Source organism: Colossoma macropomum, unplaced genomic scaffold (genome assembly GCF_904425465.1).
Source record: "Colossoma macropomum unplaced genomic scaffold, Colossoma_macropomum, whole genome shotgun sequence".
Classification (NCBI taxonomy): Eukaryota; Metazoa; Chordata; class Actinopteri; order Characiformes; family Serrasalmidae; genus Colossoma; species Colossoma macropomum.
The window spans coordinates 117,740-189,828 of NW_023495697.1; the positions used below are offsets into that span (position 1 = coordinate 117,740).

At 39.7% G+C, this 72,089-nt stretch overlaps 1 protein-coding gene across 5 annotated transcripts; it reads right to left on the bottom strand.

Moving 5' to 3' along the window:
- Positions 1-8,448: 8,448 nt before the first annotated feature.
- Positions 8,449-35,784, bottom strand: LOC118802830 (NLR family CARD domain-containing protein 3-like). Of its 5 annotated transcripts, none has more exons than XM_036563250.1 (11): positions 35,677-35,784; positions 30,946-31,011; positions 30,525-30,618; positions 26,856-27,141; positions 24,083-24,298; positions 22,496-22,558; positions 19,806-21,600; positions 16,599-16,772; positions 13,688-13,861; positions 13,039-13,085; positions 8,449-10,030 (listed from the first exon to the last, which is right to left on the bottom strand). In XM_036563250.1, exons 4-11 carry the CDS (start codon positions 27,130-27,132, stop codon positions 9,495-9,497), a joined length of 3,282 nt encoding a protein of 1,093 aa, XP_036419143.1. In that variant the 5' UTR covers positions 27,133-27,141; positions 30,525-30,618; positions 30,946-31,011; positions 35,677-35,784; the 3' UTR covers positions 8,449-9,494. The 5 variants fall into 5 exon arrangements, with proteins under 5 accessions (XP_036419143.1, XP_036419144.1, XP_036419145.1 ...); XM_036563251.1 differs by lacking the exon at positions 35,677-35,784 and adding an exon at positions 31,205-31,245; XM_036563252.1 differs by lacking the exon at positions 35,677-35,784 and having other exon boundaries at positions 30,946-31,019.
- Positions 35,785-72,089: the final 36,305 nt, after the last annotated feature.

The following is a 72,089-nucleotide window of genomic DNA, read 5'->3' on the forward strand; positions in this document are numbered from 1 at the left end:
CCTCTGGAGCTGTTGTTGATTCTTCAGAATCTGTGATGATGATTCTAAAACCCTCCGTATCTCTGTCAGATGATGAAGTATCAGAGTCAGAGTCAGAGCAAAGATCTATCACCTCCAGTTCACACCCAGCAGGGCTGTTGTAGTTGTTAGCAGAGGGGTCCATTGTGTCTGCTGTTTACTACAATCCTGGTCCTCTCCAACAGTTTTTATACCCTGTTTACGTGAAATGAAACTCCAACCCCTGTTCACTTATTAGTCACGCTTGGAGGTGAGAGGCCCACCACACATGTCCCTGTCAATCAACCGTTCACCCACACACCCCTCCACTTTACCATTACATCATGAGCATTACATCATGCAAAATTTTTGTGTGCACAATTCCTACTAGACAAAAAAAGCCATATTTGGGTGGAAAAGCCAAAATTTCATAACTCATAGCATAGTGTACTATGTAGGGAGCAGCGAGCCATTTGAGATTCAGCCTTAGGATTTTCCGAGATAATGGACTGTTTTAGTTGTAATTTTCAGCACTTTACAGACTTGTTTCATGTAGGAAGAAGACCACACATATGCTTTCGCCAGAGCTGGAGTCTTTCCTTTTTTGTCTACAACTGCACCTTTCATAAAGTCATTCCAAAATGTGACTCAGTGGAAACTCTTCTTCTTACAAGTCTCTTGAGTTTTTGCATGATGTTCTCATATTTGAAAGCACTGAAATTGTCAAGTGTTTTGTAAGTCCTTAAATCCTCTTTAGACCAGATTGTGCACATTGTAAGTTATGTACAGCTCTACAAAACGGCAGACAAATAAAATAAATAATTTCTTTGAATATTCTAGATAGTCACCAAGGAGACTTCAGTTTGACAATGAAAACAGTAAGATGTTGTGATAAACTGCTGTGTTCACAATGTTTTTTTAAGACAATTAGTCCTGTGTACAGCAAAAAAATCTCTCATCTCTATTGCCTTCCATCGGTCAAGCTCCCTAAAACTTCTGGGCTTTCAAGAAAACTCAACACGTATAAAGTTGCTGACTTTTAGTAAGCCTTTAGGGAAGCCTGATAACATAAAAGGTGGACAGCCTCCAAGGAAGTGGACCTCTTAGTCAAAGCATCAAGAGATGTCACATTACACCAAGGCAAACTAGATGCATATCAGCAAAAGGAAAACGTGACGTGAGATTTTTTTTTTGTAGCAACAAAGATGTTCTCCATCTCTCTATAGCAGAGGCATTTTTAATGTGTATGATTTTCATCAAAATATTGTATTTAATATTAATGTAGAGTAATTAGTATTGTAAATAAATTACATTATCTTTTATGAATGAAATTCTTGGGGTCAAATTATCTATGATCGCTATAACGGTCACTGGTGTTATGTGTATGGCGAGACGGCAGGTAGAAAGGCGAGCTCTGCTCCTAAAAAGCAATTTAAAATATGAAAATAGTTATAAAAAATGTAAGTTTGTGAAATAGTTTATCAGTATATGTGGATTACATTTTGCAATCAACAGCTCTTATGATTTGTTCAGTTTGATTTTTTTGCCCTTGAATACAGAGTAATTTGCCTGTAGTCTGTGCCATTTCATGACCCCAGGCATGTCTATTTCATTATTTTTACTTTATTAATGTCTTTCTATGTATTTCTGTTGTTTTAGTAAGCATTGTTTCTGAATGTAATGCTCTATTATTGTTGTCATAGTGACATAACAGAAAACGGGTTCTTGACAGTCATAGTAAATCATATCAAATCAAAACAAAGTGATACAATGTCATATTCTTATGGTTTCCAATCTATACGATCACTTTTTTATGGTTACTGTGTTATGTGTATGGCAAGACCCCAACGTTTGTTCTGGTGTTGTGTACGACCCCAACGTTCTGTTCTGGTGTTGTCAGCTAATAAACTCGGCACTACACCTGAACTCAAAGAAGTGAAGAATCATTACTCGCATAAAGTGGTCACAGACCGATATAGAGGGGATACATCTTATTTGATTAAAGCTCTCATCTATCCTTAGTCTGTGGGAACACAACCCTGTTGTCTTTATATGCCCGTTCCTGTGTACATAATATCCTTTAATATTTTTATGTATGGTAATGTATAAATATGCTGAAAATACTAATAACTAGAGTTTAATTAAACATGAACTTTGAAAAGATTAATTTCACTTATTCTAATACAAATACATAATATGTGACAAAGAGAGAGAGAAAGAGGCAGAGGAACAGTGTGTCACCTCCTCTGCTTGTTCCCTCTCTGCTGCAGACTCACTTCTAAAAACTGTGTTGAGGACTCCATTTCCCATGAGTCAGTGGAGATTCACTTGACTCCTCTGTCATCACTATCATCCAATAGACTTTCACTGCAATGCTCCTCCTCACCAGAGTCACACACCTGTTGCCTATCACTTGTAATCAGTTAGACATTATTTAAGTCTGGGCTTGAGTTTAGCACTTTATGAAGTATTGAAACGTCTCTGTTGTGTACTGAGTGGTTCCTGTCTGTAAGCCTACTTGTGTATGACCTGTTTGGTTGAGTTATTCTGACTTAACTGGATTTCTCTTGATGCTGCCATTGTTTTGGTTACCATGCTGTCTGGTTTTGACCTTAACCTATTCTGACTATGCTCTGTGTTAACCCTGACTCCTCAAATAAAGTGCAACCCTGTTTTTTTGTCTATTATATATTCTAATTTCCAAGTACATTATTGTATTATTGTTATAGTATCATTTGTTAACACTGTAACAATACCTATATATCAATATTACCAGGTTAGCTACCACCACAAATAGAATCTTGTTCTGTGGAAAACACTGTATTTGGGTATTCAAACATTTGCTTTCTACTACCTAAACAGAGATACTTCATGCCAGATTCAGAAGTCAGCAGTCTCACGACTGCCAAGTAATGTTCTTCCTGTCCTAAGTTCTGGGTGATGTTCTCCAAAAATCTTAAGAACTTTGTCAACTTGTGTTTGACCTGAGATGCAAGCGTGTCTCTTAAGCAGGCTGGACTGTCTACTTCTGGACAATACGAATTGTACACATTGTCAGAAATGAAAGCTTTAGTGCAGGTTCTGCCAAGGAGGTTCCAATGCTACGTCACTCCTTACTCTGACCAATCACAAGCTCCCGTCTTTAAAATGACTCGACTTACACATCTGCTTTACTGCTTTCAGATGCTGAAATTTCATCGCTCTGATTCACATAGCTGACATGTCTCACCACGAGGTTCTGACTCTGATGGTGAGCTTGATGCCTCGTCTCTGCTGACATCTATGTGCAGGAGTGCTCATTCTCACGCCCTGGTCTCTTTGGTTGTCCGAGAGGATTTTGGAGCTTCTGGGTGATCACGGCATTCCAGTTAGCAGTGGTTTGACAAGGGATGATCTCCTCCACCTGGCTGCTAATACTTTGGGCTGCTGTTCCTATTAATGGCATGGCTCCTGCCGTTTCCAGGGTGCCTGCACAGCCTGCGAAAGCTGGAAGGATGCATTCAGCAAAGCCTTCTTCTCCTTGCCAGGCAAAGAGGTCCTGCGGGTCTCCTGCTTTTCTGCTCCCACTCTTCCATGCTCCCCGCCTCCAGTCTCTCAGGCTCCAACTGCCCCAGATTTCCAACTGATTCAGGTCATTCAGGATCTCGCGGACTCTGTTCGTAGGCCTTGGGTCACAGCTGGTTGGCATTGAGCAGCATATCAGCCCCACCCCTGGGTGTGGTCTGCCTTCGTCGTTGGATCTCCCTGGCCCCTCAGCCTCCTCTGCTGCAACCGCCTTGGCTTCTGCTCCCTCTGCGGCTCCGGCTGTGCCACTTCCTCATGCCTGTGTTGACGACCCTGCCTTCCTTCAGGCTCTCCACCACTGTGCCTGCGCAGACCTTGGGTCTTGTACATTTCCCTCTTAACCTCCAGATTGGACTGGTCTCTAACACACTGAATTGCTGGTTCTCATAGTCAGTCATCTGTCCTAGGCCCTACACTGCTGTGGCCGCACCTGCTGTCTGTGGTAATTAATTAATGAATTTAATTAAAACTGTAAGCACTCCCCACTATAAACTTGACTGCTCCCTTGTCAGTTTTAATGGAAACGTTTTGTGCAATATGTTTAATTAATTTGTCTGCTCTTGTTCTCATAAGTTTTTGTTTTTTTTGTTTTTTTGCTTTTCAAGGAGGCCCATCTGAAGTCCATTTGTCCTCATCGCCCTTCATCCAGCTGGGTGGGGGAAAGGCACCTCCATCAAAGAAATTTTGAGTGGCTATCTGTCCACTCCCGTTAAAGTGCCTGTGCTGTCCTCCTATCTTTCTTCTCTCCCTGACCTCTGTTTTGTGAATTATTTGCTCACTGGGATCTTCGGGTTTTGGGTTGGTGTCCTTTTCCCTCTGTCCTTTTTCTATGTATGTGGCTCTCGTATTTTTAATTTTTAATTGTTTTAATTCTTTCTGTGGCTTTGTGTTGGATCCTATTGAACGTCTGTGAATTGCCTTTTGTTCTACATCTCTTGGATGACTTTTGTTCACGGACTTCCCATCTTCTCATTGTTACACACTGGATGTAAAGTGTTTTTTGTGATTTAGGCATTCCTCTCTCTGCCGACTGTTGGTCCTGCCACTACTCTTGAATTTCTCGGCATTATTTTGGATACTGTTAGAATGCGTGTGCGTCTCCCTGACCAAAAGCTTGACAGGAATAGATCTATTTTATGGGCTTTTCTCTCAACTTCGTCTAAGTGTGACATTCTCTCTCTTCTCAGCCATCTCAATTTTGCCATGCATGTTCTTTTATTTCTCATTTGCTTCTTTTTGCTCACTTGGTAGTTAATTTGCTGATGTCTTGTCCCTTGACGATGGCTGCCATTCCGATCTACAGTTCTGGTCTCGGAAGGACGTCATCTAGCACTATCATGTCTTTACTTAGATGTTTAACATGTCAATCAATTATTCATAACTTTATTATTACAGCCGGACATATTCCTGGCCACTATAATGCGGTTGCTGATGCACTCTCGATTTTGTTTGAGAGTTCAGACGTCTCTGCCCATCGGCATCCAACACCTTGCCCTCTTTTTCCCCTGTTAATTTTGGACTTTGGACTAGCTATTATAAAGCCTTACTAGATTCAGAAAAATATTTTATGATGAAAGGTTTAGCTCCTTCCGCTTTTCAAGCATATAACTCTATGTGGTGTTGGCTTCTACTGTTCTGTCTTTCTATACGTATTCCAGTTTTTCCCATGTCACCCTAACAAATGCAATGCATGTATGGCCTCATTGCCCAGCCAACATAGTGCATGCATGGGATCTTTTAAGGTTTTTTATTTATTTATTTACTTTCTCCCCAGACTACTTGATCCAGGTGAAGCCTTCTCCAGTGGGTAACTATTATCTCTCTTAATTTTTTGGGGTAGGCTTCACCCCTGCCATCCTTATGGGTAGACGTTCCAAGACCTGGGCCAACGATGGGACTTTAACTGACAAATACTTATCTATCAAGTTGTTAAATATTATTGAGATTAAAAACATTTTTCTTCATTCACATTCATCTCTGGAGTCTTTCTGGTAGAAATGAAAGCTTTAGCACAAGTTCTGCCAGGGAGCCTCCAATGCTACATCACTCATTACTCTGACTAATCACTCATTACTCTGACTAATCACCTGTCTCGACTTACACATCTGCTTTGCTGCTTTAAGATGCTGACGTTTTGTCGTGCCCCTCCTTCCTCCTCCGCCGCCGCCGCCAGTTGGTCCCCTCCCAGGTGCCCAGGGGGTAGGCTCCGCCCCTGCTGTCCCTATATGGCAGGGTCTGCGAGGGTCTAGATGTTCCAAGACCTGGGCCAACTATGGGACCTGCACCAAGGACTTTAACTTACAAAAAATTTGTTATTTATCAAATTGTTAAATAATATTGATATTAAAAATGTTTCTTCTTCCACGTTTGTCTCTGGAGTGTTTCTGGTAGAACTGACAGAATTTGCACAAGCCCATTTTATTTTAATATTACAACCATCTTCCACTATCAATCATCTTACAATAATCAAAAAAGTACTTAAACATTATTTCAGCATGGTTTAATTTAACACCTCAAATCACCTTCTATGGGATTTAACAGACTTGTCCTTGCAAAACATAAAAGAAAGAAGGAAATGAGATACTAAACATGGCCAAGTATTTAGTGCAATTCATTATGCCACTGATGGGTAGATAGCTAGTTATACAGAGTGAGAGACATACAGTAAAATAATACATGATCAGGCAGGCAGATAGCAATACGGATAGATAAATATACAGATGAGTAGAAAGTAGACAGACAGAAAAAGTCATTAAGAAATAAACATACATGTTTAAACGTGTTTTAATAATGTCGACATTCAATCTATTTGTGTATGTTGGTTTCCAATGAACACTGTATCAGTGATCTCATTAGAAATTTGGACTCAACATTCCATACAGTCACATGATCAGATACTAACATCTATTTTAGAACTGATTCTCAATCATTTTTGGAATGTTAACAGCAAAGTTAGTTTTGAGTCACATATCATGCAATGTAAATACATTCACACTAGTCCTTGCTGTAACTAGTGGCAGTTTTGTTCATGTAATTCTTCTGTAACTATGTTTAATGAAAAACTTGCTTTTCATTAAAATGAAGTTACAAAACTATACTAAATTTCTGTATTCTGTATCATTTTAAAAAAATAAGCCTCTAAAGGACAGTCAAAAGCCTGCCCTAAAGCAACTCCTGCATTAATTTTTTTGGCTGTGTGTTTTGGGTCATTGTCATGTTGGAAGGTGAGCCTTTGTCCCGGTTTAAGCTCTTGAGTGCTTTTTCACAGCCTCAAGCAAGTTTCTTTAATTTAATACTTGTGTCTTTCTCTCAGTCCAGACAAGCCTCTCAGCCCCCGCTGATGTAAAACAACCCCTTAGTATGATGCTGCCACCACATGCTTCGCTCTAAGGATAAAATTGATCATGACATTCTTTTAGCAATACTTTTACTTTTTCTGTGTTTGATATTTGCTTGTACCTAGTTTTTTGGTTATGAATTTGTCTGCATTGTTGTTACGTGACTGTGATGACCATGATTATTGGATTAGCCTATATAAAGCCACTGTGCACATGTATCCTGCCTCAAGGGCCCACTCATTACAGCCTGTTCCTAGGAGAACTTGATAATGATAATGATCTCCTTCATGTAAAACAGGACACACACTTATTAGATAAACTTTTTTTTTATTTATAATTTTACCACCATTTTAGCAGAGGCTTGACTTCTATTCAGTGACAGGTCCAACAGATAAACACAAACATTTTTCCCCAAAATTTTATTTATAGAACATTTAAACATAGGGACATAGAGCAGTCACCTTCTACAATTGTGAAATAAAATCCTCTGTTAACTAAGTGTACAATCCCACTAAACATACAAACCAACTGCTGTTTACACAATGCTATTTATCAAATGCAAAACTTTCAAAAACAAACATAACGTGTACATGAGAAAAGAAGAAATACAGGAAAAAAAATCATAATATAGGGAAACTATGCTGTACGCAAATGGTGTACAGCTAAAAGTTCATGTTTCTGGGTCAGGAAGAAGCCTTTTCATGACCGAAGTGCCTGCTAGATCTTATATAACTGATCAACTAAATAAAAACTAATCATCATCTAATAACACTGAGATTCAGGGGGCATCTAGAGATTTCCAATGCAGTAAGATTCTTCTACAGGCCACTTGTCACGCATCTGTCGAGCTCCAAGACAAACCTGGACTCCATCTCCCAGAATCCTTTGGGAGATCACATCCTGAACTTTCCTTACGCTCCAAACAGCGCTCTAGATCTCCTGAATACTGATTCTCTTCACCTGTGCCTCATGTCATATGACCTCCTTAGTTTAGTTTATAAGCCCGGGCTTTAGCCATAGCTAATTGCGAGATATTTTATCATTTGTGATCTACTGAGCGTTGTACTGTTTGCCTGTATACTGTTTATGACCATTGCTTTCTGTTTTTCGACTCAGCCTTTTGCCTTACCTCTTTGGACTGTTTGCTTTTCTTGTTTGACTCCTGTTTTTGATATTTTTGCCTGTTTTCCTCGACCCTGCCATTTTGCTTAACCCTCTTGAATTGTTTGCCCTTGGTTAGGATCGTCTTATTGTATTTGCTGCTCCTTTTGAAATTGGCCCCTGCCTGTTTTGTGACTATGAACTTGGATTCTGATTCTAACAGTAAAGCCTCATTTGTGTTTTCTAACCGTGAGTGTCTGACTCTTGTTGGCACATTACACTACTAATGAGATGAATGCCAGGATGCCTATTTTTTTAAATAATCAAATACAAAAAAAAACAACATTGTTAAGGACATTAAACATAGATATGTCTACAGATGAGTGTAATAGAACAGTGCAGTAAGATTCTTCTAAAATCTACTAGTGAGATCATTAGGGATAATCAATGTTAATGGTCACATACCAGGCTTACTCTATACCACTGGTCTCAAAAATGTACTGGTTTGTTTGTCGGTTTTATGGACCATAAACTTACTCAACATTCTCATTTTTTTAACCTCCCTCCTCATCTAATCCCAGCTCCCTTGTTCAGTGTCAGACTTTTCAGGATTTCTTTCAGGATAAAATTAGCAGCATGTACTAGCACTTCCCTACTGTAAGATAATGTCTGCTATCCCATGTTGCTCATCCTCATTATGTTGCTTGTTGCTTAAAAGTGTATTGTTTCAAAAACATACAATATCAAAGTACATGTAATCATATCTATGTTTTTACTGCTGAGGTTGATGAACAGTTTTATAATATACATGTTCATAAAAACTGCCATGTGAGCACAGAAGGAACTGTTCTATGATTCTGGTTATGAATAGATTAAATGGAGTCTAAGATCAATTGGTCTGGTTTGGGGGTGGGCATTAGTGCATACTGAAAGTCATGTTCTAGAATGGATTCCGTAAGTTGTTCCATTTGGACTTTATGTTGTTTGTCAGCAGTGGCTGAGTAAGCAATTATATGACCTTTAAGAACCAGTAGTGTAGTACTTGCAGAATTTGAATACAAGCGTTATTCTATGGAATACAATGACCTAAAATTACAGGCATGTATTTTTAGCTTCCAGGAATCATTCAGTAGAGAGGGCCCTGAGGGTTGCCCTCTGAGTTTAACATGGTAAACACACAGAAATAACAGTTAGCGGTTCCAAGTTTCATGAATAAAACAATATATAGTATGTACAACTTTAAGATTAGTTCCCAAACATTCTAGTTCTTCCTTGAAAAAACACCCTGAACCCTTTGAGAAAATAATAAACATCAAAATTGTCCCCCTAAACTTAAGCTCGCCTCCCCAGTTGAGGCGAACGGGTACGCTGTATAGCTGCTCTACATATAATGTCCATTTCCCATCATAGTAAAGATCAAGTACACAATAATAATAAGCAAAATAAAAACTTACATCACCAGTCTTAAGCACAAGGCCCAACCCTGCAAACAGACTATTCTACCTTACGTATGCAAAGTGACGAGTCAGAACAAACCCCAAACCCGGCATAGAGGGGCTCAGTAAATGTGGAGTAGAATGTGTGTAGGTGGGTCCGTTTGTCTGTGTTAGGTGAGATTCTGTAAAAGGACAGGGTACCGGCTTCACAGTCCAAATACACTCCTACTCTACCGGAGATGGAGGGGGGTGTAGGTACCACAGAGACCTGACTATCATGACAGACAGTGTAAATGTGAAGAGAGCAGTCCAGAGACCAGGACTGATTATTGGTTCCAAACCTGCAGTCATCTCTGAGTCCTTTCCTTCTGATTCCTCCGTATGAGACAGCTACAGTAGCCCCCCCACTGCACTCAGCTTCCCAGTAACAGCGTACAGTCAGACCCTCCACACTCAGAACCTGATGACAGACATCAAATCTGTCTGGATGATCTGGATATGGCAGCTGCACCTCAAACTCCACTCTTTTGTTCCCCTCAGATAGAGACAGATGTCTGTTTGCTGTGTTTGGATCCAGAGTGAGATCACAGGCATCTGTATACACAAACACACACACACACAGATTAGAGGACTTAAGGCTCATTTATGCTCAACGTTAAATACGGATATGGGTGGAGCCTTCTGTCCGTACTTAACATTAAATATAGATAAAGGTGGAGCCTTCTGTCCGTACTCTGCGTTCATTCATGCACCTTTGACTACTGGTGTGGTCCATTCTGGAGGCGGCTGTCTAAGCTGGCAGCATTTTTAGGCAACGAACGTTTGCATGCTACCGAGAGAAAGGCTGTCCCATTCAGAAGACAGTATAAGTCAGCTGTCCTCTAAGGTGCCTTATTTTGACCACAGGCTGCGTTTGTAACTCATTAAGCTAACACTAGTCAACGTTAGTTTTAATACTGGTTGTTCACTATTTAGCAGTCTTTTTTTCTGCTGCTGTAGAGAACAGAGAAGAAAAAAAACTGCTTGAGCAGTACTTTAAACAGCCTCTTCTTCCTGAATCAAATTCCATGTTTAGCAATCCTCCCTGGTCCGTGTACCTTCTGTTGATTTGATTTTCATTTTAAAAACCGGTATTGAAAAACGGCAAATGGATCGATTCTCGTTTCTGGTTCTGTTATTCTCAGTGGAAAAATGAAGAAATAGCTTCGTTTTACAATTTCACAGAATAATCATAAAATCAAATAACAAAAAAAACAGCACTGGAATAAAGGGTCGTATTTTCATGATCCAAATTTAGAATTTCCCATTATAAGCGGAAATAAACGTGCAGAGCGCAGGTGTGGAAGCTCAGAAATCACAGAAATCAGGTCTGTGGATCTGGAGTATTGGTCAGCTATATTACTTTTTGCGTAAGTGTTTGTATATTTGACCTGTACAAACTATGTGTGAAAGAAATTATATAGGGAAAAACGGAACTTCCACCATTTGACAGGGGCTTCGTGCTCCCCAGATCAGCTACTGACGCGCTCAAGTTCAAGAAGTGTTCTATTGGTATTCTGCTGAACTCCCCTATGCGTGCGCACATCACATAGGCATATGGACACTAGATTACATTCTGTCTCACCTGCAAAAAAGGCTCATACAGGGCAGCCACTGAAGGTCACCTCCGCTCCCTCCACTTCATGGTAGACACTTAACCCAACTAACTAAACACACCCAGGCCAGGGGAGGACAAGGGGCTGCTGAAGCCCTTCCACCCGACCACCCCCAGTCTCCAAAAATCGTTCAGCGCCCACGTTATCACCCCTGAAAAAGGTTGAATTCCCACGTTTGATTCAGACCAGCGTAAAAAATGCTCACAGAAGAGAACTGAACACAGAGTCCTGAGCACAGTGAACCCCTGTGCAGATCTAACGCGCCTCTAAAGCTCCCTTCCCCCCAAAACTGGAGCACCGCTGCCACATGATTATAAGAACGCTATGAACACAGGACAGTGCACATGGCAGGAGTTGTATTGCGGGTTGGCGCAGTTTTGCGCATGCTTGATTTTACTGATTTAAATTAATGAAATATCAACCCCTTATTCTATAGCTGTTTGTTTGTTACTTGATTTTATGATTAGTCTGTGAATCTGTAAAATGAAGCTATTTCTTGTTTTCCGTCTGAAAATAACAGAATCAAAAATGAGATTTGACCCATATGCCGTTTTTCAATACTGGTTTTTAAAATGAAAATCAAATGAAGAGAAAGTACATAGACCCTCTGGTGTATGGAGAGCAGGTTAAAGCAGGGATGAAAAGAAATTCTTTTTCTGAGAATTTTGGTTTTGTTTCTTTTGGCAGTGAACTGGAGCTTCACTTGATATGGGTCTTTAATATGTATGAGCTCATTTACATGTTGATTCTGATTGGCTCTAGGCCAGAACACAGGTGGAAATACCAAAGTGATAGGACACACCGATGGACTAACTGCCACCAAGGTTACTTCATATATAGCCCTTATTTACTGTGCCGTGCGTTTTGCATGAACGTGCACTGTTACTTCCAAGATTTATGAATCTGGCTCATTGTCTGTTAAACAGTTTGTCGATTTGATTCTATACTCTGAGATGCTTTGCTAGCTTAGATTTTTTCTGTCCCCTGAGAGTACAGACAAGGTGTAAAGTACAAGGGGTCCAGCACCTCCTAATTAACCTCTTGGACTCCCTCAATGTCTCAAAACCGATATTCACGTGTGTTCATGAGCTTTTTCTGCCGCAGATTTGAGGTGACTTGCATTCTGATAGCGCTCCCTACTGGAGAAACTTCAGACTGCAAGTGATTTCCAAAGCCACATCAATGCGCTTTCCACATGAAAAACAAGATGTTTTCCATTGTTTGAGTAGCATCTTCAAAATGCAACTAAACACTGGGACACTTAATCTGCACAGAAAATCAGAGGAACTTTCTCTTCAGGTTAGAGTTAATTTAGCTGCTCTATGTTAACGTTGTCAGTTTAGCTCATTTCTTTACTGCACAGGTCACATCAAGGCAAGCTGAAGTTCCAAAGCATGTTGGCATTCATTTTCGACTCCATTCACGTTAATTAAGAGGAATCCATGTGGTAAAGTTAGCATTCCTGTGCATAGCAGAGAGAAATAACACAAGCAGTTTCCTAATAAACCTCCCCCTTCTCTCTCTGTCTCTCTCTCTCTGTCTGTCTGTCTCTCTCTCAGTATCTCTCTGTCTGTGAATGTAACTACTGGTGCATAAGCCCCACACTTATTAAACATGAGCCCCAGTTTCCCAATTAATTTTCCAATTTATTTCATGGTAAATTAGTCCTCTCTAATTTATCTATTTATATTTTATTTTACCATAATGGTGTTTATCACCTTTTACACATTGCCTTTGGGTTACTTGTCCAGCATCAATGATATCCAATTACATCGACTTATTGCCCAGACCTTTTAGGCTCATGTGCCAGTTTGTATATAACACACATGCAGAATGCATCTGAATTGCATTTGAAACTAGTGCAAAAGGCTTAGCACACCAGGCCCAATGTGTGTGCCTTTTGTGTGGGTGTGTGGGTGGGTGGGGGTATTTGTCTTGGTATCTTACATTTTTTTAGTCCTGGTTTCATCCTGATACTCCCTCCATGTTCCATCCTAAAGAATAAATACACACACACACACACACACACACATTGACTTTTGCTTTCCTGAAATGTAAATCTTTAGTATACCGTCTATATTCAATAAAAAAGATACAGTGACTTTTTTGCCATTTTATTTAAAAATAAAGAAGGGAAAAGGACAATAATAATAATATATAATTTTTTGCATAATTTTACAATTTACACTGACCCTCCACTTTATTAGAAATACCTCGCTCTTGCTAAGTCACGCACCTATCCAATTGGCTGCTGATGCGGCAGTAACATAATGGATAATATCATCCAGACATGGGTCAAGAGCTTCAGTTAATACTCACATGGAACATCAGAATGGGGAAAAGGTGTGATTCAAGAGTCTTTGAGCATGACATAGGTAGCGATGCACAACACAGTCTGTCTAGAGTTTACACAGAATAGAGTAAAAAACAAAAAACATCCACCAAATGGTAGTTCTGTGGGTGGCACATTGTTTAAAACAATGTGGCAGAATGGGAAATTCCTTATGCAGTGTGGACCCTCGTATCAGTCAGAGAGTAGCTTCACTCCAGACTGTCCTGGTTGTGCGTATGTGTGTTTGGTAAGTCAGTAACTCACCGTAGTTTCTCCAGTCTGTACTGTGGATTCCGCAGTAGATCAGACAGCAGCTTTACTCCAGACTGTCCTGGGTGATTATAGGTCAGATCCAGTTCTCTCAGGTGAGAGGGATTTGATTTCAGAGCTGAAGCCAGAGACAAACAGCCTTCGCTTGTAACCATACAACCGGACAATCTGCAGACAGGAAGTAAACAGAGAGAAAGAGATGCCATTTACAGAGCAAAAATATGCCTTTTACATAGAGCAAAAATGCAAATTTTTAAGATAATGAAATATGATTTGTTTTCTGTGAGTGCTGTCATTGTATTTTGGCCAATCAACTAATTACACTCTACGCCAAGTTCGGGCTTTCTTTTTTCAGCCCCCCAATCATTGCTTGGCAGTCATTGCTATCTGCCATTGCCTCAAGCTTTCAGTTAATTATCAGCAGGCCAGTCTTTGAACCTGAAGCTCCATTGGCAATTAAAATGTGTAATATATGAAGTTTAAAGTGAGATTTTGTTGTTTTCTTACATGTCAAAAATCATTTTTAAAAAATTGTCTTTGTAGGTTTTCTGTTAATTTGGTGCTACAAATGCGGTTTTACCACAAAAGCTGACATGGGCTATGTGGTATTGTCAAAGCACACATGTAACATTATTTCAGTACATTTGAGTCATCACAGGCAAGACAAAAATGGATCATAAACATTTTTCACACCTGCCGTAGCAATATGCTTTTGCCTATAATGAATGTCATTTTTAAAAGTTATTAACTTATGATATTGAAGACAACAAAGCAAATATTTGTCTCATTGTCTTCTTTGAGTCACTCAGCTGTGCCAGTATGCTTTAGCCTAGGATGATTCGGTGTAGTTTTTAAGTTTACTGAGTTTTGATCCTCATGTTTGCAACGTACATCTCAGCTGTCTGATTGTAACTTAGTTATGTAATCTTCATTGGACAAACATGCTTGTGGTGAGTGAACACATGGTTTTTAATGAAGGGTGCTGCAGTGGTGCATTCTGGTTGATTACTATTGTTTTATAGGGCAGATGTGTTGGAACAGGTAGGGTAATGACTGCATGGCTGTCAGGAAAAGCCTGATATAATTAAGTTGTGGGACATTTGGAAATTGTATCCCATAAATACACAAAGACGATGTCCAAACCCAATTCCAAAAAAGTTGTGGGACACTGGGCAAAATGTAATTAAAAACAGAATCCAGTGATGTGCAAATCATTTAAATGCTATATGTAATTGAAAATAGTACAAAGACAACATATTACATGTTAAAACTGAGGGATTTTATTGTTTTTTAAAAAATATATCTACACATTTTGAATTTGATGCCAGTAACACATTTCAAAAAAGTTGTGAGGGGGCAGCAAAAGACAGGTTGTCATGCATTCGGCTAGAGGTCAAAGGAAAACGGACTCTATTTCCCAGAATCCCTTGGGAGATCACGTCACGGCACAACGTCCTTCAGAGATGGAGGACAACACAGACTCCATTACCCAGAGTTCTAGGGAAACTCACGTGATCACTGACTCTCAAACACGCTCCTATCAGAGATCTAGTTCCCCTGAATACTGATGTGTCACACCTGTGTAGGATGTTATATGACTCAAGCTGTTTAGTTTAAAAGCCCGGGCTTTAGGTAGGCAAATTGCGAAGTATTGTTTCCTTGAGAACTACTGAGCGTTTGTATTTATATGTCCGATACTCTGTTTTTGACCTTTGCTTTGTTTGTCTGGATTCTGCCTCTTGTCTTACCCTTTGGATACTTTTGCCTGTCTTTGCTGACCTGTGTTTTTGACCCCTTTTTCTGTTATTTGGATTACATTTTTGCTCTGCCCTCTTTGGATTGTTCGCTTGGTATTTTTTGAATACACTTTGGCCTAGAGTGATTTAAACTGCTGCTCTCATTATTTTTTATCCGCGAGCGTCTGTTTTTTTCTGTCAACACATTACACAGGTAAAGTCGTGTAATTCTTAAAAAAATTACTAACAGGTCAGTAACATAATTTGGGCTTAAAAATGGTATCCCAGAGAGGCTGAGTCTTTCAGAAGTAAAAATATGTAGAGTGTTCATCATGCTGTGAAAGACTATGTAGGCAAATAGTGCAGTAGTTTAAGAATAATGTTTTTCACTTTGTTTTCAACTGGCCAAGATCTTCAGGCCCTCAGGCAACACTGCATTAAAAATAGACAAGATTCTATAGCAGCAGTTTGTTGCCTCATCCAGAAATGCAAGTTAAAACTCTACCATGCAAAGAGGAAACCATATATAAACAGTTTCCAGAAACACTGCCGCATTCATTCATTAATATCATCTCTAAAAAATTATACTGTCCAAGCAAAAAAGTTAAAGCAAAATATGCTTCTGATTGGTGTGGTTGAACTGCAGCGCTTTGAGATAAGCAGCTAACTACACTACCTTTATGTGTATCAGCATTAGATGATTTACATTCACATATGGAACATTGGATTGTCAAGTCTGATAAAATTAAAACAAAAAAGTGGCTATTGTTGGTCAGCAGTGCCTGACCCATAACACTCTAACACTCTTTATACATTTCCACAGCCATTTGCATGCATGGTTAGCTTGTGAACACTACCTGAGCTACTTATGTGCTGTATGGTGCTGAAGTCACATTATATCACATGTATTAGTTAATATATAACATGTATTCATTTATATATCATATGTATTTGTTTAAACAAGTTTTATTTGTTAATAAATCATGATTCATTTGGTGCATAGCATTTAAAATCTATTCTTTACTGATGCAGTTTTTTTCCAGAATGAATTATAAATGATGCCTTGAGAATTAACTGTTATGCCACCTGTGAGTGTCTTGAGTTTACAGATATTGTAACTGTTGTTTATCACTCTTTTCCATTCAAGAATTAATTCATAGGAGGTTTACCTCAATATTTCAACTTTACAGCGTGAACTCTTCAGTCCAGCAGAGAGCAGCTCTACTCCTAAATCCTGCAGGTCATTGTTACTCAGGTCCAGTTCTTTCAGGGGGCAGTTTACTGATTGTAGAAGTGTGCAGAGAGTGTCACAAGAGCCCTTGGTGAGATTACAGCCAGCTAGTCTGCAAAGCAATATTGTATACAATATATATATTACGCTTAAGAAAGAGGTTATGATATAATGTGTCAAAATAATCATAAAGTTCTCCTTTCACACATTCACACTGCAGGATCACTGATGTTCCACTGAAGTCCATATAAATGTAGTTTACAGATAAATATACAGCAGGAGAAATAAGTATTCAACATATTAACACTTGTTTTTAAAATAAACGTATTAAACAATAAAACTACACAGCAAACGAAATCATAACATTTCAATCCATTAACAAAGTTACATGCAATAAAGTGGAATGACACTAAAAAGAAGTATTGAACACACTAACTGAAATATATTTAATACTTGGTGGAGAACCCTTTGTTTGCAAAGACAGCTTCAAGATGCTTCTGGTATATAGAAACTAATCTCTATTCAGGATTCAGGAGGGCTTTGGCCCATTCATCCACAGAGACAGTCTTTACATTTTGAAGATTCCGGGGTATCCGCTCGTGAATTTCAAGCTTCTGTTCCTTCCACAATTTTTTTAGTCAAACTTATCTAGTAAGTCTAGTATCTTCAGTAATGGCATTCCAGGGGATTGTGAATGGAGAACATGGAGTTGAATTAATTGCCTATTGTTTTATTCTGTGATGACTGTACGCTGCTTTCAGCTCTTTTTTGAGTTATTTTAAAGAGATCCACAGCTCTTGGGCTACCCTTCTGACTAACTTTCTGGCTGCCTGGGTGGAAAACCTGCAAGGAGCTGCTGTCTGTGGCTTGCTGATGCTTGAGTGATGTTTCTTCTACTTGAGTATAATGGCCCCAGTGGTGCTTATAGGAATATTCAGGAGTTGAGAGATTTGTTGGTAACCAGCCCCAATGCCATGCTGCTCAACTATCATGTCACAAATACCATACCCATCATGAAATGTTTCTTATGTGACAGCCTGGTAATAAATGGTTTGTTACCAATGATACTTGCATTCAGAAGTGGGACAAACCTACCAACATGCACTAACCCAGCTGATTCTAATTAATACAGGTATGAGAATTAATTAGTGGTATCAGCTGGTTTAATGTTTTTTTTTTACTCTGTTCAACACTTTTTTCCTGTGTCATTTCACTTTTATTGCACATAACTTTTATGGATTGAAATGTTACAATTTGGTTAGCTATGTAGTTGTACTGAGTTAATACTAATATCTGGTGCAAAATTCTCCTTTGGAAATAAGTTTAATAAAAAAAATTGTTGACGTATTGAATACTTATTTCCTCCACTGTAGTCACAGAACCCTACCTTTTAGAGTCCCAGTGCTCTAATCTACAGAACAAAATAAATCTGAAGGCACATTACAGCAAGACTAACAGTGCATTTGATATCCTTTCTTGAATTCTCTTAATATCAACTTGTCAGTCCCTGCCTGACAAAACTAAAAGAAAAGGTCAGAAGATTTGATCGTTTTCTTTCAATGGTTTCTGATATCTCAGCCAGAAATACAATGTCTTGCAGAATTATTCAACACCCTTAATCACCAGACTCATCTTGATTACAAATGACAGATTGTTCCAGCCAGTGTTGCAAACCAATATGCTCTTAAAGACAAAATTCATTATTTTCCATCTTTAAACATAAACTGCAAAATGTTGCTTGCGTAAGTGTTCAAGCCCATCAGACTTGCAGCAGTCTGTTGGGGTAAATTTCAAACAGCTTTGCACACTGTTTGGTAGTGCTTTTCAGACATTCTTTCTGACAGATTTTCTACAGGTTGTTTGGTTGGATGACGCTTATGGACAAATAAAGCCGATTTCATACCACAAGCGATGCAGTGTGTGGTATTCCAAAACCACTCCGTGTACTTATCATTTCATAATCAAATGCCTAGCAAGTTGAGAGCATTTTCTGTTTGTGTTGCATTTCCAAGAAAAACCTGAATGCCTGCCATGACTGTTGTTAGCACTCTCATCATGTTGTGAAATGGTATAGCTATATGATCGTTTTACTATTTCTACAATGATCACAGATTGACAGTTAGTCTTTATCTGCTGCTGAGGAGGAGGAGAAGCATGCGGGTTCAGAACATTAACCTACACAGACAGGCACAAAGAAATTGCCTTGCCAAAGAATTAAAACAATATTTGTTGATTTGTTTATTAGTCTAGATTTTACATTATAACAAGAATACTGAGGGTTTTTTTTTTACTGTTCCTGCCTAGAAACTGCTAACATGCTACATGCCATACGTGTCAAAAAAAGACCCAAAGCGGTTATACCGAGGCATGCTTTTCGTGTCTGGTGTGAAATGCCTTTATGCCACAGTTTCTCGACTGGATTGTGCTCTAGACTTGGCTATTGTAAAACATACACCATTTTGTTGTTCAACCACTCTAGTGTTGCTTTGGCCTTGTTTTTGGAATGATGTCCTGCTGAAACGTGATGTTTCTCCCAAGCTTTAGTTCTTAAGCTGAACAAAGCTGGTTGTCTTGCAGTATCTTCCTGTAATTTTCACCATCTATCCATCATTTAATTTTAACAAGATGACCCATCCCGTTGAGGAAAAGCATCCCCACAACATAATGCTGCTACCCCTCATACTTTACTGTTGGGATGGTGTTTGTTGAGGAATGGGTAGTGCCAAGTTTGTGCCACAGTTAGTGACCACAAGTCCTCATCCTCATTTTTGCTGGGTTTCTGATGCCTTTTGGCAAACATGCTTTAATATGTACCTTATTTAAAGGTAGAGGCCAACTGTAAACCAACTGTGTCCTCATTAGGGTAATATTCTTAATTAAAATATGACAGCACCAAATTATACCAACAAATACCAAAGTGTATTCCAGACAAATGTGCACTGGATTTGATAATTTGACCTAAAGGTATAGCACATATATAATATTATTAATGTTATTAATATTATTATTAATTATCGTTGGCGATCAATGATAATGGCAATTGGACTAGTAGTGGTGAAGTAGCTGAAGCAAGATGGCATATAGATAGATAGATAGATAGATAGATAGATAGATATACGAGATATATCAATAATAGATCACTCACAGAGCTTTTCTGCAGACAGTCAAAGCTGGGATGAGTCTTTTATAACCCTCCTCTGATGTGCTGTATATCTTCAGGTCTAGCTCATCCAGCACCTCCTCTGACATCAGAAGCATATAGGCTAGTGCTGAGCACTGTCCAAGGGACAGCTTCCTTTCTTTTTTTCCTTTCTTCTCTGATTTTAGATACTCCTGAAGCTCTCTGGAAACAGACTGATCATTCACTTCAGACAAGCAGAGGAAAAGATTGATATATCTTTCGCTTGAGATGCGACATTCATTTCCCTTGAGTAACTTCTTGATGTACACTATGGTTTTATTTGAGCTGCTCTGTGTTGGCGTCAGTAGGCCCTGTAGGAGTCTCTGATTAGACTGCAGTGAGATGCCCAGTAGGAAGCGGAGGAAAAGATCCAGGTGTCCATTCTGACTGTCTAAAGTTATATTCACTGCTCCCTCCAGCAGATCATCCAGTGGATAATTCTCAGCGTGATCTCTGTTCAACGGTTTAAAAATCTGCAGGTTCTCTGTGTTTTTGCTCAAGTAGCAGTGAAACACATAGACAGCAGCCAAGAACTCCTGAAATGTCAGATGAACAAAGCAGTAGATCTTCCTCTGGTAAAGCACACATTCTTCTCTAAAGATCTGAGTGAACATCCCAGAATACAACAGGTCATCGCTGACATTAATGCCGCTTTCTCTCAGGTCCTCTTCGTAGAACATCACATTGCCCTTCATCAGCTGTTCAAAAGCCAGTTTAGCCAGTTTCATGATCATGTTTTGATGTGATTCTAGCAGTTTCGTTGTATCTTTTTGATGAGTCTTGTTAGACCTTTTGTCCATGGTATCCATCTGAATGGCCAGAAAGTGTGCATACATTTGGGTTAATGATTTAGGGACTTTTGCTACACTGCGTTGTTTTATGATTTGCAGAAGCACAACGTATGTGATCCAACAAAAAACTGGTATGTAGCACATGATGTAGAGGGTCTTTGACTGCTTAATTTGTGAGATGACTCTCCTTGCTTGACCCTCATCATGGATTCTCCTCCTGAAGTAATCCTCCTTTTGTTGGTCAGTGATGAATCCTTGCACTTCTGTTACCAGGTGGATGTATTTTGAGGGGATCTGCTCTGCTGCTGCGTGCCTGGAGGTGATCCAGACAAGAGCAGATGGAAGCAGTGCTCCTGTGACGAGGTTTGTTACTAGCACATCAACACGTGCCTTTTCTGTTACAGCAGACATTTTTTTCTTATTAAAGTCAAGTGGTTTTCTCATTTCATCCAGTCCATCAAAGATGAAAACACACTTACATTTACCACCAAAAAGCCCAGTTTCTTTCAAATTTCTCAGTTCTGGGTAGAGGTAAAGAAGTAGTTTGTGGAGGCTGTACTCTTCATCTTTTAGAATATTCAGCTCTCGGAAAAGAATGATGAACACAAAATCTATATTTGCATTGGATTTTCCTTCAGCCCAATCTAGAGCAAACTTTTGAGCAGAGACCGTTTTCCCAATCCCCGCCATTCCTAAAGTGAGCACTTTTTTACTTTTACTGTCATTGAAAATCTCACTGAATTTGACTTGAATGTCTGTGGTAGCATTTCTCAAGAACCCAGCTTCAATCTGAATCACTTCATGATCCTTGTTCACTCTTCTTGCCCAGTCCTTCACTACGTAGAGCTCTGTGTAAATCTCATTAAGGAGACTGTGCATCCCCTTTGCTGCTACCCCCTCATATAATGTAGCATATCGATCTATGATGATTGATTTGAGTTTTTCACTTTCTGCTTGTCTCAGTGCATCTGTACAACAGGGAAAAATGTCAACAGTTGTCAATAAACATCAAAAACCTTCATACGTCACAGACTGGATGGGCAGTATTTCACACGCTGTAATGCACTAAATCTAATTAAATGGGTAATTATATTAAATTGTTATCTTTTCAATGAAAGTTCAACGCAGTTGGTCAGTATCCTTTAAGTACTGTCAATATCTACGATATGCTCAGAAAAGCATATTGTGTATCATAATAATAATGTTTGTCCTGATAACGGCAAAATATCATCTTGTCCACCTCCATTACAGACAATACTGCTATTTCCTGTCTGTCTTCCAGTAGGTGTAGCTTTTTTTTCTATGCAAAATCCTATTCATGGCGTGCATAAAACCTACCATTAAATCATAGCCTCTGCCTTGACCTATGAAATGTGATGTTATACACACACACACACACATATATATGTACTACTGTTGTTGGAAGAAAACCTTATCTCCATTTTTTCAGTTATTGACATAATTTAAAAATACCTATATATTGTATGTCAATTTCATGATGAATGAACTAAAAGAAATGACCTAAAATGACTTGGAAAAAATTCTGGTTCCATTGACTTACATTAAAAGTCAAGTATATTTTTTCCTTCTCCTAAAAAAAATGATCATTTTGGAGATATGAGGTTTTCTTCCAACAACCGCAATATACAGCTACTTTTGGTCAAGCTATAGGGATTAATTTAATGGGTTGAATTTTTTTTGTTTACTTTGCTCTGAAGTATAATGGATTTTATGGTCAATGACTACATTGTACAAAAATACACTGATTTTGAATATTTTGGTTCATTAGATACTTAAAGTAAAATCAGCTGTCTGACATTGCACTGACATTGTACAAACACATGTCTATGGTAGCACTTTTACCTTCACTGACAGCTTCAGTGTTAGCTGAACATCCAGGCTGAGCTGTTCTGGCAGCTGCTTGACCTGAGGGGGGGCAGCAGATCGGCTTTACTAAAAACGTATTACTGAACCACCACAAACAATAAAAGAGCTGTTAGAGGGACTGAAACCCACAATCTACTGATGTTAAGAAACATACTGCTTAAAGAGCTGTATTCATGTGTTATGGCTACCACTTTAAGCATTTAACTGTGATCTTTCCAGCATTCAGCACGCTTTCCAGTGAGTTCTGCAGAGATTCGTATTCATTTTAATGTCACTGTATAAGTGGGTGGTGTGAGACTGGTAAACTGTATAAATCTGTAAACTGAGTTTAAAGCCAGGAATACTTATAGTCAATATTAGCACTAATTATTAAAACTAACACGAACTGGTGTGTACTACTTAGGCTACTGAAAGTTAGCCTAATGCGGTGCTGAAAATAAAATACTAATGATTTTTAGAAGTGGGTTACTGTAAGTCCTGAATCATCTAGCTAGCCTTGGGCTTGACTTTACACTTAACGACAATGCTTTTGTTACAACTGTATAAAATGTATGCTTCTTGCTCAATCACCAGAGGACATTCTGTTCTGTAAGCCTCACACATGGACTGTTTCTTTCCAGTGGCCATCTGTATATATTTTAATCTATCTGTGTTTACTGCAACGTTTCTGAGAAACAGTGATCTAACACCTCCCACCCAGAGTAGTTCTGCTAATGGAATGTCCACACTGTGCAGTGGTGACGGTAAAGACAGAATGGTGTGGCAAGGTGGAAGTGGACCCTCAGGGTTTGGCAGGTCATATTCCATGATAGCGTTATACGGGATACAGCAGGTCAGTATAATTCATACCTTCTCGAGCCAGTAATCCATCTGTTGCATCCAAACATCACCAGCCATTTTCATGATCAATTTGAGAGTTCAATAATGAATAATGAATGAAAGGATCTTGCATGAGCATCACTTTAAGCCAGCTTACAGAGTAAAGCTCAAAATCGTAAAACTCAACTATTTTATGAAGATAAACTGTCCTTCCTAGTCATCGACTCTCCTGACCACCCTATTATTCTAGACTTTCCCTGACACAACAAAGTCATCTCTTGGCGTACAGGAGAAATAGTGAAATGGAGCAAAAATCTAACTGCCTATTTAACTTTTTGTCATTGCCCTGTCTGACCACCTGCATTGAGAGCCCTATTACAATTACTGTTCTCCCTAAATATCATGACCTGGCTGATTTAATGGAAGTAATTGCCTCCAGACACGGTGATTGCGCCACAAAGCTCCTGCCGAACACGTCCACCCTAAAAGCAGAATCTAGCCACTGGGCCTGAGAGCATTGCCCTAAAGTACTGCATGGGTGAGGCATTCAGATTAGGGTATATTAGACCCTCAACGTCTCCAGGCGGCGCTGGGGTTTTTTTGTAGAAAAGTAGGATGGATGTTTATGGCCATGTTTCAATTATAGAGGCCTAAATGCTGTAACAGTTAAGTACCATTACCCTCTCCCTCTGATAAAGGCTGCAAATAAGTCATACCTGCTTGTTAAATTTCAAATTCAGTTACCTTCTTGCTTAGAGTCAGCTCCAAAATGAATGTGAACTGCATCATGAAACACACTTCCATGTAAAAGAAATGCACTAACATTTCCTCCATCTTGAGCTGTGACAGTCTGAATCGGAGCAGACTGATCTACGTTTGTCTTAAATGGGTTACTCTTAGCTGGGATGGTCTTCACTGGGTGACTCTGAGTTGTATTGCTCTGGTCTGGTACAGTCCAGTCTATGTTAACAGGAGAATAAGAGAGGGTCACATTAGGCAGAAATTAAGACAACAGGATGAAAAAGGTCTAGCCACTTTTCCACTGCATTATTTACAAGACATATGAAGACATATGAATACCAAAACATTTTAAAAATTAAAAATGTAACTAGAAATGCAAAAGGAAATGTAAATATCAAAGAAGAAGAGGCTGTTACAAAATCTAGTTTATTCATTTTGTGAATTTACCCCAAATGTAGTCTACATTGTGTGAAGTTTCCTTCATTTATTGCAAGGCAAATGTTACTAAATGTGGAATGGAATGGAAATCTGTATCACCCAAATTTTTAAATGTAAATACATGCCCACACACTGTCCTTAACCTGCTCAAACCGTGTATTGAGTTCTTATGTACAATCACACAGAGACTTTCCAAAGTGGTTTGGCACACAGTATGATCTATGGTGATGAAAACTGAAAACCATTTTAGATAACCGGTATCACTTTCTTTTCTTACTGCAAATTGGTACCATAAAAAGTACAAGACTTTTTTGACACTTTGAAGCACTGAGTGCTAGCTACCTAGAGCAAAGTGCTAGATGCCTCACATCCCTCTGCCCTTCAGTGGTACAGCTTCCAGCTACACAGCTTCCAGTTCCTGGGAGTGTACATGACTGACAATCTCTCCTGGTCGCTGAACACCTCCTCCTTAGGTCATTTTCACACTAGATCTTTTTTTCTGGACCCAGGTCTGCTTGCTCTGGGAGTTTGGTAAAGTGTAAAAACAGTTTTCGAGCCTGGGCGCTCTCTCTGGTCCTCCTTAAATTGGTGGTCTGGGGTTCGCTTCCTGCAAACTCTGGTGCAGTCCACTGCACATATGGACACTACCTGCTCCTGGCGTTGTGTAATTGGTTCGTTTTGTAACATGACTGCTTCGACTTCATCTTACCTCCCTTTTCAGGTTTTGTGTTGGTGGAGAAAGCATTGTTGTGAACAATGGAGAAAAGAAGTGCTGTTCTTTGCTGCTTGAATGTTTTATCCAGGGATAATAATAAAAAGTAGCAAACACATGAAGCTAGTGCCTACCATAAAAAGTGACCATATAGAATTGTGCAGTTCACGCACGGTTTCGATGGAATTTTTGTGTGTGAAAGCAAACCAGCATTAAAGATCCCCTCCCCCACACAAGCCCAAAATTGGTCCTGGGTGCGGACTCAAGTATTTGAGATGCCCTTAGTGAACGAGGCACAACAGCACCTCTAATTCCTAAAGAGAGCGAAGAGGGCCAGCCTGCAGCACAGACTGCCCAGTTCATCACTGGGTCAGGCTTCACTGCCATTAGGGACATCTACACCAAACAGTGTAAAAGGAAAGCATGCAGCAACAGGAAGGATCCCTCTCCTCTGTCACATGGACCGTTTACTCACTCCCACCTGGAAGAAGGCTACAGAGCATCAGACTGCTGAACAGATCTACACGATGAACCTTTAAACATCCAGACTAAACTGCTACCTCAGCCTTACTACTCACTTTCATCTGTTGCACTTTACCTTCATCACTCACTTTATATGCATATGCACTTTATTCTGTACATTGTCTGCCGTTTTTTTCATCTTTGTGGTTGTATTACTAGAATACTATTATTATTATTATTACCATCAGTGCACTGATAAAAATATATATGCAACCATTATTGATGCTGTGGACCAACAGCTGGTCTATTTTTTATTGCCCTGTGCTCAATGGTTGTGTTGGTGTATAGTTAATGTATATTGTACAGAACAGCCTGTTGTGTTTTTATTTTGTCTTAATTTAGAACATCCACTAAGGGGCGCTCTGTGAGCATGTGTGAAGGAAAGAGTAGAACGAGCGTAGTCAGTGTGTGTGATGCAACAGTGATCCAATAAAGAGTTTTGGATTAAACTGGCAGAGTTGTTTTGCTTTTTTACTACAAACTAATAGAATTTATTGTATAGTGTTTGTATTGTCTATATTTATTGTCTGTCTGAACTGTTGTGTGCTGTCAAATGCAGCACCATGTGTTGAAGAAACTACATTTTGTGTATCTCTCAACCAATCAGTGATGAGAAGTAATGACAATAAAGCTGGCTTTGTCCTTTACAACAAAACTGTACCCAGAATATATGCTTACCTCAAGCTGTCTCACAGTAAGCAAACCTGTCCTAGTAACCCTTTATGCCTAGTAACAAACTGCCTATACTGGTGGTGTTTGCACTAATGCTGTTTTGCATGCCTCTTAGAGTTTGAAGGAGAAATTATACCAGAGAGTTAAAAGTGGATGATAATATAGTCCCACTTTAGACTTAAATAAAATATATTTATTAGTTTATTAATTTAAAATTTAGACTTAGGTTTTGTCTATGTATTTATGGCAAATATATATATTTGGTGACACAGACCTTTCATTTGTTAGCTGCATTAGCTTTGTAACTCAAAAAGCAAAATTTGGACACTGAACAAATCTTGGCTACATTTGGACTTTGTGGACAATTGTGTAAATGTAAATTGATTTTTTTTCCCCCAAAACAATTCCTCTAAATAGTGAATATGATGTTACCTGTATTACTCTCTTTCAAACTGGTCATTAATTTTTCAGTCAGCTGGCTTTTGCTCATCATCCTCAAGATCTTCAGAGTGATCTGCACAGCTCCATCTGGACTGTAACTCTCCACCATTTTGTGCACAGTGCTGCATTTATTAACTTTCTCTATCTGCTCCTTTGGAATGTGTTGGAAACCTTCCACACCATTGGTCAGATGCCAACGGAATAACCCAAAGTCCTCTGGTTCCAGCTCATTGAGAATGTCCAGTAAAAGGCACTTAATATTTGGCATTTTGTATCACTGTGTAAGAAGAAGCACAACAGATTCAAATTTAATAGAAGATTCAGGCAACTAAACATAGAAAATACAAAGTTTGAGAAAAATTGGGTTTCTACTTTGAAACAGTAGAATGTTTTCATAAGTCAGCACAAACAAGAACATTTTTCTTTGGAACTACCAAATTTGCATTCTTCACATTCTTTACTTCACTTAACATAACTTTCATATTTCATAAGCTACATACAAGAAGGGGTGTCATATGAAACCTGTAACTCTCTTCTTTTCACTAAATGGATCATTTATCTGAATTTTCATTTATGTGAACTACGGCACAGAAATACGAAAAATGAATGTGAATATTCATATTTATAGAAAAAATGTAAATCAACCAAATTGTACAATCAGACATCAAATAAAATGGTGGATTCTCTGGGTTACAAAAACATACCAACGTTATTCCGTAAAATTGTCAGATTTTGAGATATTGCAGGAAGTACTGACCATTCATAACAAGTGATTTTGAATTGAAAAATTATTTTCTCTTACTTTTCTATATCTGTGATTACACAACTTAAACACTATTCAGATGGAATTAGTAGCATTGAAGTCAAGTCTGCTAGATCCAAGCAGTGTCTGGACCAGAACAAGATCGAGACCAGATTAAGATTTTTTTCCAAAATAGCAACATTTAAAAATAAAATTCAATTGTAGTTAATTGTACATTTATTATCATAGATTATATATTATACATTAATGTATATTACATTATATAATATATTTTGCAAAATATAATATTAAGTAGTATATAGACCAAAAAATTATTATATTATAGTCTTAGTCAGTGCATATGGTATACAGGGGGTCCTGTGTTAGCTGACAACTCCAACATTGGCTGGCTGCTAACTCAGTCACCGGTGCTGATGCTAGCTTCAATGGCAACAAAAGGTTTGGTTTAACTATTCTTCTTCTAGAAATGCTCTTTTCTAGTTTGGTAATTTACTCTTACACATATTAACTAAGATCCTAGGCATCTCCTCTTTTGTCTTCAGTTTGAGAAATGAATAACAATTTTCACCAATCTCTTAGGAAACTGGGCAAGTTTTCAGATTTACATATGATGGCTTAATCTAAAGTTTTTCAGAGGTATCCTTGGCATAGTTACGGTTACTAGGCTACAAAGGTCCAACTGGGTGAACCACTTTGCTACAGCGCCATACTGAGGCAGACCAGTGCTGCATCACTAGTTAGTTAGGAATACCAAAGACAGAAGCTGTTTAATGGGTGAAGTAGCTAAACAACAACCTCTCCCTGAATGGACAGCATAACATCATAATAAGGGGGTCCTGGACTCCCCAGGACTGTATTTCACACTTTGGTCTTAGTCAGACTTTTCATTGTAACTGGTGGCAATGGGGGGTGGCACGGTGGCACAGTGGATAGCGCTGTCGCCTCACAGCAAGAATGGCCTGAGTTTGATTCCCAGCCGGGGCGACCAGGGTCATTTCTATGTGGAGTTTGCATGTTCTGCGTGGGCTTCCTCTGGGTATTCTGGTTTCCTCCCACAGACCAAAGACATACAGTCAGGTCAACTGGACACGCTAAATTGCCCCTCGGTGTGTAAATGTGTTTGTCTGTCTATCTGCCCTGTGATGGACTGGCGACCTGTCCAGGGTGTATCCTGCCTTTCACTCAATGATAGGCTCCAGCGACCCAGAAGGATAAGCGGTTTAGATGGTGTGTGGTGGCAATGGTAAGGTTATTCTCTATTCCTTTCTTCTCAAACATATTTAGTATCACCACCTAAAGTCAAATGAATGTAAACTAATCTACAACCATTTTTATTACTATGAAAACATAGTAATAATAACATTCTGATCTGCCCTCGAAGAAAGTTTGAATTTTGAAATCAATTAACAATAAACAAATAATATAAAGTTAAGCCATCCTGGAGCAATTAGACCAAAGGGCTTTAGTAAGGGAGATGGAACTCCAGAGGTTCCAAAACAGGTCCATTCTGTTTAAACGTTCTCGCTGTGCATCCTGACCTTCTCCCACCCCCAGTTTCATCCACCAAATGTAAAAAAAAGCCAAAGAGTACCATCGCATATTAATCTATGTTATGAATTCGTGCTACCCAGTTGACAACAACCCCGTAAGGAACGTGTTTCACAAAAGATTATAGAAAAGAATTCAATCCACATTGACTTCTTAAAACAGTACTCTACCAAGGGACTAGTTCAAGTGGTATTTTTGCAGGGTGGTATTTAGTCATGAGGAACTTACAACATGCAAATGAGGGAAAAGTGTGGTTGCAAAAACTTTCACACAAACGGTAAACATGCTGGTAATCCTCACTTAAGAATAAGCAAATGTGTTACTATGATGCTATTACTCTCACTCACATTAAATCAGGCATAGCATTTTATCTTGCCCATTACAATTTGATATTATTTAAATATGGAAATACAGAAAGCATTAGCATATTCAACACAGGAGATCAGATAACAGTTGATGTTCAAATGAAATACTAACACTGTGGTTAGCAAAAGGATTCAAAGATATGTTTGGTTTATATGTAGTTTTTGCATGTAGCTGGTCTGGTGTTGGTTTTAGCAGATTACCCAACGTGGTCATGCTGATTGACCAGCATACCAGCATCCAAACACAACATGTGCTGGTTTTGGTGTTTTTTTTCTCAGTACATCCATGAAAAAGCAATTCGTGGATGGGTAGAGGCTCATCACTTTACCTAAAATGCATTAGCAAAAAATTCAACACTTTACAAATAACATTCCACAGCCAGGATTTCCAATGATTTTAGGTATTTCACCTTCTGCAGTCCAAAATAAAATAAACAGAATTCAGGGAATGCGGAGAAACGGAAAAAGGAAAAGGCCCACAAGGAATACCCTTGACCTTCGACTCTTTGGACAGCACTGGATTAAACACCGCTATGCTTTTGTGATGGATGTCACAGCATGGGCTTGGGTGTATTTTGAAAAAACAACAATAAACACCTTCCGTTGCCGCATCTACAAATGCCATTTAAGACTTTACTATTCACAGAGTTAAGTAACTTGTTTCAGATTTTAAGTTACTCATCAATCATTAGTGTCATGTTTGCTCTTCTTGGCCAGAATTCACTTTTTAATTCCAAACTATAGATGAACAAACACACAAAAACACATACACACATAAAAAATGACCTAATTCCGGTTTGACTGATAATGCTGTAAATCTTAATCATTTTCAGTATGTCAGTGTACATGAGATGTATGTTGGAGGGTTTGTGCCTGAGGGTTTGTGCACCTACTGGCCTTTCTCCACTGAATCAAAGCCTAATTCACTCATAAAAACACAAACTACAATTAAATATACATTAAAATACTTGAAAGCAATGTTACCTTTTCTGGATTCAGTCTCGTTCCTCAGTAAGATATTCAGGCCTCAGTAAGAAATGTGTCCAGGTCGGTCTTCATCAGGATGATCAATGTTATCCTAAAGATTTAGAAGTGAACAGAATAATCTCTAATTTCAGATCACTTCATATCATAAACCACTTACATGCATTTCATGCACACTTTGCTTAACCTCTTCCTGCACTAACAATCTGTTCACATGTTCCTTTTCTAAATGAGCAGACTTTTGCTGATTACAGCTTCAATATAAAAGTAAAGCTAAATAAACCCACCAGAAGAACTGTCATCAGAAGATCCGCTCATTTCACCAGAACAAACACTAAAGCGCTTTATAAAAATTAGGAAAATAACTGTGTCTTTGTGTATGCATGTGTGAGTGTGTGTGTGAGAGAGAGTTCTGATGTACCTTTCTTTTAGCTGTGACCTCTTCTTCAGAGCAGGGCAGTGAACTGAATCCTGAAATTCAACACTGCTGTGAAGGACAGAGAGAGAGAGAGAGAGAGAGAGAGAGAGAGAGAGAGAGAGAGAGAGATTTAGTTACTTCCTGCTCATCTCTGGGGCTTTTCTGTTCACATTCTCCTTTTGTAAGAGCTGGAAAGTCTAGTCATACTGCACTGGATGTTCACTACACAACCACAAAAAACCCCTTAAGTTAAAGTACCTACAAATGACATTTCCTCATGAAGGCTTGTCAGATGGCTTCTCTTTTACACAGCGCTGTATTTATGGGCATCAACCACATATATATCAGGTTTTGAAATGAAACCTGAAATGTCACACAGCTGATGACAGGAGTGACATAAAAGATCTGATAAAGATCAGAATGTCATCAGCATACACTGTAATTTAACTGCTATTTTCCCCTCAGTCCTCTGGCTTTGAAATGAACTTGAAATTCCACACAGCTGCAAAGAGAGAGAGGGGGAGAGCGAGAGAGAGAGTAATATAACATTTATTTATACAGCACTTTAAAAAGACAAGGCTGGACCAAAGAGCTGCACAATACAATCAACTAATAGGAAAAAAAATATAAAAAAACATGCAGATTTAACATTTAAAAAGAAGAGATTAGAAGACATAGTACTACCCGTGACAAACAACCGTATAAGACAAAGGACAGAAGCACTGAATGCAGGACAGAACAGTAACACTTTACCTGAACCCTGCTACATAACACTGACATAACCATGCCGTAAACATGTCATGGCAGATGTCAAATGGGGTCATGAGTTGTTATGACAGATTATGTCCAGTAATATAACAGTGCCATATTACTGTTACAGGTAGTTGTCATGACAGTTCATGTCAGATGCTGAAGTTTGCTAAGCATTCTCTATAACCACAAATCAGAAAGAGTTGGGACTGTGTATTAAATTAAGCTTACACTGAAAACAGCAATTTAACTGAGATGTCATTTGTATCTGTTTAAAATATAAGTACACCCCTGGCTTCGTAGCTGGTGCTGCCCCCTTTGGCAGAAATAACTTTATGTAGGTGTTTGCTATAACTGTGTTTTAACAGTTTCTAACATCTACTAGGTGGTTCTTTATTTTCAACTTTTTACAGATGCTCTCACATTCTCCTCAAACAAAGAGAGAATTCATAGTTGATTCTATGACTGCAAGTTGGCCAGGTCCTGAGGCAGGAAAGCAGCCCTAAACCATAAAATTTTCACCATCCATGCTGTCTGTGGTTTTCACCAAACATGGCTTCTGGTACTGTGGCCAAACAACTCTATCTTTGACTTGTCTTTGACTTTAACTTTTCTGTTTCAGAAATCCTGGTCTGGTGCTTACTTCCTCTCTCTCTCTCTCTCTCTCTCTCTCTCTCACACACACACACACACAGACACCCACATACACATACACACACACATATATATATATATATATATATATATATATATATATATATATATATATATATATATACACACACCAATGAGGCATAACATTATGGCCACCGCCTTGTTTCTACGCTCATTGTCCATTTTATCAGCTCCACTTACTATATAGGTGCACTTTGTAGTTCTACAGTTACAGACTGTAGTCCATCTGTTTCTCTGCATACTTTGTTAGCCCCCTTTTACCCTGTTCTTCAGTGGTCAGGACCCCCATGGACCCTCACAGAGCAGGTACTATTTGGGTGATGGATCATTCTCAGCACTGCAGTGACACTGATGTGGTGGTGCTGTGTTAGTGTGTGTTGCGCTGGTCTGAGTGGATCAGACACAGCAGTGCTGCTGGAGTTTTTAAACACCTCAGTGTCACTGCTGGACTGAGAATAGTCCACCATCCAAAAATATCCAGCCAACAGCGTCCTGTCGGCAGCGTCCTGTGGACAGCGTCCTGTGAACACTGATGAAGGACTAGAGGATGACCAACGCAAACTGTGCAGCAGCAGATGAGCTATCGTCTCTGACTTTACATCTACAAGGTGGACTGACAAGGTAGGATTGTCTAATAGAGTGGACAGTGAGTGGACACAGTGTTTAAAAACTCCTGCAGCACTGCTGTGTCTGATCCACTAAGACCAGCACAACACACACTAACACACCAAAGTGCACCTATATAGTAAGTGGAGCTGATAAAATGGACAATGAGCGTAGAAACAAGGGGCTGGTCTTAATGTTATGTGTGAGAGAGAGAGAGGAAGTAAGGTGTTATGGTTGAAAATATCCTTCTTAGGAAATTATAGAACTAATGATGGTGTTGTTTGTAAGATCACAGCTATACTGACTGATACTGATAACGACACAGATGTCACCCACAGCCTGACTCAGGGATTCCAGTGAAAAAACATTCAAGCAAAAACTTTATTTCATGAAACTGCCCATGGTCTGCTCCAGGTAGTTTTTGAAATTATTTTTAGTTTGGGTTTAGTTGGGTTGTAGATACTGAGTTTTAACTTCTTAAAGAATGACTGAATTCATGATTTTCAATCCCATGAAAGGGTTTCTGAGAGATGTATTGCAAGACAAATAAGTAAATAAATACCAAAATATGTAGGCAGTGGATTTTCCTAAATGTTTGCTTCCATACTCATGTCTGTACTTAAATAAATAAGTGATGATAAATTATATAATAAATATTAATATGATGTGAAATACTTGCCCTGGGTGCTTAATCATCCTTACATATTTTAAAATAGATAGTTGTTTGGAAATGGTACTTAAGAATAAAGATCCATGGGCTCTAATATTTTTTTAGTTTGTCAGTTATAATATTTGTTAGAATTTATGAGTGGTTATCATATTAGCCTAACCTTTATTTTAAAAATATTTGATCACATTTTTAGCTCATTTTGCTTTTAGGCTAAATCTTATTTCAGCTTTAAAGTGTGATCTGTTTTTCAGTCTGAATTCACCTGATTTATTTTGATTTAAAGGAAAGTCCCGGCTTTAAATGGAGGTGCTCAGATGCAGATATAACGTCCATGCCTGGAAAGCTCTGCATTGGAAAAACCTGGCAACCTTGGACGTAGGAACAGAATGGCATTTTCAATAATCTCAATAAGGTGCCCTGAAAATCGATTTAAGATTCTGTGCAGCAGGACTCTCAATATGGATAACTTTTCTTGCATATCTGTATTTACCTTTTAAATTTAAGTCACCAACTCTAAACACGGCCCTATGTGAAAAGAAGTTAACACTTCTACATGGAACAAATTTAAACAGATTTCAATACATAGTTATTATTTACGGTGGAATTTAACATGTTGGAAAAACACTAAAACATAAAATGTGGTATGTGTGTGAGTTTGAGCACCCTTTCAGTCAATACTTAAGAACCCCTTTGGCTGAAGGGGCCTCCAAATATGTCTTTTATATCTATTCTCGATTTAGGATTGTTCTTCCCACTTTTCCTTTCCTGAACTACTGAATATCCCTTAAGTAATCATTTAAAATCCAAAAAGCATTGCATAGAAGTTCCTTAACTTAACATTTCACGTTAGAATAATCTAAGGTTACAGAAACCTCACTAATGGTTACTGTCAAATTCTAAGAAGCTGAAGATATGGCTGAGTTTTTGCACATGATTGAAGAGGAGACTGTGTCTAGGCAAGTTTTTCAGGAAATCGCTTGCAATTTTCTTGCCGCACCCGAGTCATGCTGCTATCCCACATTCCCTCACACATTTTTCTGCTAGTCTTCATTACATATAAATGACTGCATTTAAAGCTGTCAGTGCACATTTGCAGCAGCACTTTGCTTGGAATGATTGTCACCCACTGAGCCTTCTGAACGATTTAAAACAGGAACAGTTCTGAGAACGAATCATGTGTAGAAAATGTGTTTACTACTAAATCTACTGCAACTTTAGTAAGATCATTATGAGAAAGATATTTGAGTGTAGGGTAGATGAATTAATTTCACAACAGCAGAAATGTCTCAAGTTACTTCTTGAGTGATCAAACTAGTTTTTGCGTATCTGTCATCACAACCAAAATATTTCTGAATTGACTTGGCGAAATCATTGGAAATAATCTATACAACAAAAATAAAATCAGCCATGACATTACATGAGAAAAAAGTTTTGAGTCCTGAGACTGATAACAGTATGCTCTGCTAGGCTCCACTATCTCTTAAAATATTAAAGGTGCAGCATCGATCTGGAGAACAACGCTTGATGTTTGAACTCACAAGCAAAACAAATACACCCTTCCCTTCACTGCTCTTTCAGAAGCTCCACCCCCAAATTCATGGACGTGCTTTGCGCCTCTGGGCGTATGGGAGGCAAATACAGCCAAAAAGAAATTAAAATTAAAACAATAAAATGTAAATGCAAACCTCTTTTTGCCATTTCTTTTTCCAAACATCTGCGCAAATATCCTGCCAACATTGAAAATTGAATGAAATACCTTCATTTGCAATTTCGTTTTCCACATGAGCACGAGCCATTTGTGACAAAAATAAAAATAAATGTAAAACAGCTATTTGAAATTTCATTTTAGTTGTTATTCTGGTTTTTCATGGCCAAATCTAAAATAAAAAAGCTAATAGAGAAAAGAAAATCCAAGCTTCACTTTGGCTGGTAAAAAACTGGAAATGTTATACTGGCATTTATATCGAGATACTTAATAGTTTAAGTTATAGGAACCAGTATATGCTCGACCAGGCTTGTGTTTGGTCTGATACCTTTTCTCCGTTTGGTCTGACAGCGTTTGTGCTGATGTTCAGTTTCACCAGATCTGAGACATCACGATGGTTTTTCTCGAGACTCGAAGTTGTTTAGCTTGAGGAATGATGTCGTTCTGACTCGGAGGTCTGAGGATGTCCCAAAATGTACCCCGTAGCCCCGCCTAGTGCTAATTAACATATATTTGCATGTTGGTCAGTTTGAAAACGAAAAGTCAGAAATGTAAAGTAAATCTCCAGCAGGTGGCGCTGATGTTCGTTTGCATTTGCCTTTTCATTCTGACACTTAAAGCGAGTCCGCGCCGAAAACCGAATCACAAACTGTCACTTTGCTGTTGATTTATCAGTTTTGCATTTGCATTTTAATTTTGTCAGATATGCAGCCAATTGCTATGAAAATGAAATAAGAACGTAAACACTGCACTTTGATTTTAGTTTTGACACGTATTCTGCATTTCATGAAGAAAAGCCAAAGCCAAAGTGAAGCTTCTTTTCTCTATTAGCTTTTTCATTTTAGATTTGGCCATGAAAAACCAGAATAACGACTAAAATGAAATTTCAAATAGCTGTTTTACATTTATTTTTATTTTTGTCACAAGTGGCTTGTGCTCATGTGAAAAACGAAATTGCAAATGAAGGTACTTCATTTAATTTTCAGTTTTGGCAGGATATTTGCGCAGATGTTTGGAAAAAGAAATGGCAAAAAGAGGTTTGCATTTACATTTTATTGTTTTAATTTTAATTTCTTTTTTGGCTGGATTTGCCTCCCATACTGGGCGAACCATCTTCATTCTAAAGAAGACCAGCTGTTTTGCCAAGTCCCACCCTTCTCTCCTTCTGATTGGTTGCCGGAAGAATTGTTTGAAAGATTTGTTTCACAATGGTGTCATATAATTGGTCGCAAACTGGAACTAGCCCCATGCCATTGGCCAGAGCAGGTTGCCCAGTCGCATGGCCCGCTGATAAAATGTTTCAACGATTTGTTTTAAAACGGTCTCGCCAAACTATTTCAACCACCTCTTTAGTTTCTGGACTGCAGATGTGCCATGTGTGTATGTTATAATTGTACTTTTGCACTAATTAAGGGGTGTAAGCTTGCTGGCTACACATTGCAGTTTCAATAGTAAAGTAAAAGTTTTTTTCTCCATAAAATTCTTCCTTTTTGTCATGTTTCTTTTCATTACCTTGCTTAATCTTTGTAAAATATTTATGTATAATTTTTTTATATATATTTTTTTCCACTGGAGTTGTTTTTTTTTTTACAATTTTTTGACCTTTTATATATTAACCTATCTTGCTAAATTGGCAAAATGATTTTAATTGCCTGCGATGGACTGGTGTCTGCGATGGCGACCTGTCCAGGGTGTATCCTGCCTTCCGCCCAATGACAGCTGGGATAGGCTCCAGCACCCCACCGCGACCCAGAAGGATAAGCGGTTTAGATGATGGATGGATGGATGGATTTTAATTGCTATCAAACATTGTTTCTATGTAGAATATCTAATTTGTAAATTACTAGTACCAGTATGGCAATACTTTATTGTATGAACAGTGAATTACGTTACAAAAGACTTTTCTGAACATATTGCCATTTAAAGACCATGTAGTCAGTATTTAAAGGATGCTGACCAACAGCATGTTCCTTCAGAAAGAGAGCAGAATTATTTTTGTTTAATTGGATTTAGTGCACAGCTTTTGAACAAAATCATATGTACTCATGGTTTTTATAGTCATTTTTAGATGTGGCAATACTGTGGCTTTTCAAACCTCAGGAAAACAAAATATCATGATGTACCCACGCAACACCTGATCACACTTTTTCATAGTATTTTTAAAACGTGTCATTAAAGCTGTGTTAGGTCTGTCGCAGCGTAACAAACATCCAAAAAACGAAATGTAAAATATAATAGTTGTACTATTGTGATGCATCTTGTGTACCATGAAAACATCTTAAATTACCATGATTCTATATGTTTGTGAGAGTGCTATCCACTCTCACAACTGTGACTGTGGATGCCCTACTGTATGTGAGCATTTAGACTCTTGTGCAAGCAGCCCAACTGCCATCTGGCTGGTCAGTACCTGACATCTTATGGCTTGTACAAGACAGTCAGGAAGGTGCTCTACATCGATGGCTGGTACTTATGGGACATCCTAGAGCAGCTGGACCCTGCACATCGAGCTATGTTTCCAGTCATCCTCATATGCAGGTAAACACACATCTCCATCTACAACACAAAACACAAGGGCAACATCTAAGACATAAAGATACATATGATTAAATAACGCACTTTAGATCTATTAGGGTCTCTTTTTGGGGTCTTCTGTCAGGTAAAGAGGGGATTAACGGTCACTCATGAAGTGTCTGACACAACCTGTCTGATGTAACGTTGCCTCGTTGAAGTGTCTGACACCTTCTGTTGGTGTCGTCGACCATTTTTTTTACACCTTTTGATGTCCCTGGTCTGGAATCTCCCATCGTTAAATCTCCCATTGTTCAAGGGGGTTGCAGGTGCAGACCCTGAGACTCCTTTTACAGCCAGTACCTAACTTTGATCTGTGAATGTGTGTGTTTACAGGTTGCCCTTTGACATGAAGGTCATGCGGCTGATGGAAGAGAGAGGTCCCCCGGCAACAGTGCCTCCATGCTATACCACAAACTGAGGGAGCAGCACAGTGAGGCCTGGATGACAAGCACACTGTAGTACCTTGCAGCGTATAAGAAATTCCAGGTCCCTGGTGTTGAGGTATAGCATGTGGCACCCCCACCACCCATGGCGAGGGGATGTCCGGACATGGATCAGTGAGATGAAGGCCAGGGTCACCTCCATTTTTGGATCTGTCTTGAAGATGGATTTAACAAAGCAGGTAATGTTTTTTATGTCAGATTCTCAGATGCAAATTATGCTTAACTGATTAAGTGTAGTAAATTATTATACTATACTATACTATACTATACTACACTACATTATACATTTAACTTTATGTGTGTTTGTGTGTGTGTTCATGCATGTGTTCGTGTATGTTCAGGTGAGCAAGAAAGTATCTAGAGCTGCAGCCGGGACAGCAGCCTGGGTGACCAACGTGAGCAATGAATATGGACAGGTGCTCATGTCCGTACTTGCAGCTCATGAGAGAGAGGGGCTGCTGCCCATGGCAGTGGGGTTAATGAGGCGCTACCGTGAAGCCGGAGAGTGGGAGGAGCTGGTCATCAGGCTGCATGTGTGGCGGGGTGAGGGGAAGCGGTCAGTTATTGAGCACACTAATGGAATTCTAAAAGGTCGCTGGATGTGTTTGGATGCAGCACAACATTGCCATGGAACACGGCATGCCAAATCTGGAGAACTCATTTTCACCTGAGTGCGGCCTAACGTTGATGGAGAATATAGTTCAAGTCATTTTATTCTGTATTTTTTGTTGATATGTATCCACAGTTTTATGTGTGTTTGCACCCATTATAAATGAATACATGGAAACGAATGATTGCATGTGATAAAGTGTTTATTTCATATTTAAATTAAAGCCTCAAATTATATTTTCTCTTTTGATTCTTGAAGTTGACGCATAATTGTAACTAATATTCACAATGGCTTAATTTACACATAATAAAACACTCTTAATGAACTATTTCTCATTGCTTTAAATCCCAGTAAAGCCGTACACCATTCGGTCCTGCCAGGACATCTTGCCCCTCAGGGGTGTTGAAAAATGCACTTGGCTTCTCCCGCACATCAGAAGCTTCTCTGCTTCCCCTGTTTCCACCCATGTTTCCAATGGATATTAGCACTTCTCATCTTTCTTCAGCCTTTTCCAGCCACCTTTGGGTCTGAGTTGCTATGCGATTTGTCCTGTCCATGGAGCTCAAACATCATTTCACTATATTTACAAATGAGGAATCTGAGCACACCCGAAAGGAGTCTTCATCTTGATGCATTCTTCTGATGTACCAGGGCCAGTTGATATGCTTTGAGATGCCACAGCCTGAACCCTCTTGTTTTTCCTTGACTTTTTATTCTTATCTGAGATATGATTACATAATTCCTTCATTTGAAAAATCCACCGACACGGTAGGTACTCTCCCCAGTTTTTTTTTAATTTATTTATTTTTTGGTTGTCTCACAGTGATTATTTCACCACTCCCTTTCTTCAAAGTGTCTATATTATGCTGATAATTTCCTCTGTTGCAAATGTAGTCTAATAATATCCAGTTTGCTTTGGATACCTTAGGTTTTGATAGTGCTCATGCAACTTCGATTTTTTTTCATGTTTTCTCTCTTTCTCTAGATGTCTGGCCAGTTTGCTTTGCCCCTTCCCACAGTTTTTAATCCAACTTTTGTTTGCCCTCTTTTTGCATGTTTTTTTTCACTTTCACTGGTGACACATTATTGGTCACAGACCTACCATTTTCCTCCTTTGATTGGCAGTCGGGCTGGAAAATTTCTTTACATGTACTGTCAGGACTGTCTGGACAGAGACTGGCCAAGTCAGAGCTATCTTCTGATGGGAAATATTCTGAACCACTTATATCTTCCAATCATTGCTCCTCATGGCTTTCAAATGATTCATCAGCTGTATTTGTCAACTGCTGTAACATGAAATGTTTGAATATAAAAAGCGTATCTTAACAAAAACAGAATGAATTTGTACATTTACATTTAGGGATGGCGACTCATTTTGCTTGCTAGATGCATTGAAAGCATCTATACACATACTAATGTTCCCTTAAAATAGTTGATCTCATATGTTGCGTTAAAAACATCCTCAACACCAAGACTTATTTTTACCCCTTACCCCTTGTTTTCAAATGTGTCAGCTTGCCCCTTGGAACCAAGTTGGAACAATTATTTATTATCGCCCACCCCTAATTCTTCGGTGATATGAAGCTGAAGTCAGCTATTTTCCAGCTATGGGTCATTCTACACAAATGTCCACTTTTTCATCTATCCATAGGTGTCACTGGTGTTATGAATGCTCATTGGTGTTACACATAAGAAAGGTAACCCTTTACACATGAGCACTTCTGTGGTGCTTGGAAGTTCAAGAAGGGTCTTCTTGCAAAGCCACTGGCCACTTCTATCCAGCCCACTCAAAGTCAACTTGACTCTTGAGCAGTGTTGAGCTTGACAAGCAAATGCTAAAAAGGCTTCTCCATGTGCTGGCTTCACAGCTCCACGCTCACAACCGCTGTTTTTACTCACATCATTGTCACTGCTAGGTTGAGAGTTGTCCACCATCTATACATACACACCCAAGAGTGGTCCTGACGAAGGGCTAAAGGATGGCCAATATAAATAATGCAGAGAAACAAGATGAGCTGCAGTTTTTAACTGTACAGGGTTTAACAAGGTAGATGTGCCTAATAAAGTTGGTAGTAAGTGCACAAAGTGTGTAAAAAGTCTAGCAACAATGCTACTGACTAATTAGTTTTTCTTTAATAGGACACTTCGTTTGTCTCTTTTACTGTGTCAAACATGAGAAAGGACTAATTTTTTATATTGATTCTTCTGAAACAATAATCAGTTATGAAAAGTGGTGAAATATTGAATAAAACTTTGTTTCTTACAAACATGAATCAAATAGTTTAATTCTATCTTTCTCACAATACATTCAGTGATAGAAAAAGAGTGCTAAATCTGAAAAAAAAGTTTTCTGCCGGTGCCTCACAACACTGAACTGTACCATGTATGTTATTTATAATTACACTTCGTAAAGACAGAGTAGTCGACATTACCAGGCTGAAAGTGGTTTTCACTTGTTTTAATACTCTTCTGGTCATCCTTGAAGAATGCTGACAAAACACAAAGTGAAAAAATTGATTTGCAGTAGCTTTAGCTTGCATGTAGCAATATCAGTATTAAGGCTCTTTAACGACCTCGTAATTCAGAACATCTAGTGATATTCGGGAGAAAAAAATTCACAGGACAAAATGTATCGGGTTCTAAACATTTTTATTTTTTCCAAAACCCCATTCATTCAGGCAATAGAGAAATCAAGCTTAGACCTGGAGTTCCACACCTGGAGGCATAACACGGACCACAGAATGACGCATGACTACAGTGGTCAAAATGTCCGTGCGATGTGGGTGTGATTAGTAAGTAGTTGGGTAAGTCTGGAATGCAGCAGCTAAAAATCATTCGTGAGCCATCTGCAATGTCTCAGAGACATACTGCATTGATGAGCAAACATTCTATTAAAAATGTATTTCAGACACATTGGCTTGCATCTCAAGCGTCTCTGAGATGTAAAGGTTATGTGCTTACAGAGCTAACACACATTAAAGTGAAGTAGTAACTCCAACTCCAGAGTTTGTATTTTCAGAGCAGTGAGCTTTTGTTTTTGGAAAACGAGGCTTAGCTTTTAGCTTTTAGCTGTGGCTGCCGTACATAGCCAGCCATGCATCTAATTAACATCAACAGGGTTATAAAAAATCCACATAGGCATTTTTATAATTTGCAAACAATAAAAACATTGCAAATGTATAATTAATTGATCAATTTACCGTGTAGGACTCGTCATCACTTGCCATTGTCAAAAGTTTTACGTTGCGGTCGTTTGTCTAGTTTCAGTGTTCTCAACCTGGCAACCCGGTGAGCTTCAAGTCTGGGGAGAAGGTGCAGCGGCAGACAACTCTGTCCAGTATTTTTAATTTTGACTGTAGTACCCATTTTTAATGCTTGTTTTCATTATTACGTATTGATCCTTTAAATAGTTTTATTCTTTCTAAAATACAATTTTTAAAATATATTAACTGATAAAAATTCTTAAATGAAAGCCAAAAGGAAAAGTCAGAGCCAATGAAGCACAGCCAGTAACACCTAGCATGTGAGTGTGACAACTAGCAGCCACATCAGACCCCTCACTGCGTCTTTAAGTGGGGACACTGGCACAGTCTTTCCTTTGTCAGCAGCATTTTCAGCTGCAGCTTTATCAGTAAAAATTAAGAGACACTTTAAGATCAGGAAAGAACAGACGCTGCGGCAAAACACTGGAAAACCCACTTGTGGAGTCACTGGTGAGTGCTTTCTGAATGCTAGTGTATTTTCAGATGTATGCTAGCAGCTATTTAGCTTGTTAGTGGCTAGCAGACTCAAAAACATTTATTTCATACTACTCAGTGAAAGACTGCAGATAATATTTAGTAAATATCAGCTCATTGTCTGTTTCTATATAAGAAATAGGAACTTGTGCGTTGTTAAAATGCTGATATACAGCAGTGAAAAACCTCTAGGCTTTTAGCTTCACTGCTACATGTGAGCTATGTGGGCGCTTGGTGGTGCTGTGTGAGTGAGACGTGGATCTGTGGCATAAAATGCTTTTTATATATTATCTCTTTTGAATATGTTAGTTCAAGTGCTCAACATAAGCAATGCTGTTTGAGATGTGTATATACCATTTTGGCTCATTATATTAAGTAATTTCAGTAATTCTTGTAAGAAACTTTACTTGGCTAAACATTTTTTCCTCGTTTTTTCTTTCTCTCTTTAAGAATCAGAAGGGTGTATTATTGAAGTGGTTCCCTGTGTGTTTAACATGTTATTGGATTACTTTAGTGACTGTACACAGGATTGAGTTAATTGACTTGTGTTCTACATATGTCAGTTTTTTAGCAGGACAAATTTTCACACTGGAAACTGGAACTGTTGTAAAGGCGAGGCCATACACTGAAGATGCAGAAGAATGAAGACAGAAGACAGAAGACATCTTTCTGAAGACAGAGAGGACTTTTACCCCATGGCCCGGGCCATACAAAAGTACAATTAGGTTAAAATATTTTTAACTAAAGCCTGGGTTCTTGCGCAATTATTAATCCATAAAATCTTCTAACTAGTCCTCTTGAACCTAGAAGTGATCTATTGTCCCAGCATAGCAAACAAAAGTGGCACAAGTAATTTGATTGATAGCTAGCTAGGTTAGCCAGCGTGCTAACAGGCTGGTAAATGTAAAAAATAATGTAATAATAATAATAACTGTGTTTAATGCCATGTCAACTTATAATTTATTATATAATACATAGTTTATAGATTGCATTTGGCAGCTTTAATCATTAAATTTAGTAAAGTGAGCCCACACTTTTGAATGTCTTACACTTTTAGCCATGACCAAAGAGCTCAGAATGACGCTTGGAATTCAAAATAGTTGTCAGTGGCATGAAAACTTCTTCATCACACAGAGCAGAACTCCCCTCCCGCTGATCCAATCTAGCACCAACCCATTGAAAATGCATGCTATGTAGAATTAATTAACATTACCTAAATACTGATAGCAGCACTGTTTGTCTCAGATGTTATCAGTATTTCGGTTCTGACTGTTCAGGAACTGATACTTATTTAGTACCAGTTCTCGATACCATTCCCTACCAATGAGACTAGGTACAATGCAGGTATACCTAATAAACAGGAAAGTCAGTATATAGTTCATATAGGAACAGGCACATAAAAGCTATAATGGAAACAATTACCGGCATCAAGCCAAGGAAGCAGAATAAGATGAGGTTCTTGTCCATGAAGTCTCCATCAATCCATCATCTTTAAATTCACAGAAGTGTTCCAAGTCAGAACTCCACACATTCTTTTTGCAGGAAACTCCACCAGCTCTCTATTCTGTGGTTGCTAGTACTGTGGCACAAGTACTGCTGAATATTCCTGACTGAGCTGTTTTCTGTTCCCATATCTGCACCTAACGATTCAGGCAAATCTACCAAACTCTCTGACTGTATCAAGGACGAAACCTCTACGAACTCTGATTTTGCTGCTGGTGCAGTATGTATTCAGCCATAACATTTTCCTTGAGTTTCCACCAATAGTCCCATTGATACATATGCTAAATTGTTTAAAACTGTCAAATAGTCAACATACTATACAAAATTGCATTTCAGTGCTCAATGGGTCAGAGCCAGGAGCACAGTTCAGATATCTGAGTACCCTCAATAGCCAATCAAAAGAGCTTGTTTGGCAAGAGCTGGATATCTAGTCAATCATTGGCTGCTGGTGATAAGACCCACCAACTTAATACAACCACATTTCCAAAAAAGTTGGGATGCTGTGCAAAATGTAAATAAAAACAAAATGCAATGATGTGCAAATCATGTAAACCCTATATTTCATTGAAAATAGTACAAAGACAACATATCAAATGCTGAAACTGAGAAATGTTATTGTTTTTTGAAAATATTGGCCCATTTTGTATTAGATGCCAACACGTTCCAAAAAAGTTGGGACAGGGGTAAAGTTTTGTAATGCTAAAACACCTGGTGGTTAATTGGCAACAGGTCACTAACATGATTGGGTATCATGAAAACCACTGTCTGTGTTCATCACTGCCTCCACAATTGCAAGTTAAAATGCAAAGAACTAACCATATATAAACAGGACCCAGAAATGCTGCCACATTCTCTGGACCCGAGCTCATTTAAAATGGACTGAGGGAAAGTGGAAAAGTGTCCTGTGGTCTGACGAATCAACATTGGAAATTCTTTTTGGAAATCATGGACACTGTGTCCTCCGAGCTAAAGACTCAGCCTGTTATCAGTGCACAGTTCAAAAGCCAGTATTCATGATGTATAGGGGTGCATTAGTGTACATGGCATGGGTGACGTGCACATCTGTGAAGGCAACATTAATGCTGAACGATACATACGTTTTGGCAACATGTGCTGTCTTCCAGATGACGTCTTTTTCAGGGAAGGGCTTGCTTATTTCAGCAAGACAGTGTCAAACCGCATTCTGCTTGTATTACAACAGCATTGCTCTGTATTAAAAGAGTCCAGATGCTAAACTGACCTTCCTGCAGTCCAGACCTTTCACACATTGAAAACATTTGGAGGTTTATGAAATGAAAAATTCTATTTTTATTTACATTCTACACAATGTCCCATTTTTTGGGAAATGGGGTTGTATATACTGCATGCACCACTAAATCAGCGCAAGTCCACGAGTTTTGCATCTCGCTGGACAATGGAGAACACTGAGACAATGCGGGTAAACTCTGTTTATAACTGTTCATGTAACGGTTATGTTTTAGTAATCCACAATTTGTCATAGAGGCAGAGAGTAAAACTGCTAACTGTTGTGTTTACACTAGGTAGGTTTTAGCTAGGTAGGAGCACAGTATTCCATGCATTTCAGTATTCCATACAGTTGACACTTCCCACGATTGAAACAATAAAATACTTCCAGGTCATGTGCTAAATTTAATCTGGTGTCAGTGTCATTCATTCCTCTTTCCATAAAAGCTGTTTGTGTGACCACCCACATTGTGTTTTGCCTTCAAATTCCAGTATGTAGCGCACCCACATAGTGTGCAAATGGCAAGTGAGGAAGGGTTAGCGATGCAACTGCTATAGGGCGGGAAAAACTTTATTGACTAATTTATGTATGTTTTTGTGCTGCAGCACATATTGATAATGCTGCACGTTGTAACTGCAATTTTAAACTGTCATTAATTAACATGTTTAATGATATAGTACCTGTAATGTTAGTGTTAGCACTTAGAATAAATAAACAATATGATTAAGTTAATTATTAACATTGAATTAAGCTATAATAATAATAATAATAATAATAATAATAATAATATAAATGTATTATTATTATTATTATTATTATTATTATGATTAAATTCACATACATAGACAACTCATTAATGAAATTCAATCTATCTGACATTAAACATTTAAGCTTTTTAGAAATGTTAACATAAAACCATAAAAAAAGGCAAAGTTACCACAGGCCTTAACTAACAGTTAACATTACCTTGTAAGTTACCATATTAACACCACACAATGAGTAACATGAAGATTTTTTTTTTATTTTCCAGGAACACAAGCATGTCAGGAAAGAAAAAAAACAATATAGGGAGACCCTGTTGATTGCATTAGAAGAGGTGAAGACAGGGAGCAGAGGGTGACAACTGCAAAAAATATGGGATTCCCCATACGACTTTACAGGAAAAGGCAAAGGCTGTAGTTACGGGTGGGAATCTCTAGGCACCTCATGATTCAATTCGATTACGATGCATCTTTTTTTTCTATACATGATTTCTATTTTCTTACTGTCTGAGGACTTGCTAGTTTTAAAACAAAGTATTTGTAATGATCCATAATGGATTTACGTCCAATATCTTTTATTAATAAAACAAATGGAAGTGATGTGGCAAGTGAACTAGAAGGCTCTCATTAACTGCTTTTGTTCGGAGACGCTGCTGCCACTCATCTGTGATAAAATGCGCTGTTATGGTGAAATAAGATCCAGTGGTAATGGATGACCATGCAGCACATTATATATTCTTTAGTGATTGCATAACTTCGGTTTTGGTCTAGTGAAAAAAGGGGGGGGGTCGCGAAAGACTACAGGTCACGTAGCAACGAGGTTTCACCAAGCGAGTAGCGAACGAAAAAGGAAAAGAGACAGACAGACGAACATTTGGAGATGAATGGACTTATTCGCATTTATAAGCAGTACAGTTGGTTTCCTGGTACGTTAAATCTGCAACAAGAGACTGTCAAACACTAACTAAAAAGTTGCGAAGATGAAGTCGCTTCTCTTTCTAATTTTCCCGTTCCACCTTAAATGGTGCCGCTTTTACATTCGGCTCTTCAGTCAGAATTTAAGGTGGAACGGGAAAGTTCAGTAAGAAGCTGGTGAGTGAGAAGCAACTTCAGCCTTGTAAAACAGCGGCACGCTGAGAGACATTTTACAAGAAACTATTCAACTTTTGAGGAAAAGTTTTCTGGTGGAGTTGGAAGAAAAGCGGCAATAGCTAAAACTTAAAGCAGAGCAAAGTAAGCTAAGTCTGCGTTTTCGTTTATATTTTTAACCTAAACTAGGACATTATCACATACTGAGACATACTGGACATAAATGTTGTGGCTCCCAAGGCTATTTGATTTTTGTTGAAAGGACAAAATGGCTCTTCTTATCATTTGGGTTGTGACTCCCGATCTAACCTGGCTTTTAATGCAGAGGCTGCCGGTCGGATTTCTTGCTCATCCAGTTGTTTTTTTGTTATGTGCCGCCGCAGACTGTCCGGGCACTGCACTTACCCACTTCCAAGTTCCACCCTTTGTGTTCTGTCAACATTACGTTATAAATTAAATATTTAGAAAATCGATTTTTGACATTTGTGAATCGATTCAGAATCGTCCACGTCTGCATCGCGATGCATCTAAGAATTGATTTTTTCGCGCACCCCTAGCTGTAGTGCAGGCACCCCACAGTTGATGAAGAGGAGGCCTTGTTTCTTTACATCCTGCAGGAATCCCTAAGGCTATACAGGGGTTCTTTGCCATATTTGAACCTGTCTACATCCAGCATAGCCTGCACTGCATATGCACTGATGGAGCCCTCTCGTGCTCTGTATGGAGTTTCAGATGAGGGCTACATGGATTCAGAGCTCTTTCTGAAGTGGGCAGAGAGGCCCCTGGTGGTGGTCATGGACTAACACGAGACCCACCAGTCTTTTGAAGCCATCACTTTTTGCACGGAAAACAACATTGAGCACACACACAACACACATCCTGCAAGCCCTGGATATTAGTGTCTTTGGCCCCCTAAAGCACCACGTAACTAAGTTGGCCACCAGCATGGGTTTAGTGCAGGGGGACATAGTGGTGGGGAAGAAACAGTTCTCAGTTCTCACAGGTGCTAAAGTACTGCTACCCAAAGGCCGCCACACCTGTGAACATCCAGGACAGGTTCAGGAAATCTGGGATCTTCCCTCTTTGTCTGCAGGTGATTGATCAGCTGGTTAAACTTGTTCCGGCAAGTCATGCAGCCACCATGGGGCACCCCCAGTGGCAGATCCAGTGGTCCAGCCCTGCTGCCTTGCCCAAAAGATGCCTCCTCCATCAAACCCCTTGGTGGAAGCAGGGGTGATTCCTCCTGGCTTGGGCCATATTCTGGTCACTCCTCGGTTTGAAGACAGGGGAGGTGTGTGTCGTCAATTGTAAAATTTTGACTTATAAATGTCTGAGAAAATATTACATTAGTACATTTTATTTTTATTTTCCTTTATGTTGGCATTTTAGATATTCAGGTATGCAGAGGTGTAAGTAAGGAATTACATTCAATCTCATTGCTGTAATTGAGTACAGTTTTCCCTGTAACGGTACTTTTTGGAGTAGAATTAAATCGTAGTACTTTTACTTGAGTTAATTTTTAATGAAATACTTTTACTACAATACTTTAATCTTCATAACGTTACAGAGTAAAAATAAATGATGAGAGTATCAGCTCAGAAACAAATATGAACAAAGTGTGGTAAAATTTAAAAGATCCACCAATCAAAAACAGCAGTTCCGGCAGGAAAAAACACTACAGAGATGTCCAGTTTAGTGGAGAAGCACAGAGGAGAACTTAACCAGCACACACGAGGAACAGACCGCGTCCAAACGGTCATCTGTATTTATTTTCACACAAACTAAAGAAAATGGCGTTATTATCAGCAGCTAAACACGAAACTGGCTGAGATCCACTTTCACAACTCGACTCTAGCCTGAGGCAGCATTAGCCCAGATGTAGCCGAGTCAGCTCAGAAATATGTTCAGGTTATGAAAGCAGAAATACGAAAAAGTAACTAAGTATCTCGGTACTTAAGTAGTTATTTAATGAGTAGTTATTTACTCTTACTTGAGTCATTTTATTAACTAATACTTTTACTTGTACTTGCATACTGCAGGTATGCTATTTCATGTCTGCTGAGTCCATTGACATATACAGAGTTGACATGGAGGTTTGTAGGGTGTATGCCAGAGACAAAAGTGGCATAACAAAACTCAAAACTCAAGTTTGTTGAATGAACTCATCCTATAAGTTCAGACAAGCTGGTCATTTAGATTGTCTAATCTAAAAGGAAAACTACTTGTTACAGCAACAAAAAGTACATCTGTAGATACCAGATCTATCATTGGGTGTGTCTCAAAACCTAGTGAGCTCTCTAAATATACAGCATTTTATGTCACAATATGCGTGCTCCCGACAAGTAGGCTGTCAGAATTCTTAGATACCTCAAATATGCTGCCTACTGAGGTATCTTATTTTGGCCGAATATTGAGAGAGCTTCGGATGTTTCCTCAGCTGCTAAGGCAATCCCGCGATGCAATGCAGCGCAACTTTCGTTGGAAGATGATGGAAGCAATGCGGGAAACAGTGAAGTCATCTTTAAATGTAAATCTGATATTCTGTGTTTTTTTTATTTGTTTTCTTGTCATAAATCTGCATAAATAGCTTATTTTTGCTATTTATGTTCGTCATTGATCATTTTCCAGTTTTCGGAACACCAAGCCATTAACATGCACGCTAGCAGATTTTGAAGCATCAGGCTATTGTTTTCAGTAGCCAGCTGGCTAACAAACTCGCTGGCTAACAACTTAGTAGGAGGTTTTGTCAAACATTAATGAAGAGGTAGTGCTATCTAATCGTTGATCCATTTAAGTGTGTCTTGAATAGTTTGATAGAATTATGGGGGTTATATGGTGCTTTTCTGTAACTTGCTAGCTAACCAGCTATTTAGTTCTCCGTCTTTGCCTACACAAGTTGTTTCCACTTTTTCAGGGACCAGATCAGAGCTTGAAGCATTTATTAAGGCTCGTATAGAGAAAGAGAGGCTGTTCACCGGGGAGAAAAACTCTGCATTGTCAGCTTGGAAGTAAGAAAGTTAGGGTGTTGGTTCACCAGTTAGATTAGGGGTGTCCTATCTTATCTGCAAAAGGTGGCTGTAGCTGCAGGTTTTCATTGCAAACATGTAGGAGCTCACCTGATTCCCCTTAAACAGGGCAAACAAATAATCAGGAAAACCTGCAGCATCGACACTTTGCAGAAACGATTGGACATCAATGAGTTAGTCATGCATGTTTTTAACTTAACAGTATGTAAAAGTAAGTGATTTGCTTGTGTGGTAATGTGTCCTCCTAAACTGGTTAAAATTTTAGTTGGAAAAATGTTGAATCTTTTGATCTATTTACCTAGTTTTAAAAAATAAAAGTCCTAATTTGATTTTGTTTGCTTCTTGATAGGACTATCCTTTTGGAACTGGGGCTACAAGAGAAAGTGACTCCTCAACAAGCCTGTAAAAAATGGGACAATTTAAAGAAGAAATACAAGGTAAGTTCTAAGATGGAGTTGCAGTACATTATTTGAAAGACTAAGGATTTATCTTTTTCAAACATTTGTGTATTTCAAACCTAATTCAAATATATAGGTTGTGACGATGCTTCGCCAAACCCTGTGAGGAGACACAAAGTCACCGGATAGGTTGTGACTGAATGGGTGTGTAAAATGAAGATGCAGGCTGGAGATAGGACGACTCTGGGCAGTTCTCTGCAAACTGTGTGTGATTTATTTACAATGTGCAAACAAAATACAAAAGAAAAACTATACAAACCCAAAATAAACAGTGGTTCAAATGTTGACCCGACTCGATAGCAGTACAGGTAATTATACTTAGTCTTAGGCCGCAAGGCCATAGAACTATACTTTCAGCTTTGCTCTACTCCCTTTCCCTCAGTTTCCTCTCAATCTGACACACACACACACACTCAGACTCTGGTGATGGGCAATGCGTTTGCCTCATCACATAGTTTAAGTATAATTCAGCTAGGCAAAAGAAAGCAGAGTGAGGTTAGATTACAGGTTTGCATTTATTTTAGGAGCTGAAGTGTCCACTGTCTGGAAGTGGGACAGACAACGGGGAAACCACTGCAGGCCCTGGTTCAGCCTCATGGATGAGGCTTTTGGTAACCAGCCCTCGATTTCACCACCTCTGCTAATAGCCTCATCAGATGAGGCGGAACCAGGGCCATCTTCTGCTGTGGCTTCCCCATTGTCTGAGGAAAGACAAAGGAAGAGGCAGGGAACCCTTATCGACCTCTTGTGAGAGGACATGGAGAGGGAGAGGGAAAGACAAGAGAGGAGAGAGCGAACAGAGCAGGAGCGGTCTTCTTGAAAAACTTAGCAAAATTAACTAATGCATTTTAAAAATAAAGCTTATTTTCTGAAATAATTCTTGATTTTTAATTTTTTTACATACGTTTCTTTTTATGTTAATCTTGAAATGCGGTAATGTATAAACTAATCATAATAGGTTTTCTCTTTGGATGAATTAATTTATTCTTTATTGATAACCCATTAGAAACCCAGTCTTGTCCTTAAGAATGCTTCATGCTATACCTTTCACAAATTTAAACTTACAGACTGTTCAATCATTAAGGTCAGTTCTTTATTTTATAGTATCTTGACGTTTTCCTTTAATGAAGGTCATTCTTGTTGTAAAATCAGTTGGAACTGTTTTTACAGTGTAATCTCGTTGGGGTGAGATTTAACCAAATGAATACTGACCTACAGTTTTTTTCACACACTGCAAAAAAAAATCCTAAAGCTTTCTTATTTTGATATTGAAAAGAAACAATTAACTTGTCTGTACACATTTTTACATGTTTTAAGCAATTTTAGCATACTGCCAAAAAAATTGACACTTCCACTACACATAAATTGCCTAACAAGTAAACATGTTAGAAGGTAAATAATATTCTATGCAACAATCAAAACTAGAATTATCTGTTTAGACCAGATTTAAGATGTCACTTTTGAAGATACTTTTCTCAGTGCTAATATAACATTTGAAAATGTGAATTAACTAATTAAACTCTTTCAGTTCCTGGACCATCAGTACATGTCAGCGATGGCAGCCCAAAGCTACTCCCGTAGATGATGACCACTGACTGCTTCTGTGCCGTCTTCCTCCTGCCCATCCTCTTCCTCCTCTCCATCTTCTTCCTCCTCAAGCTGAACAAGTTCTCCTACTCCCATGCAGATGTTGTGCAGGGTGACACAGGACGCAATCACTTGTGCCACAAACTGCGGGGTTCTGAAAGGTTTTGCGTGGTAGCCATGTCTAACTAAAACATTTAGTATTCCTTTTTAATAGTAATTTCTTCTTAATATACAAAGTTTGTAATGTCTTTTATAAGATTTGCCAAAGTAAGAAACTAACATTCAATTGGACTCACTCCCCTGGAATCCCATGTGCATTCCACGCTTTAACTACCCTGGTGAGTCCAAGATGGGCAACATGGCAAGACAGGTTGGATACGCAGTATCTGGTTGCATTATCTTCCATGTCCAATTCATCTTTGTCCATTAACTGAATTAAGGCCTCCTTGATCAGGTTAATAACCCAATTATTTACTTCTGGCCACATTTTCTCAACTGTGTGGTTTTGTTGGAGGAAAATGTTATTTAATAATAATTAAATAAAAACAAAATAACAAATACTTGGTAAAAACAAAAACTTGCACATCAGGGCCCATATTCACAAAGCTTCTCAGAGTAGGAGTGTTAATCTAGGACCTTTTTTTTTCAGTAAAGTTATAGTAAATAAAAGAGGAATCTGATCTCAGATCAGCATTCCTACACTGAGAAGTGATTTGGACACTTTAAACCAAACCAGAGTTTGCAGATAAGGAAGCCATGACTGATTGTGTCTGTAGTTTGCAAAAAAAAATTCTTTCCCATGATCAACTCGTACTTGGTCCCATAATCCACAGGACAGAACTGCTGGTCTGCAACAAAACAAGAACAGTATTTCTCAATGGTATTGATAAATCCATTGCAATTGAACTGACAGCTTTTTGGTTACATTAAACAGTTTTGAAGTCCACACTATGAAATGGTTGTGGTTAGTAGAGTGATTGCATTGTTTATATCAATTTGTAACCAAGTGATGGCCAATTACCTATAGACTTCTCCATATATTGTGAGGTTATTCTTTACAGGTGTAGCCCGTGTGTACGAGTTACTATGTTTGGGACTCAGTAAAGAAGGATAATGCTTGTCCTAGGTTCATGGGAGGGGTTTGAATCACTCACAATAACACAGGACTTAAAGAAAATGAACAGTGACATTTATTGTACACCACAATGAGTATTTAAGTCTTTGGCTTTGGCTTGGAAAATAAAAATAAAAATAAAGAGTAAAATAAAGGTTGAGAGCTCTCTATATCAAAATAAATGAATCAATTTTTTTTTTTCCTTTGTGTGTGTGTGTCAAAGTCCATCTACCCGGGTAGTTTGTTTTGAATGTATATCTTATCTGGTTCCAAAAAGTCTTGGATGCACTGAAGATGAAGTTCAGTCTGCTCGTATCGCAAGGTTCCAGGTCTCTTCGTTCAAGTCCAGGGCTAGGCTCACCATCCAAAATCGTCAGTACAAAAAAACCAATCGGAGTTCTCATGTTCAATGGAATAATTCAGAAGTACATTCGAAAGCTTGATAAAATAAAAGGGTACTATTCACTTCAGGTGCATAAATAACTCAAAATGTGTAAATTATTCCAGTATTTCACAGTTAGCATTGGTTTTCTTTCCAGTTAACTCAACAGCCGGTTCTTAACACGTTGTTGGAAAATGGAGACTCCCTCTTCTTTAGGCGGAGCCTCGTTTACTTAGCTGGTGACACAAGAGCGCACCCTACTGGTTGGTTAGGATAAAGATTTTATTAAATAACCAAAATAATGTATAGGGGTTACACAGGCATTGTAGAATACCCCACAATTTTGCTGCTGAATCCATCAACTGCAAGTACATCGGTGAACCCAAACATCCTAAGCTTTTCATTTTGATCCAAATGGATTTTATGCCCCATTGTACTCAGCACTTTAACACACACAATTGAGATTTCTTGCACCTTCAGTGAGAAACAATGAGAAAGTGTCACAGGAGATGAGATCAAAAAGTTTACAGATTCAGGCTCACAAACATTTTTATTATATGATTTTATGTCTGGCTAATGATTTCCACTTGATTTTGAGATCCATTATTAAAACACTGCATAACAGAAATTCAGAAATTCAGAAATGGAGAAATTCAGCCTGCACAGGTTTCCAAAAACACACACTATATACAAAAAAGTTAAAACCAACCTCAAAATGGTGAATGGCTATAAGACTTTTTGCTTATTCACCACATTTTAATATGGAAACAATATGAAAAGGCTGTTATATTTGTGTCTTGTCAGTCTTTAATTGTTTCCTGTTTGGTCTTTGGGGACACCAGGCAACATCAGTCTGGCACCTCACCTGGCACTGTGCCTCGTGATAAGTCTGATGTGTAGCTCGCAAACGTCTTCCCACTCTTCTGATGCATGAAGACCTTTAGATGACAGATTCTTGAGTCTTCCCCAAGATGGCGGCGCAGTAACACACACTGGCCTCTCCGGGTCCGACAAATGGTGCTCTGTTTTATTAGTTTATGTTTCGTGTTCTTTCCGACGCAAGTACATGGAAACCACTGCAACTTTTGTTTGCCACCGCCAGACCCTGCTACAGATAAGGAAACAGACAGAAACCAACCTTAAAGACGACCTGCTGCAGAAACTTTGTGAGCTCAGTTTGCTAAGAGAACAAAGCTCACAGGGGCCTGCTTGCACCCGGCATTCCTCTGTGTTTCCTGATGAGAGAGGCTGAAAGCGCTGCGCAAGGAGGCAGAAGCGTGGGAAGAGGGCTGGGGTCCGTGCTAGGCTAAAGGCTAACCTTAGCCAACCCGCTACACCGGCAACTTTTCTCACAAATATTTGCTTGCTGGACAATAAACTGGACTACATCAGGCTCCAACAGACTACCCAGCAAGAGTTCAGAGACTGCTGTGTTTTGGTTTTTATTGAAACTTGGCTTAGCAACAACATTCCTGATGCCGCCATTCAGTTGGATGTGCTGACTTTGTTTCATGCTGGCAGAAGTGCAGCACTGATGGGAAAAACACACGGAGGAGACATGTGTTTACATCAATACGGAATGGTGTAAAAACTCTGTGCTTGTTGCAAAGTACTGTTCTCCACTGGTGGAGTTTGTGATGTAGGTCATTTTACCTCCCTTGTGAATTTCACGCCACGTTGATAGCAGCAGGTTTACATTCTCCCCAGCAAGAACGCCAAGGAGGCGGTCTGTGAACTGCACAGAGCCATCAGCAAATTGCAGAACATGCACCCCGACGTGCTGTTTATTGTCGCTGGTTACTTTAACCACACAGATCTCAGGTCAGTGCTCCCAAAATTCCATTAACATGTGGACTTTGCAACGAGAGGGGCGAATCCACTGGACCTTGTTTACACTAACGTTTCCGACATGTATCAGGCAGAATCCCAACCCCACCTTGGCTACTCAGACCACATCTCTGTAATGCTGATACCCACATACAGACCACTCGTCAGACGCTCCAAACCAGTCCAGAAGCAGGTGAAAACCTGGCCTGCAGGAGCCATCTCTGCTCTTCAAGCTTTGAGCAAACCGCATGGGGCGTGTTTAGGGAGGCTGCCACCGGGGTTGGGATAGCTACTGAAAAATTGGTAGTTAGCTACTTTGTAGCTACTTTCCCAAAATTTGTAGCAAGCTACAATTTAGCTACTTTTCCAGAAAAACCTTTTAGCTACTTTTTGAAAAGCAGTGCACTACTGTTCAGCTACTTTCAAAGTGCAATTGTCAGAATGTTTGTGTTTCTCCACCTGACACACAAAACAAGCCCAGCTGACAGTGTGAACAAGACACTGCATTTAATTATGTGCCAGAAAGAAACATACAATTGAAACGCTGCAAATATACAAAAAGATCACCAAAAAGTAAGTTTAGGTGTAAACAACAATCAAACTTTCACAACCAAAGGCGTGATATCCAACAAAACTTTAGACTTAGTAAAGGCAAAGTCAATCATTCCATGTTTTCTTAACAAAAATCAACAAAAATAACTGTATACACTGTAAAAAATGTGACTAATGGTTACTTAAAAAAATTATGGAAACAAGTGACACGTAATATAATTAAATCTAATTTAATTACCTAAACTTTGATTAAAATGCATTAAATAAGTGAACTAAATTTAATCAAAAATATTAAGTAAATGTTAATAAAAGCAACAGTTAAAATGTGTTGTATTTAGTAATAGTATGCCACATTATGAGTTAATGTAGCCCACAATATTGAGTAAATACAAATAAATTTAACAAGGAAAATTTAGTAATATCTACCAAGTGTCTGAGTAAAATTAATTTATATTTACTCAATATCTGGGGAAAACGTATTCACATTTACTAAATATCTGGCGAAAGCTGCTTTATATTTACTACACTTTACTACAGCTGTGGTTGCCAGATCTTCACAGTAAAAATATACAGTGAAAAAGTATAAGACATTACAGCATGCTTTTTTGCCAACCGTAAATGTCACTGTTGAGAACTGTTGATTGTTTACTGATAATTAAACAGTGATAAATACAGTACAACCGTATGACACATTACAGTATTTTATTGCAAAGCTGTGGTTGCCAGAATTTCATTGCAAAAAATGAAATAACAAATAACACCCATTACAATCCAAGGTACAGACTATACCGATGAACTTCAAGAAACTTTTCTTGCATGATTCAAGAAAATGTCCAGGATACTCACAAAGCTATGTTGAGATGATGAAAAAACAGCATGTGTCCATATATAACAGATAATCCACGGTGGAATGAATAAAGATCATGAAAACAATTAGCCACTTGCCTTGGTTGATCAAGAATAATGAGTCACTGAGTGCAGACTTGACCGAAGAAGGTGCTCAACATAGGATAGAGTCTCACATGGACATGATGTTGGATGATTACTGAAACTTAAAGTGTGTACTGCCACCAGTTCTGCATGAGAACTCACATATTGTCCATCAGGTGTTCACTAGACCTGCACAACCCTCTCTGTAGCCAGAAAACAAAAACAAAGTAAAAGTTAGATTGATGCTTTTGCATGATGCCTACACGAAGATAAATGCAAGGCCTTCTGCTGTTAAACTGAGCTCCAATGTAGTAAATATATGAGAAACCAGCATTCTGGAATACAGCTCAGCACTTTTATAACTGATAGAGTTTGGGAGTGAAAAGTAAACAAGGACACATTTCAACACTACGACATCATCAGCATTTGTTTCACCTCTGTTGACTAGTAGTCTAAATGTGCAGATGCCTCCAGTCAATCAGACACCTTAGCAACAACTTAGAAACACCCCAGCAGCCAATTGTTACATCCTAGTATGCATCATGAAACAACCTAGCAGCCATCAAGTGCACCCTTGCAATAACCTACAATCACTGTATACAAAGAAACAGATGGACTCCAGTCTGTAAGTCAGGAGTACTGTAAAAATGGCCAGTGAGCTTACATATAGAGTATGTTTATTAGCTGTTGTGTAAGACAGGTGTTGGTTACTTGAGTAAAAGCAGAAATACTCTTGGTTAAATGTGACTTGTGAAAAGGTGTTCAGTCAACATCTGTACTTGAGTCAACATGCATCCTCCATGAGAAAACATTTAAAAACGTCACAAAACTGTTCTTTCCCAAAGGTTATTACAGTCACTCAACAGTCAGTCATGAGAAACACAGACATAATAATAACTATTAAGTTTAAAACACAGACTTCAATTAAAGACAGACATATCCATCTTAGATGATTACAAATGTAGAAAAATTAGTGTAAACAAACCAGCAACATGCCAGAGAAAGAGAGGTAAATAAAAGTTGCTTCCATGCCTGAGAAATGCTAGTGGTAGATGTAGGAAATGTGTAGGTAACTGCAAGAAGAAAAGATATGGTTAAGCCTGAAAATGGGGACATAAGGAGAAGAAAGAACAGATTTCACAAACTTTAGTGTGATAAAGGATTTTAGCATGTAAAATCACTTGTTAGCTAGTTGCCAAATAGAAGCTCAGTTGACCTTATTAAACTAATGCTTTAACTGTACCAATCACTCGACATCTCTCCCTCAGATTTCTAGTTTCTGCTTTTCTGTCATTCAGACACCAGCCAGTCACTCGACGTCTCCCGTTCAGATTTGAGCCCATCATGGTCAGCACAAGTTAGCCGTAGTGAACTGGTCGTCCAGCAGAGCTATTAACTTAGCCTAAGCTTGCGCATACGTAGCTAAGCTAGATAGGTTATTTAGCTAGCTAGCAACTCTAACAAGTGTACACACTAGTTTTTTTTATACCATAAATTTGATACTGTCTCACTTTAAATTTGTAATTTAGCTAAAAAGTTGCCTTTCATATTTTGTGAGAGCAAACAGTCATCTAAAAGAGGTGACTCACTAGCAAGCTAGTTAGCTAGCTAGTTAGCTAACTTAACTATTAGCAAGTGATGCTTATTTTTTGTTTTGACATATAAAGAGTTCAACATTCACAAATTACAGAATTAGGTTTGAATAAATATTCAATTGAAAAACTACTGCTACATCAAATAAACCAATAACTTATTCACCAAACACATTTTGAATTCTTTCAAAGTTTCCAGAAGCACGTTGGTGACGGCCCGGTGAAACGTTGGTGATGGCTCGGAGCTCAATACGGGTGTAATCTGCTCTCCTCAATACGGGTGGAATCTTCCAGTATGGCTTTTGCTGACATATCAGAGAGCCTCGCCTCTATCTATACCTCAACAGCAAAATCTGTAATTTAAGTCCAGGCCGGGCTTCTATGCTAATCCAAACTAAAATGCATTCGCTAGCTGCTAGCTTAAATTTGACTTACAGCACAGGAAGTTTGACATGTTTGGTAGCTGCAGTAACTTAAAAGAATGGGCAACTGATACAGCAACGTACTTGGAAATTGTTTGTTTCCTAGCAGTAATTATAAAGGTTTTACCTTTGGGAAGTTGGAGGACTGCAACCCCTGAAACGTGTAGTCACTGGTGTCCATGAGGCACAAAATGCGTTAGGCAGAAGTGTGAGGTGATTAAAACCAATGACCTCCCAATGAGTAAAATCTATCAATTTTCTGCATCGTTGTTGTTCCTCACAAAACATAAGTAAATTCTACTCAATGTATCATATCTAATTTTATTCAACCAAAACTGTAAAATGCAATTAATAAAACATTCAACACAATCAAAACATTTATTGGATTTAGCTCAGTTTGAATTCTAAGTGAACATAGTCTATGTAGAAATTACTATTAGTTATTTAGTAAATATTAATTAACCCCAGTCCCACTTTTTACAGTGTACAAACCAAACAATTTTTCTCCAATTTAAACATTTCAGCAAGATATGTACAGACAGGACATTCAGAGTCCTTTGTTAAACTTCAGCAACACTTTAGCCACAAAACTCTCATCAGTGACACTAGCTTTGCACAGTACTATTAGTAATAGTCTGTAACAAAAATGTTTTTTCCGCTTTAGCTAAGACAGGGGTTGGCTCTTTACCTGCCCTGTTTGCAGCTCCACAGCAGCACTAGATTTTTAGGTAAAATAACATTATTCTCCTTTGCTGTAAAATAAAGCTCTGCTGATCATTAGTCAAGTCAAGTCAGCTTTATTGTCAATACTACAATATGTACAGGACATACACGGTATTGAAATTGCGTTACTCTCAGACCCCATGGTGTAACGATAACATTAAATAGACGGTAAACAGGAAAAGTGTGAATTAAACAGACACTAAAAAAACACTGAACACTAATTGTAAAAATAAACACGGATTGTAGAAAAATACAATAATAAAAAAAATATAAATATAAGAAGGTCCTGAAATTAACACTAAAGTGACATAAGGCACATACAGATTAAGGTCTGTGGGTGTAAATAGTGCAAATATAAACAGTAGTGCAATTAGAATGAGCTTATGGAGCAGTTAAAGTGATAAGTGCGTAACAGAAAGTGATGGGTGCATAACAGTCCCTGAGAAAGTCAGTACTGGGGAGTGGGGGTCAGGAACCTGTGTTTGGCTTCAAACTTTGTGTGTGGGGGGGCAGAAGGGGGGGAGGGGGATCAAAGTAGGGAGAGAGTTGAGCATACTGACAGCCTGGTGGATGAAGTTGTCCCCCCAGTCTGCTGGTCCTGGCCCGGAGACTCCGCAGTCTCCTCCCTGATGGCAGCAGGCTGAAGAAGCTGTGTAGTGGGTGAGTGGGATCACCTGCCATGCAGAGGGCTTTCTGGGTGAGACAGGAGCTGTATATCTCTTGGAGGGAGGAAAGGGAGGTGCCAACGATCTTCTCAGCTGCTCTCACAATGCGCTGGAGTGTCTTGTGGCAGGACATGGTGCACATGGTGATGCAGCTGGTCAGGATGCTCTCGATGGTACCTCTGTAGAAGGTGCACATGATGGGGGCTGGGGCTCTGGCTCTTCTCAGTTTGTGGCTAGTGATGTTGTGTTGCTGGCCCAGGAGAGGTTCAGATGGAGATTGTTGTGTCTACACCACAAGGCCAGGCAGCTCACCTTGCTCCTGTAGTTTGTCTCATCGTTGTTGCTGATGAGACCCACCACAGTCATGTCATCCGTGAACTTGATGAAGAGGTTGGAGCAGTGCGATAGTGTGCAGTCGTGGGACATCAGCGTGAATAGGAGGGGGCTCAGTACACATCCTTGGGGGGTTTAGTGTGATGGTGCGGGATGTGTTGTTGCCAGCCCATACTGCCTGTGGTCTCCCAGTCAGGAAATCTAACAGGCAGTTGCACAGTGTTCAGCCCCAGCTTGTCCAGTTTCAGAATTATAACACAGTTCTAACACCATTTTCACAATAAATGGTCTTAAACATTGGAGTTAATGTATAACTGCTAATTTACCCTTTAACGCTAAAGATTGATGCGCAGACTGCTGGTCACACAGCAACTCAAACAACCTCATCTAGCTTGTAGCTAACGAAAAGGCAAAGAGAAAGATTTAAGACGAACATTGATCATTTGGAGACGAATTGACTTATTTACATTTATATGCACTCCAGCTGGTTTTCTGATATGTTTAATCTGCAACGAGAAACTGTCAAACACTAAGTCATGAAGTCAGCTTCTCTTTTGCCAGCTTCTCGTGTGAATTTTCCCGTTCTACCTTAAATTGCCCAGCAGTACATTCTGGTACCTCAGGCACCATTTAAGGTGGAACGGGACAATTTGAACAAAAAGCTAGGTTAAAGCAGAGCAAAGCAAGTCTGCATTTCACATCAGCACATACTGAGACATATTTATAACCATGATGGTAAAACGAACATAAAATGTTGTGGCTCCCAAGGTGGTTTCATTTTTGTTGAAAGGACAAAACGGCTCTTCTTAATATTTCAGTTGCCAAGCCCTGAGCTAAGCCTGCTAGTTTCCACTAGCCCAGTTACGACCATGTTGGTTCACATTTTGTGTGGATTGTCTGAAGCCTGTAGCAAAAATTATCGCTATAGCTACACAAAAATTTGTCGGCGCTACAGCTATCAACTACATTTCATAAAACTGTAGCGGCTACAGCTATTAGCTACAACAATTTGTAGTCAGCTACAAAAAGTAATGCGCTACTCCCCCATCCCTGGCTGCCATTGACAATGATTTTGTTAACCTGGAGGAATATACAGCATCAGTGACTGGCTACATCTGCAAATGCATTGATGATGTTACTATCTCCAGGACCATCAACACATGCGAAACTCAGAAGCCGTGGATGACTGCTGAGGTGCGCACACTGCTGAAGGCCAGTGACTCAGCCTTTAGAGAGGGCGACAGAGCAGCCCTAAGAACAGAGAGAGCCAAACTGTCACAAGCTATCAGAGAGACGAAGCGCGCACACGCTCAGAGAATCCATGGACACTTCCAGAATACCAGTGACACGCGGTGGCAGGACATTCAGGCCCTCAGCAACTACAGGACAACATCTCCCTCCTGTCACAGGGATCTCGAGAAAAAGGACATCTATGTTAGAATGCTGTTCATAGACTCCTGCTGGGCCCGAACACTTCCTTCTGCAATTGGATCCTGGACTTTCTTACTGAGAGACCTCAGGCAGTCTGGATTGGGAGCAGCATCTCTAACACCATCACACTGAGCACTACCCCAAGGCAGTGTGCTCAGTCCACTGCTGTTCACTTTGTTGCATTTGGGAACTGCACCACCTCCGACCACAAGACCTTCCAGAGAGTAGTGAGGACAGCTGAAAAGATCACCAGGGTCTTTCTTCCCTCCATCACTGATGTATACACGACACGCTGCATCCGAAAAGCCACTAGCATTGTGACTGACCCCCCACACACACACCTATACACAACACCCACACACACATACATAACAATATAGAACTAACTCACTCCCCACTTCTTGCAGTTCCAAATTATGGAACACTGTATAAATATAGTTACTGCATTTCACTGAAACAGTTCGCTTGATATGACTGTAGATTGGAATACTTGCATTTTTGCACATTTTATATCCACAACAATATCTGACTTTACATTTTTGTACATTTTATTTCACTTTAACAATTTAAGCTGCTAGAATTACTGTATTAACCAAATACTGTATACTGTATATTGCTGCTCTGGTTGCTACCTCAGTGACTGCTATGCTCATATATGCTAGGCTATCTGCTGAGCTGCTAATATGCCATAGATGCCATTACATCCTCCTTTGCACAACTCCACATACTCTCAGTACCATGTACTGCATGTGTTCTGTTTTTTATTTAATGTAAATCTTTCACGTTTGTTTATTGTACTGTATTGTCTGCACTGTGTATATTGTATTGTCTCAAACTTGTGTTCCTGTGTTACACCATGGACTGGGAGAAATGTTGTTTTGTTTCACTGCATACTTGCCAATAAAACCTGACTTGACTTGACTTGACCCTGTCATTAATCTGTAGCCAAAAGTTGACCCCATCTGTATAAAATAAAAGAAAAAGCTTAAATAGACTTGATGGAACAAAAAATGGAAAATTATTGTTTTTCAAGCATCCATGTTCAAATTTCTATTAATGCTTTTGTTTAAATTCTATTTTCGCGTAGAAAAATATTTTGAAAAAAATAAAATAGATAAATTTTCAAATATAACACGTACCAGTGTGAATAAATAATGTACGTGGAACATTTTGTGAACTTGACCTTGAACCGCCACGCAGCCTTCCGCCAACACTCACTAGTCCCTTGCAGGTGGCGCAGCAGAGGCAAAACCATGCATGGCCCATACGGGGATGGAACCCACACCCTTGGCGAAGAATAATGCTAGCTCATCTGAGAACCCTGGTGAGAACAGCTCTTGACCCTCTGCAGTCTGAATATCAGGATGGGAATGGAGTGGATGATGCGGTTAGCTAACTGCTGCACAGAACATACTCTCACCTGGACACATAGACAGAACTGTGAGGATCATGTTGTTCATTTTCTCCACTGCATTCAACACCATACAGCCCATACTGTTAGGGAAGAAGCTTCAGCCAATGCAGGTGGACATCTCACGGGTATTGGACTACCTTACTGGACGACCTCAGTGTGTGCGACTGCAGGGCTGTGTCTCAGACAAGGCAGTGTGCAGTGTCGGGGCACCCCAGGGGACTGTGTTAGCCCCATTCCTGTTCAAGCTGTACACCTCTGACTTCAGGTACAACACTGAGTCATGTCATCTGCAAACATTCTCTGATGACACGGCTAAACAAACTGGATTGGAACTGTAACACTCACGTTGTGTACAAGAAAGGCCAAAACTTCCTGCACTTCCTGAGGAGGCTGAGGTCTTTTGGTGTGCACATGAATCTCCTATGAACATTCTACCAGTCTTTTGTTGCGAGTGCTTTATCCCACGCTGTTGTGTGCTGGGGCAGCAGCATTACAAAGGTGCTCTGAACAAATTAAACAAACTGATTAGGAAGGCTGACCCTGTTGCAGGAGTCAAGCTGGACTCTTTGGAGGTTGTGGCAGAACAAAGGACTCTCAGCAAGCTGTTAGCCATCTTGGACAATACCTCACATCCCCTGCATGCTACACTGGAAAAACAGAAAGGCACATTCAGTGGCAGGCTGTTACAGCTGCGCTGTGTTAAAGAGCCCCATGTAAGATCTTTCCTACCCATTGCTATAAGACTCTAGAATGAGTCTCCTTTCTGCAGAGATGGTAAGAACCTCCTGCTGTCTGAACTGTGCTGAATCATGTCACTATATCACCTCTCTTGTTAGTACACACTGTGCAAAATGTCATAACCGCTACTGTAATGACACTCTCACTGCACACTTTAGACTGTAAGTACTGCTAATAATTTCCTAGTTATGTTTATACTCATTGTATGTAAACCACCTCATACCACTTAGTGCAATACCTGCTCTCATGTAAATACAACAAATCTGTCTTATTTTCTGTGTGATTTTTATTCCTACTCTCTCATACTTTACTCTAACTTAAGTCTAATTTCATATTTCTCCCTAATTCTTGTCTGTTTTTCTTTCTGCCTAATATATGTAAGTTTATGAAGAATTATATGTCTCGCTACTGTAACACTGAAATTTGCCTTCGGGATCAGTAAAGTTTTATCTATCTACATCTCCACCTTGCCACGGACTAAGCCGAATCAAAGAAGGATGCAACAGCAGCACAAGCGACACACAGGGAGCTGCCGCAGGCAGACAAGGACATGTTTCTGCCCGGGATCGAACCGGGGGCCTTTTTGCGTGTAAGGCGAACGGGATAACCGCTACGCTATAGAACCTTGCGATGCAAGGAGGGGTCTTTGAGCAGCAGTTTTTGTTAGGCGTTTCTATCAAAAAAATCAAGTGAAAATCAACCGGCATTCATTTTAGCGGACACCGCCAAATCACTTTTGTGACGTTGGTGGTATAGTGGTGAGCATAGCTGCCTTCCAAGCAGTTGACCCGGGTTCAATTGCCAGCCAACGCATCGTCTTTAGCGAGTTTGGGAAAAACGCGCTCTAGAAGAAGCTTGTGATCTCATTGTCAGGGAAGCCAATATGAGGCTTCTGCAGAACAGGGGCACATACTGTCTGCTATATTAACCAGGACAACTACTTGCCCTGACTTGCTAATCATGTGCCCTCCCAGGAATTTGAAGCTGTTCACCGTTTCCACTGTTGTCCCACTGACGTGCAGAGGGGCGTGAGCCACACTGGTCCTTCTGAAGTCAACAATCATCTCTTTTGTTTTGCTGACATTCAGAAAGAGACTGTTGTCCTTGTACCAGATCTATTCTCTCTGTAGAATGTCCCATCGTTGTTGGATATGAGCCCAAGAACTGCAGCGTCATCAGCAAATCCGATGACGTGAGTGCTGTGATGTCAGCCGACGCAGTCATGGGTGTTCAGCAGGGGACTCACTGCAAAGGTCTGGGGAGTTCCGGTGTTTAGGGCGATGGGGCGGAATGACCTGTCCTGGATCCTGACTGCCTGTTGCTCATCAAGTCTAGAACCCAGTAAGAGAGTGAGGAGCTCAAACCATGTGAGTGGACTTTGTTGATTAGTCTCTGGGTTTTGATGCTGTTGATCGCTGATCTGAAGTCAGTATACTGCTTCCTAACATAAGTGTCCTCGTTCTCCACAAGAGATAAGGCCAGGTGGATGGCAGAGGTAACGCCATTCTCGGTGAAGCGCTTTTGTGGACAGTGTCACTTTGAATCCCCCGCCACATATGCTGTGGGTCACTGTTTTGGAAACGTTCTTGAATGGTTAGTGCAAAAGCAATGACCTTTAGATCTTCAGCCTAACTCTCTTCCTGTTGTGTTGTATCAGCTGGATACTCTTGTGTCTCCCTACGGCTGCGCCATGAAAGCCAAGTCATGCTAGAAAATGTTCTGCATATTCCCAATAGTATTATGCTCGGAGGGGGAGTGTATTAAGATTCTATGGCTGTAAAGAGTGGTGTGCTCCTGCCTCGAGACGATAGCGGCTGAGGCGACAGCCAGGGGAATTAGCAGCACCTGGTACACATGAGTGTGGGTTGCTCGACCAATCACCATCAAAGACGACAAAAGAATGAAAATGGACGACACGAATCGCAGCGCTCTGTTTCCTTTTTCACAGCAGCAGCGGCCACTCATTTCACGGACGAAAATGGACAACAGCTGAAACCGGAAGATGCGTGGCCCCTGGCCCGGGAGATTTAAAGATTTAAATTTTAGATTTAGATTTAGATTTAAGATTTTATTTGTTTACGTTATTTAATGTTTTTAATTCTGATGTACATTCGAAATAAAGTTAGCGAATTAAAACATCTCCCGCTTGTATGATACTGAGCTAATAGCGAATGAAAACGACTCCCGCTCATGCGATATATTTAATCCAATGAAATGGCTTCCCTCCAAATCTTCATTCAGTATATAAATACTGTAAATACTGTAATTTTCATTGCCGAAGTCTGTCACCTATCGAGAAAGAAGAAGAAGAAGAAGAAGAAGAAGAGAAAAACTGCCTTCACAGCTCAAAGACTTCAATCACTCTTCAGTCACTATCACCACAATAGGTAAGTCATTTACATTTCTGAGGGCTTTATCTGCTTTATAAAAAGGGTCTTGCTCAGCCGTCAGTCAGAGTCTGCAAAATTTGCTGAGCTACACAGAAGTTTGTCATTTTACTTTTTTACATTTTACTTCGTGACGGTGTGTAAACAGTGTGCCTACCTAGCTAGCTAAAGTGTTATTTACCTTGCTATGTGGTTGCAGGCCAATTAATAAAGGTTAACATTTCGGGATTGGTTAAATAAAATGAATTTTTATGTTTTCTATTAGTATAACACTAACGCTGTGTAGTTTCTCGTGTTATTTGTGTGACAACGTTAGCTAACTTACATGGCAGTGAGCAAAGATTGCTATCGCTAACTTTAGATAAAGAGCATTGAATGAATGGCCATTAAACCCTGTAAAATCCATGCTTACTATTTCGTTATTCATGTTGAAGCATATCGTTCAGTAATTACTCTGGAAATGGAACCGGTAAGTTATGTCGATGTGAATGGCCAGGTCGGATGGTTTGAACCGCCCACGGTTCCTTGGAGTTGAAGGGGCTACGATTAGGTCAATTTCGTCGTTTGTTTCAATGTTTATTGTGAGATGTATTATTAAATGCTTACCATGAATTATTGTATTGATCAAATGCGCATTGTCTGCTTTGTAAAGTCATACTTTAGTTCCGAAATGCGGTTTAACGTGCTGAAATTGTCATTAGAAACAAGGCAGCCACATAACGTTAATGTTATGTAAACATAGTCATTACAGAGTTTGGTTATCTTTTTATGTATGTTACGTTGGGATATTTTTGCATATATATATATGTGGCTATTTAGGACCGTAACAAAATCTGTAAATCTGCCTATAATAGACCTATGTGTCAAGTCTACTTATTTTGAGGAAATGCGACCCTGAGTGTTCCTCCCACAGTCCAAAAACATGCAGTCAGGCCAATTGGATGTGCTAGATTGCCCCTAGGTGTAGGTGTGTGTGAATGTGTATGCCTGTCTGTCTGCCCTGCAATGGACTGGCGACCTGTCCAGGGTGTATCCTGCCTTCCGCCCAATGACAGCTGGGATAGGCTCCAGCACCCCACCGCGACCCAGAAGGATAAGCGGTTTAGATGATGGATGGATGGATGGACAACCCTGAGTGAATAAACAAAACAAAGGGGAGGGAGGGAGAGGGAAAGTAAGGAGTGGGAGAGACTGTGGAAATATTTGTGTGTGTGTGTATATAAATCAGTATAAATCAGTTAAGTGCTAAAAAAACCGTGCAATCAATTATGTAACAAATATTATAATAACATAGCATAGTTACAATATAATGTAATAGTAGCTAGAAGATGACAACATTTCAGCTTTAAATCTTGAAATAAATTATGTATTTTGAATCGTTTTAGATAGAGAAGTGTCCACTGCAGTACCGTGGACAAACCACTTTGTTTCGCGGGTATTGGAATTGCAACTGTGGATTTCATATCATCAGGGTAAATTTTACATATATCAAGAACAGATGCTGAGGAAAACCTCCAAAAATGGATGTGATGTGTATATATGTGTATGTATAATCTGTCTGTGTTCTTTTTTCAGGCCACTAGTCATCCACTAGTCAACCACAGCCTCCCCCTCTTCCCCAGTGCAGAGCCCTCGCCAACCTGCACTAACTTTGTCTATGGTGAATATTTAATGCATTGATATGTATGAATGCTGTCTGACCATTGTTGCTTTATTATAGGCAGACACAACTATGTTCTTTGCCGTAGATGTTTTTAAACCACTTACTTGATTTGCTCCTCTTCTTTTAGTTTGATAGGCAACATTTTGGTGGGACACACAGTGCTGTGGCCAAACCTAATTTGGTCTCTTGAAAGCCATGCCAGGTAAGCATGATACAACAAATGAATCATCTTGAATAAATCTTTTGAACTATAACTTCTTTAATTTCCTTATAATGTCTCTTTGTTTCTAGCCACTACCCTGCCCTGCCGTCACCTCAAGCAGCGCCAGCACTGGCAGTACATTCATCTACACTGTCATCCCTTCCAGTCCTGATGAGACCTACACCATCACCCCTGGCACCCCTAGCACCCCTAGTCCTGGTGAGGTATCTGTTAGGACCACCACCTCAGGTAGCCCTAGTCCTTCTGAGGCTGCTTTGAGGACCACTACTGCAGGCTGTATTAGTCCTGCACAGACACCCACCACCATGTCTACGGTTGCTGCCAGCTCTAAGTTCTTATTTTAACAATACACTAGTTTCTGTTCATATGCTGAAAACAATAATTCCATTCAGTCCTTGTTTTAAAAAGTCTTAATAAAGGATTGAATGGAAGGAAGTAGAAAGAATTAAGTAGAAACAAGAATTTCAAAAATTTTATTTAATGTCATGTACTTAGGGTGAGGATCAGGCTGGCCCTGCTTCTGCTTCATTTTGGCTTCGTGTTGAGATGAAGAACTCGATTCCAGTGCAGGATCATCGATGGATTGCCTCTGCCCTCTACCATGCCAGAAAGCTGCGCCCCGACTTAAAGCTGTGGTATGAGCCTCCCGTGCCATTGCACATCTACCATCAGGCTCCAACACCAGACCGCTTTTTCACCCACTGGCTCATGGTGTGGATGCCCTACCACCAGTGGAAAGTTAGGGTGTTCTGTCCAACCTGTGGCAAGCAGCTGACTGGCTATGGTGTACATAAGAGAGTGCGCAAAGTCCTGGACATTGATACCTTCTATCTGCTGGTGACAGAGATCCTCAGGTGTACTGTGTGTCGCCTGACATTTTTGTCTACCGGTCAGACTGTCCGGGACCAGCTGGACTTACCCCATCAAAAGATGTTCCATCTCATCCTGATGCTGAAGTGAGTTTACTCAGTAATTTTACAAGTTTAAATGACAGTTCAGTAAAGTTGTTTTGAATCAGTGTCTGCTCAAAATATTAAGTAATTATAAGTAGTCATAAATAATGTGGTTTAAGCTATCGTTGTATTGATGTACTTTACCAAACAAAAGTACTAAAGAAGTCTAAAAAGTATATATTAACTAATTGTACATATCTAATCAAGGTATGCATGTGACATCCGCGTTATTCGTCTGCTTCGGGACCGGACTCTAGGTAACAGCCCTACCTGACTGGTGAAGTAGTTAAAGGAGAACCACGGTGAGGAATGGTTGAACCGGCTGGCCCACTACTTGGAGGAGTGTGCGAGCTTTGTGAACTGCACCAGCCTTTTCCCAGTGGCCTGCCAGGAACCCCCTGAACCAATAGATGTGCCCACCAGTCGCTGGCTGCTGTCTGTGTATGGCAGAGACATCATCAGCTGGATGGATCACATCAAGGCCACCATCACATCCACCTTTGGGTCCATTTTAAAGATGGACTCAACTAAAAAGGTTATTAACAATATAATGTAGGCACACAAGATAAATGTGTGTGTATATGCAAATGTCATAAATGTAATGTACTTACTTTTTGTGTCATTTCAGATCACAAAGAAGTTGGCTGGCATAGGCAGGGGGACGGCATTCTGGCTGACCTCTGTGGGCAATGAGATTGGTCAAATCCTCATCAGTGTTCTCACTGCTGAGGAGGGTGCAGGTCTGGACCTGATGACATCTGACCTGATGAAGAGATACAGCCAGGCTGGCGTGGCTCCTCCTAAGGTCCTGTATGTGGATTCCCACTGCTGCGTGGAGGAGGGACTCAGCAAGCTGCAGCAATGGTTTACGCAGTGGCCCAACCTCCAAATTAGGCTGGACATCTGGCACTTTATGCGGAGAATGTCTGCAGCGTGCACCACAGACGCCCATGCGTTGTATCCCATCTTTATGGCCGGACTGTCATCTTGCATTTTTGAGTCGGATCCAGAAGATGTGGCTTTACTGCGCAGGGCAGTCCATGAGCAGCTCAGACAGGAGGATGTGTCGTTTATTAGTGATGCCTTGGTGGACAAGCGCATTACTAAGAATGACCTGGCTTTCCACTGTCGACGGAGAACTCGTGGAGAGCAGACCTCTCTACACAGAATTTTTAAATAACATTGTCTTGAACTTCTAGGAGAGCTGATTGGTGTGGACTATCTGCTAAGACAGACAGGACTGCCCCTGCAAGAAGTCAATCTGGACTCAGAGGAGACTGTGGGCTTACTGGAGGACCTGGCAGAGGAAGACGAGCAAGAAGATGAGGGGTTTGAGGGGGACCATTCATTAGATCTGACGTTGCCAAGTCTTGACTCGTCAACCTCTACTCAGCCAGGAATGCCATGTGTCCAGCATGCAAAACCTACTGCAGAGCCTATATTGCCCTGCATCCAACCGGATGTGCCGCCCTCTGTCCAGCATGCACTGCGGCCCTCTGTCCAGCATGCACTGCGGCCCTCTGTCCAGCCTGGAATGCTCTCTGTCCAGCCTGCACTGCAGATCCCTGCCCAGCCTGAACTTCCATCCTCTGTCCAGCCTGGATTGCCTCCTGTCCAGCCTGCACTTCTGCCCTCTGTCCAGCCTGCACCGCTGCCCTCTGTCCAGCCTGGAATGCCCTCTGTCCAGCCTGCACTACCGCCCTGTGTCCAGCCTGCACTGCTGCCCTCTGCTCAGCCTGGATTGCCTCCTGTCCAGCCTGCACTTCTGCCCTCTGTCCAGCCTGAATTGCTGCCCTCTGTCCAGCCTGCACTACCGCCCTTTGTCCAGCCTGCACTGCTGCCCTTTACCCAGCCTGGATTGCCTCCTGTCCAGCCTGCACTGCCGCCTTGTGTCCAGCCTGCACTGTTGCCCTTTGCCCAGCCTGGAATGCCCACTATCCAGCCTGAGGCCACCATCACCCTTCCTGTTGCACGCCCCGCTAGTGTCTCAGGTGACCCACGGCAGGTCCCTGAAGAGCATTTGGTAAGAACCATTATCAGTACAGTCACACTGTCATTACAAGAAGTTCAGTTTAGTTGACCTACAAAGAAATGTGTTATATACATATAAACGCACTAACAGACACCACAGTAAATATAATGAATAATGTGTTAAAATATTAATCATAAATATAACGTATAGCAAAAAACATAATACTTACACAGTTTTGAGTGACTGCGTTCATTCTTTCCCTCTGTCTGGAATGCTCTCTGTCCAGCCTGCACTGCTGCCCTCTGCTCAGCCTGGATTGCCTCCTGTCCAGCCTGAGGCCACCATCACCTTTCCTGTTGCACACCCCGCTAGTGTCTCAGGTGACC

Excerpts from the sequence above, each read along its gene's own strand:
- LOC118802830 (XM_036563250.1), bottom strand. The coding sequence starts at position 27,132 with ATGCCAAATATTAAGTGCCTTTTACTGGACATTCTCAATGAGCTGGAA. Across the intron at positions 24,299-26,855 it reads TTTGAAAGAGAGTAATACAG|ACTGGACTGTACCAGACCAG; the intron begins GTAACATCATAT and ends CTGTTAACATAG. Across the intron at positions 16,773-19,805 it reads ACTGTCTGCAGAAAAGCTCT|ACTAGCTGGCTGTAATCTCA; the intron begins GTGAGTGATCTA and ends ATTGCTTTGCAG.